The 72,089-nt window shown below is 35.1% G+C and overlaps 5 protein-coding genes and 1 pseudogene across 6 annotated transcripts; 3 read left to right on the top strand and 3 right to left on the bottom strand.

The window, feature by feature from the left end:
• The first annotated feature begins 12,978 nt into the window (after nt 1-12,978).
• LOC115995011 (caffeoyl-CoA O-methyltransferase-like) lies at nt 12,979-15,015 on the top strand. Its single transcript, XM_031119406.1, has 5 exons — nt 12,979-13,150; nt 13,247-13,326; nt 13,499-13,643; nt 14,241-14,372; nt 14,579-15,015. The coding sequence occupies exons 1-5, from the start codon at nt 13,058-13,060 to the stop codon at nt 14,870-14,872; spliced, it is 744 nt and encodes a 247-aa protein (XP_030975266.1). The 5' UTR covers nt 12,979-13,057; the 3' UTR covers nt 14,873-15,015.
• Nucleotides 15,016-19,389: 4,374 nt separating this feature from the next.
• LOC115993957 (F-box protein At5g67140) lies at nt 19,390-22,479 on the top strand. The gene is made up of 5 exons (XM_031117957.1): nt 19,390-19,706; nt 19,807-19,953; nt 21,193-21,328; nt 21,585-21,683; nt 22,057-22,479. The coding sequence occupies exons 1-5, from the start codon at nt 19,603-19,605 to the stop codon at nt 22,264-22,266; spliced, it is 696 nt and encodes a 231-aa protein (XP_030973817.1). The 5' UTR covers nt 19,390-19,602; the 3' UTR covers nt 22,267-22,479.
• Nucleotides 22,480-22,820: 341 nt separating this feature from the next.
• On the bottom strand, nt 22,821-28,088 carry LOC115995489 (PI-PLC X domain-containing protein At5g67130). Its single transcript, XM_031120074.1, has 9 exons — nt 27,824-28,088; nt 27,620-27,742; nt 27,346-27,483; nt 26,909-27,007; nt 26,502-26,805; nt 26,190-26,413; nt 26,019-26,105; nt 24,186-24,634; nt 22,821-23,073 (listed from the first exon to the last, which is right to left on the bottom strand). The coding sequence occupies exons 1-8, from the start codon at nt 27,938-27,940 to the stop codon at nt 24,455-24,457; spliced, it is 1,272 nt and encodes a 423-aa protein (XP_030975934.1). The 5' UTR covers nt 27,941-28,088; the 3' UTR covers nt 22,821-23,073; nt 24,186-24,454.
• A 2,287-nt stretch (nt 28,089-30,375) lies between these two features.
• On the bottom strand, nt 30,376-42,926 carry LOC115995487 (histone-lysine N-methyltransferase CLF). Of its 2 annotated transcripts, none has more exons than XM_031120072.1 (17): nt 42,622-42,926; nt 41,983-42,084; nt 41,543-41,865; nt 39,869-40,030; nt 39,693-39,777; nt 39,358-39,513; nt 39,211-39,258; nt 39,052-39,123; nt 38,223-38,947; nt 36,069-36,225; nt 35,750-35,973; nt 35,384-35,515; nt 31,879-31,969; nt 31,354-31,401; nt 31,149-31,277; nt 30,982-31,059; nt 30,376-30,833 (listed from the first exon to the last, which is right to left on the bottom strand). In XM_031120072.1, the coding sequence occupies exons 1-17, from the start codon at nt 42,685-42,687 to the stop codon at nt 30,642-30,644; spliced, it is 2,790 nt and encodes a 929-aa protein (XP_030975932.1). In that variant the 5' UTR covers nt 42,688-42,926; the 3' UTR covers nt 30,376-30,641. The 2 variants fall into 2 exon arrangements, with proteins under 2 accessions (XP_030975932.1, XP_030975933.1); XM_031120073.1 differs by having other exon boundaries at nt 30,587-30,833; nt 36,090-36,225.
• A 13,897-nt stretch (nt 42,927-56,823) lies between these two features.
• On the bottom strand, nt 56,824-63,137 carry LOC115950769 (annotated as a pseudogene).
• A 3,760-nt stretch (nt 63,138-66,897) lies between these two features.
• Nucleotides 66,898-68,581, top strand: LOC115993629 (uncharacterized acetyltransferase At3g50280-like). Its single transcript, XM_031117572.1, has one exon. It carries the CDS (start codon nt 66,898-66,900, stop codon nt 68,236-68,238), a length of 1,341 nt encoding a protein of 446 aa, XP_030973432.1. The 3' UTR covers nt 68,239-68,581.
• Nucleotides 68,582-72,089: the final 3,508 nt, after the last annotated feature.

The following is a 72,089-nucleotide window of genomic DNA, read 5'->3' as shown; positions in this document are numbered from 1 at the left end:
AGGATTTTGTTAATGAATACCTGAGAGTAATTGTTAAAATACATTCAATTTTTTATTAAATAATATTTTTATACATTTTTTTCTTAAAAATACCATCAAATTTTACACATAAATGATATATCCCAAAAAAAAAAAAAAAAAAACACATAACTAAAATGAATTGTGTGTGTAAGGTGATATATCATTAACAAGTGTATTTCTTTTTTAGTAAAGGTTATGTTGACGAAGGTCTCTTTGTTGCTCTAGACCCTTCAAAATGAATCATTTTGCATGGACTTTCCAATTATTTATCACCAGGGACGGACCCAAGTGGGGGCCAAGGGAGCTGGGCCCCATTGGGTCCGTCCCTGGTGATAGATAAAAAAAAAATTTGTTAGTTTTTATATATTTCATTTTCATAATTGGACCTCCTTTCCAAAACTTTAGACTCCCTTATCCTTAATAAGCCTAACTAGCTTCACTCAAATAGCAACTATACAATCTAAAAACTTAACAAAAATAATAAAACATTCACAATAGTAATTGTATTTTTTAGCAAAAAAAAAAAAAAAAATTTATTTTATCATCAACGGACCAAAAAAATCATCTGTTATTGGAGTAATTAAAACTAAATTTTTTGCAACTACAGTAAATTGGTATAAATACCGGTTGACTGTAACAAATTGTTAAAAATAAAATACAATATTTTATTAAGATTATATCTCTTCCTTCAATTAAAAAACTCAAATTATCTCGCTTCTTTTATTATTTTAATGAGTTGTTTATATTATTTTAAATGAAGTGATAAAAAAAAAATAGAACATTTGATATTAAGTGTATTGTAAAGTGAAGTGGTGAAATAGATAAAATAGTTTTTTGAAGTGCTAAAAGCTAAAATTTTTAGCACTACCACCGTGAATGCTCTAACTTAAAAAAAAAAAAATCATAACCAGCCTAGTATTAAAAAAATATATATCATTTTATTTTTGTTTTTTATTAGTAAATGATTTCATCTTAATGTATTTAGAAATAACAAATTTGAGTATTTATAAATTTTTAATACTATATGAATATCTATTTGAAGTTTTTTATTCTTTATATTCCGACCCCTGCGAGCTTAAAATCCTAAATCTGTCCTTGTTTATGACTCATGCAACTTTGAGACCAATTTTTGGACAAAGTCAAAATTAAGTAAAATTTCATGATTAAGTTTGTGAAATTTTTTGTGTTTTCGTGATATCACTCGATTTATATTCAGTTTTCATGATCAATCACTCGTTTTGAAAGGAATTGAAATTTCTTAGCATTGGTGTAAAAATCGCTTCAATTAGACGGTGGGATTTTTTGGTCAAAGCAGGTCAAACCTTGTTGTTTGCTATAAAACTCCTAGGCTTGTCGCAGTTTAACAGATTTTGACCAATTTGAGGTGTTCAGAGTCAGAGGGATTCGTGGTCCAAATTATTATTTTTATATTAAAATTAGGGTTTCATTGGTTTTCATATCTAGGTAGTAAAACACTTGTAGGAGGGCAAAACAGGGTAGCGACACTTGTTGTAAGCAAGCAGTTAATTTAATATTATATATATATATATATTTATTTATTTATTTACACTGAAAATAATTTGTTTTATATGTTGATTAAGATCATGCCTAAGGGGAAGTCTGAAGACTCTGAACTTTGTGCTGAAATAGTTGGCATGAATTTTAATTAAAGGGTTGGATTGTAGCATTTTTCCTTAATGAACTGAACTACAATAGGGGATTGTTGAGGATACTTAGCAACTTATGGGTCTAGTCTACACTACTGAACCAAACCCATTTAGTGCGTATTGTGTTAAGGTTGGCCATGAATTCTATTTGGTTCAGGAAGCCTCGTAGGATTTGGAGCGGTGAGAAAATGAGATTGTAAAGATTAGACAACATTCTTATATAAACTCTAGTATGTCTGTATGTGGTTTTTTTTTTCGGTAAAACAGAGAATTCAATTAAAACTAAAGCTTAACAAGAGTCTCAGGGCAGTGCCAGTAAAGATACAATCCTGATAAATCAAAATCAACAGAAGACTGAATGTGTGCTTTGCTGCATGCTTATTGTAACCATGTACGGCAGGTTGTTCATTCCTCATGAAAATTCTGGTGAGGCTGAGGCATGAGGTTAACTGGGCAAAAATGGGAAAATAACCCCTTTTTAAATTATTATGTAGCAAAATACTATATTATATTGTTATGAACTTGTAACCTGACATCAACATGGCAAAATAACGCATTTTTTAAATTATGTAGCAAAATACTACTGTTTTGAATTTGGAATGTCGAGTTCCAAGTAGAATTTGACATTAACAATGTTGACTTCTATACATATTTTGTCACTTAGATTTTTTTGAAAATTTTGCAAAGTCAAGTTCCATTTTAAAATGTGTATAAAATTTAATATTACTAATGTCGAGTTCCAAAAAAATGGTATTTTGTTAGATAGTTTAAAAATGGGTTGTTTGGCTACATTTTCCCCGGTTAACTGTAAAAGATTAAAGATGTGATTTTTTTTTTTTTTTTTTTGGGTGAAAAAAGATGTGATTTTTTGTACATTAGTTTTACCTGTCTACAGAGTACGAGGAAACCGAATGTTTTCCAACTGCTGTTGTATTCTTTGTCAGAAACAAAATCTCTGAAACCCTATGGCTCCCATCACAATCAAGAAACCTGATAAATTTCCTTTGCCAATTGAAGTCAAAATAACCAACGAAACGAACAAAACCCAACTATCAAATGATCACAAAGAAAAAGATTGAGCAACGAAAATTAGATTAGTTTGTTAGCATGTTTTTATGTCCTGGGGTAGGATAGTAATTTTCTTTTTTTGAGAAGGTGGGGTAGGATAGTAATTGTCTTGAGTATTTAATAAAATATAGATTAGTTGGAGTATATTTTAGTTTTGTTAGACCCAATAGTAAATAGTGATTACCACATATTGTTAATATTAGGTGTGGGAAACCAATTACTCAGGAAGTATTGTTAAAAACGGTATTAACTAGGCCTATGGTCCTATCCAAGAACATTGGCCCATTCGAGGAGGCCCAAATAAGGCTATGAGTAGAATAAAGTTGAGAGAGAAGTTGAGGCAATGTGAGATGGGTCCAATAAGTGTCCGAGGACAACAATATCCTCGGCAACATATATCCGAGATGAATCTGAGTACCTTATCATCACGAACTTAATTCAGGACTACGTCACAGCTGAGAGCGGGACATTGGATCAAGGATAAGGATAAAAAGGCAGACGAATATCTTCAAAGGCTACGACCTCCGCATTAATTGTCTCTCAACCAACTCTCTGGCCGCATTAATGTGGAAGTAATGCCTGAACAGTGATCAGGCAGTCTTACAGCTACTAGTTGATGGTTCCAAGAAGTTTTGGATGGGACAGGAAGGAATCCCCCTAATCTAGCATACACGTGTGTGGTAAGGATGACACAAAGATTGCAGTATATAACCTGGAAGAATGCACTGAAAGAGAGATTGGAACCTTGATACAATAGACTTCTTGAAGAAAACGATAGAACAAAAAATAACCTAGTTGGTCCTGAGGACAAATTAGATAATCTTGTCTGTGTCATATCATCCTGAATCGTTAAATTTAATCGTTTTTCTTCTAGGATAAATCTAGTTTTTCAACCCACGCTCTACAAATTTATTGTTTGGGATCGTTAACGTTTGAACCCAATCCGGTTTTGGGATCAATACAATTTCAGTCCCTACATTAGGTATTTTTTAGTGCACCTTATTGTTAATGGTATTATTATTAATGGTATGGATTTAATATTGTGTAATTTATTTGGTTTTTATTTATTTATTTTATTATTTTTTTAAGTTTTAACCTATAGCGTCTACTCTTGATAATAACTCTTTATCACCAGGCCAAGACACCATTCAGTTTTTTATATAAGCGGAGATTGAACTCCAGATCTCTTATACAACCATCAGAGACTTTACCAGTTGAGCTAACTGGAACCCACATAATTTAATTTATTTGGTTAAAGATAGCCTTTAATAAGATTGACTTGCATTTTAAGTACTCATGATGGAAATGTTCCTAACCTCTACTTGTTAAGGTATTAGTTTGGCCCATTAAAACCAATACATCATGATACCTCTCTTTCTCCTCATTTATATAGATTTCATATATTGTATTTGTTAAATATTAGTTATGATATATTCCATGTTGAATATGCTTGAATAAATGCAGAAGAGGGAAGCATAAAATAGGAATACAAGAACATGAGTTACGTAGTTTAGCCTTACAACCTATGTTCACGGAGGAAATCCTTAAAGGTTACATCTTTATTTTATAAGCAGTGGCGGAGCCACGTTGGGGCTGAGGGGGCCCCCCCATTTTGAAAAAAAAAAGAGTAGATATATTGAAATATGAGTTATTCCAACCAATTAAACAATTTTCAAGACTAAATATGCTTTTGCCCCCCCCCCCCACCCCCCAAATTCTGAACAAATATTTAGACATTCACCAATCACCATTATTTCAACAACAACAACAAAAAAAAAAAAAAAAAAAAAAAATTCTAGTTAAAAAATAGTTTTAAGGCTTACTACAGTCAACTTCACAATGTGAGGCCGTGATTTGCCTCTAAAATCTTCATAGGAAGGGTACCTATTTGCACCACCATGCAATTGCAAACACCACCAGGTTCTTCTGGCATAGGTGATTCTATGACATTTTATCTCCCTCTGTCTCTTGTGTCTCTACTCAACTAGTCTACTTTTTAATTTACTCTGTTTCCTCTTTGCTTCTTCTGTTATTTACAATCAAGTGGTGTGTTACACTTGCAGTTTTAATCTAACCATCCAATTAGTTAATATCTCCAATGCTCCACCACGTGTATGATTAAGAGGAAACGTATACAAAAGTAAGTGCACAAGTTTAGAATCCCAAGGTTTTTTTTTTTTTTTTTTTTTCTTCTTCTTATTAGACTTTTCTTCTCCTGTGTGTATATATATAAAATTGTTATTAAAATAATAAATAAATTATATAACATTAGAAATACAATATAATAAATTATTAGTAAACCTGATAAAAATATACTAATATATATCATATAATTTATATATATAATAATATAACATGTAATTAGTTGTTTTTTATTAGTATTTTTTTAGTATTGAAATTTGAGTGATTGTTTGTCTACTATTTAACATTTTTTGATCTACTATTATTTTTTATCTTAATCATTATACTTTATTATGTTGATAATTTATTTTGAAAATTTAGGTTTATGGGCAAATTAAAAACTATTGACTCATTCTTTTTGTAAATAGGGAAATGCTAACGAGTGCCCTTAGGGCACTTGTTAACAATCCAGTTAAAGAAAGTTTTTATGGGAAAAGAAAAAAAAAAACAATTAATGTTTTGACAGCTTTTTTCATTAAGGGCACTCGTTAGCACGACCCTTGTAAATATTGTCTCTTTGACTGCTTGATTTTAATAAATACATATTTTTAGCACACATTGAGTTATAAAATATTTAACTTGTATACTGAAATGTACTTTTTTTTTTAGAGAGAGTTTTAACCTATGGCGTCCGCTCCTGATAATAGCTCTTTATTATCAGACCAAGACACCAATCAGTTTTTGGTGTAGGCGGGGATTGAACCCCAGATCTCTTATACAACCATCAGAGACTTTACTAGTTGAGCTAACTGGAACCCACGTATACTGAAATGTAGTTACATTACTAGTTGAGACTATTATACATAATATAAATATAATTAATATATACAAAGAAAAAAAAAATTGTTTGGCCCCTAAAGATAAATTTCTGGCTCCACCACTGTTTACAAAAGTGTAGTACAAAACTTGTGTTACAATGAACTATAAAATGGGTATACATAGTAGACTAAACCCTAGACTAATAGACTTCTAATACAAATAAGAGATTCGGCTTGCATACAAAGTAAAATTAGGCTTAGGCCTCCGTTAATGGGTTAATATATGTCTAACAGTATTAGTGTCTTGATGGTTGCTTTACTCAAATATGGAGAGAGGAGTAAGGGAAGAGGTGTAGTAGCTCTCCTTACACACACATGGCCATTCTTGACCTTGCAGGAACTTTGGCTTCTTCCTCTCGTTCTCATTGCTCCTCGTCAGTCAGGTGCCTTCTTGCTTTTGCTCTCATGGAGGGCCTCTACTACGGTGTAGTCTACTCCTTTATACTGTTTACAAATATATGCTAATGATTCTAGAGAGTATTAAAGATCCTTTGCTCATTTGGTTTTGTGGATCCTGAATCAAGTTATTTTTAACATAGTTTACCAAAAGTCAAAAGGCTTTCTGAAACTAACAATTGAGTGTTATCCTACCCCAAGATAACAGAAAAAAAGTTTAAGCTAGGCTGGCTTAATAAACGTTCTCAACCTTAAAAAAAGAACATGTATGAAAGCTAAACTTGTACGAAAGAATTGGTTTGAACCAGTTTGAATGGTGATCACATTGAGAGTAGAGCATAATTGTTGTTCAAGAAAGAGAAAGACTGATTAAACAAAAGGATTAAAATATCCCACAAACCCCGGGTTCTAGAAAATGTTGGCATTCAATATAATAATGATTTTTTTAGCCTCTTGTAATTATAATCATTAAGAAGGGCAAAATGGGTAAATGCCCTTCATTTTAAAACTATGTAGCATAATACCTCTCTTTCTAAAATATTTAGCAAAATATCTCTGTTTTTGGAACTCGACATTAACAATGTTGAGTTCTATGCATATTTTACTACTTAAAAATACACATAGAACTCAATTTTGAGGATATCGAGTTTTACACAAAACTCGATTTTATTAAAATCGAGTTCCAAAACAGATACATTTAGCTACTTACTTTGGAAAAATGGGTGTTTTGCTACATAGTTTTAAAATTGAAGGTATTTACCCATTTTGCCCCATTAAGAACGTGCAATACAATTAACACACATTATGCACTGTATATATTGTTATTACTAAACCAGTCGCAGACCTATGTGATGTATGAGAATAGATAATTATTTTGTAATTGTAATCTAATATATAAATTGTTTTATAAAATTTGTTGAAGACAATTTGTTCTCTCTAAAAATTAAAAAAAAATTTATAATTATTTTTCATCTTTCTATCTTTACAAATATATCATTCTATTATTTGGGGCGTGTTTAATTGATATTATTCATTTATAAGGTGGTCCATATTCTTCAAAATTATGGTATAGTATGCTATATTTTTCTAATTTCTTTTGTACAACTAATTTTGTTAAGTTTCAAATAAATTATTCAAATTCTTCATTCTCTTAAAGGAGATTATCATGATAATTAAAACTCACAACAAAATTATACTGAATATGTATAATTTATTCTCTAAATTTTATTGTAGATAATTTGTCCTCTCTAAAAATTAATTTCAATCATTCTATTTTTACAAATATATAATTTTATAATTTTTGATGTTTTTGGTTGATATTATTCTTTTTTTAAATGGTCCATATTCTTCTAACTTTTCCTAATTTCTGTTGGTACAACTAAAATTTTTAAGTTTTAAAGTTATAATTCAAAATTCTTATTCTTTTAAGAAGATTATTATGATAACAAAAACTTTTCTTATAATTACAGTTGATATTACTAAAATAATTGACAATACTATCAACCCAAACTTGTATTTTCTCATTCTTAAGTAAGTACACCAAATTAGACCAAAGTAAACTCAAATGAACAAAATGGACCAAATAGACCAAATTGGACTGATGTGGACCAAATGGACTGAATAGACAGAAGATGACTAAATGGATCAAATTGGACTGAATGGACCAAAGTGAAACCAATGGACCGAAGTGAGCCAAAGTAACTGAAGTAGATCAAATGGACCAAATTTGATTGAATTGGACCGAAGTGAACCGAATGGACCTAATTGGATTAAAGTAGACTGCATTGAACCGAAGCAAACCAAATGGACCAAATGTTAATATGTAATTAACATTGCCAAGATTGTGTTTTGCTATAAATTCAAATTCTTACTTCCAAAATACAACACCAAACATATGAATCCAAAATAGAGTTTTAAAAATTACAATGATTCATCAACCTAAAGTAGAGCTAAGAGAGAGAGAGAGAGTAACCATTTTTTCCGGAGAGAATGTGAGAGAGAATAATAAGAAATTTATATTAAAAAAAATGAGATTTGAAGAAAAAGAATATAAAATAATAATAATAATAATAAACACCAAATTATCTAAGTCATGTTATGTAACAAAATAACATTATATTCTTATATACTATCTTTATAATGCAATAGGATAACATATATGAAATCAAAGAAAAGAAAAAAGATGAATTAAAAATACAAAATTTAATCACATCAACCAAAGTAGAGTCCAAATAATACAAAATCCATCAACTTAAAGTAGAGATGCAAGAAAAATAAAATAAAAAATCCACCAAAAAATTTGAGATAGAGAAACAACCTTTTGTGTGTAGGAAAACTATGCATAAAATGAGAGAGAGAGAGAGTTGTAAATTTATAGCAAAAGGATGAGAATAAGAAAGGCCAAAAATAAAAGAAAATAAAGGAATGGAAGAAAAGTGATATTAAGGTAGATAGTAGTGGGTAAGATTGAAAGGTAAAAGGGGAGGGAAGGGAAGGGAAAAGTTGGAGAAAATGTAACAAAAAGTTGGGAAATTAATAAGAAGAAAAAGAGTTAAAAATAAGAGATATGGTTGAAAATAGGTGGATGATATGACTCAACAAAAACATAGCAATAATAAATGTTACGCTTCATCTTTTATATATATATATATATATATATATAATTCATAACGAAACTTGGATTGAAGAATTTTTAAAAAAAAATTATCTAAAATTTAGAAATTTTAAAAGGAGTAAGGGATTGTAGGAATTTGAGATTGTGAGCCGTGTAAATATCTTTTTGTCCCTAAGTTGACCGTTTGACCAAATGGTTGTAAACTAATTTTTAGAGATAAAGTTGGAAATAAGAAAAAATGGACTCGCTGTATATAACGGGTACGAGATTTCCTTACGTGGCGTTTGGTACAGGGTAATGCTTTAGAATTTTCAAGAATGTTTAAAAATTCTCATATTTTGTTGCAAATTACTCTAGGAAATCAAATGCCAAAGGAATTTGGATTCCCTCTTTAAACCCCTCTCAGTAGGAATGTAGATTCCCTTTAAAATAGGTGGGCATCCAGATTTCCAAGTTTAAAGGAAATTGTATTTTTATAAATTGACAATTTTAACCCTTTTTCCTTATCATTTAAGCAATTAAAATAAAAATATAAAACTGTGGGGCCCAAATGATTTATGGGCCAGGCCCATCTACCCGGGGAGAATCCAAAGGCCCAAGCCGAGGAGGGCTATGGCCCAAACTCGACAAGATAGCCTTTGGATACCGCCGAGGGCAGTTCAGTCCTCGGCAGACCCAAAGTACCCCCAGAAAGAAGGGTAAAAACGGTATAGGACTGAAACTTGGAAGAAAGATCTAAAATATCCAGGGAAAGCTGCTGTTACTGCCATTTAATGCTCTGAACCTGACAGAGCCGCATTCTTTGGCTTTTACAACCATCCCCAACGACTTTGGGTATGGACTGACGGGACAAGTATCAGCCTTGGAAAGGTTGACCCTATACGTGGATGAAGGATAGTGGACGTAGGCGAGTATAAAAGGAAAGATAAGGAACCTAGAGAAGGGGTTGGGAGAAATGGCCAAAAACCAGAGCCTCCCAGCCCACCTCCAGGAGAAAGACTCCAGGGGTGAAGGAAAACTTAAACTTGTACGAACACCACGAAAAACCCACCGCCTGTCGATCAAGGCTTAGCCTTCCAAACCCACACTCTACAAATGATATTGTTAGGGCCTTTTCACGTGCGAACCCGACACCGTTACGGTCCGCCACGAATCGTGTCCTTACAAAAACAAATCATCAATATATTTTCTCTTGTCTTATGAACCTAAACGTTGTTAGGTTGTTTTGTTATGGATTAAGCTCTTTTGAAAATTCTTATTAAGAATAAAACATTTGAGAATTTAAATAGTTATTTTTGTATTGAACTTTTCATTTTAAAATGTTAGACTACAGTTTTAATGAATTTGTCATAATTAATAATTTTTATTTTGTTTTTCATTATTTATTTAAAGGAAGATTTTTTTTTTAAAAGACTTGATAGTTCACATTTAAATCTAAGGATAGAATAGGAAAAATAGATAATTCATTTAAGACTCATAGGAATAAACTAAATACTATCATCTCACATTCCTAGGAATCTTAAGAGATTCCCAATGAAACCAACCATAGGAATATCTACATTCCTAGGCATCCAAATTACAAAGAATCACATTTCTAAGAATTTAGATGCCAAGAGTAATGTGAGTTCCTTTGTACCAAACGCCAAATTATGGATAAGAAAATATTATAAAAGTGATTTTTTTTTTTTTTTTTTTTTTTTTGCTCTTCTTATAGATGAGTAATTCTTAAGTATTCTCGAAACACGAAGAATAATACTCCTTTCTCTCACCTTCATGGTGGAATCCACTTATTAAATTCATTGTGGGGCTCACTATTAATGTGAAATGAGGGAATACCATTTTTCCATCCTCTGAGAGTACCTAAGAATTCTCCCTTACAGAGACACACTAGAAAGATAAAATGAAAGTTACACGAAGAAAAATTAGAGATTTTTTCTATGAGATGCCTTTGGTATTGCAAATTTGCAACCATAAAATGGTTGTAATATTCTGAAGGGAGATCTTGCTGCAGTGTTGATATTTTCAAAGTTTTATTTTTTATGCTATGATTGTACTTGTTCTTTTAGAGATGATATTTTTTGATTTTGTCAAATTTGTTAGAGTCAAGTTTTGGATCATATAAACTAGAGTGTGAAAAAAGGGAATACCATTTTTCCATCCTCTGAGAGTACCTAAGAATTCTCCCTTACAGAGACACACTAGAAGGATAAAAGGAAAGTTACGCGACGAAAAATTAGAGATTTTTTCTATGAGATGCTTTTGGTATTGCAATTTTGCAACCATAAAATGGTTGTAATATTCCGAAGGGAGATCTTGTTGCAGTGTTGATTTTTTCAAAGTTTTATTTTTTATGCTATGATTGTACTTGTTCTTTAAGAGATGATATTAATTTTTTGATTTTGTCAAATTATTTAGAGTCAAGTTTTGGATCATATAAACTTGAGTGTGAAATAAGAGAATACCATTTTTCTATTCTCTGAAAATACCTAAGAATTCTCCATTACTGAGACACCAAAAAGATAAAAGGAAAGTTACACGAAGAAAATTAGAGATTTTTTCTATGAGATGCTTTTGGTATTACAAATTTGCAACCATAAAATGGTTGTAATATTCCAAAGGGAGATCTTGTTGCAGTGTTGATTTTTTCAAAGTTTTATTTTTTATGCTATGATTGTACTTGTTCTTCTAGAGATGATATTTTTTTATTTTGTCAAATTTGTTAGAGTCAATTTTTGTATCATATAAACTTGAATGTTATTAATTCTATATAATTATAATGAATTAATCTGATTTGCCCTAAGGATGCTTCCTCAACTGGATCTGGATGTGTCGTTATATATGTCGTTAATTTCTTGATGATACTTGTTAATTTCTTATGTGATTTTTTATTAAAAACCTAATATGATTGAATTGCATATAGATTCCTCGACAGGGTTATCCTTATCCATTTTAAAAGCTACAAAATGTTGAAAGATAGTAGCATTTTGTACAATTTATTGTTGTTTTTGTTATGGCTTGGACGGCGTTGAATTTGAAGGGTCCAAATAGATGGGCTGGGGTTGGCGTGCGGGCTTCGAAGTCCCAAAAACTAGTGGTAAGTAGGACTGCATCTGCATGGGGTCAAATCAATGAGTTGGTCACTGCGGGAGGCTAAAGGATTAAATTAACCAATATCACCACTCACCAAACCCCTTATTTGTTGGGCAATCAAATCATCCTCTAAAGAATTTGATACGTTTCAAGTTGACAAATTTTTTCACCATAATTTGTAATGAGATGAAAAATTTTACATAAGGTCCGTTTGGATACAGGTTAAAATTGAAAATTGAAACTGAAAACTGAAAATTGAAACTGAAAATTGAAACTGAAAATTGAAAAATACTGTAGCAAAATAATTTTTAAATGTGTGAATAATACCGTGGGATTCATTTTTAATGAAAAAGTTGCTGAAAAGTAAAATTTGTGGATCTGTGAATAGTACACGATGTGTACTGATTGGCAAAAAAATTAGAAAAGTCAAATTTTGCGGCTACTGTTTATTGAACATTGCATGAACAGTAGCCGCAAGTCTCAAAAACGCGTAAAAAAAAAAAAGGAAAAACGCAAATGCGCGAAATCAGCCCAATCCAAACGTACTCTTAATCTCTTTTATTTTTATTAGTACTAATCACAACATATCATATTAATAATTATTAAAAAACACATGTAATTTTTTTGAAGAATGATAAATCAACTATCAATTTTACTACAAAAGCACTTACAAATGACAATGAATACAACTGATGCTATCAATACTAGAATAAATAAATTCATTAATTATTTTTCTATTGTACTATATGTTTAAAAATTAAACACCTTAGTTTATAAAACCTAGTAAGTAATTTTTTTTTTTATTGTTATAATTTGATAGTTGGAGAGGGATATTTAAATCTCAAATATCTCCTTTAGAAATATCCATAGGTGATAGTTGAACTACAAGCTACAAGAATTTTAATAGTAAAATTTGTAATTATTTTTTATGAAAAATATTATACCCCATATCATATCACTCAAAACCTTTTTATCTCTAAACTTAATTAAAAATTTTCACACCAACCCCAACAACCCCACGTTGAGAAAAATGAATTTCATAATAATAGACAATGGTGTTCTGACCAACCCCCAGGGCCCCAACCCTTCATATATATAAAGACTCTTTCTCAATGAGGAAAAGCAGGGAACTAACCAAAAGTCCTTCAAGCCTCAAAAGAAATAAAGAAGAAAAGAAGTCGGATATAGAAAGAAAGAAAGAAATGGCTCCCACTCAGGAAGAGCAGCAAAACGAAGCTGGCAGGCACCAAGAAGTTGGCCACAAGAGTCTCTTACAGAGCGATGCTCTTTACCAGGTACACAAACACAATCCCAATTCCACTCTTTTCTTCTATTCTATCATCAAACTTTATTTATTTAAAAAAAAAAAAAAAATTTATTGTTCATTGCAGTATATCCTTGAAACCAGTGTATATCCAAAAGAGCCAGAGCCTATGAAGGAGCTCCGGGAATTGACAGCAAGACATCCATGGTAAGTGCATTTCAAAAATTTTCTTTTGATCTATTACATTTAAGTGTATATATATATAGTCTTGCATTGATTTGCTTAGTTTATTTACGTATTCATGGTTTGACAACTATATATATATATATGTGTGTGTGTGTGTGTATGATTTTCATTTTGCAATGACATGTATAAACAGGAACATCATGACCACCTCAGCCGATGAAGGACAATTCTTGAACATGATCCTAAAGCTCATCAACGCCAAGAACACCATGGAAATCGGCGTCTACACTGGTTACTCGCTACTTGCCACCGCCCTCGCCCTACCGGAGGATGGAAAGGTTCATTAATCTTAATCATTTCTAAAAATCCAAAATCCAATTGAACAAAGAAAACAGAACAACTATTTTTTTTGGATGAACAACTTTAATGTAGCTCTATGCATATGCAAATAGAAGTAACTCACACTATGCAAATAGCTACATGCCCTTGCTTATTTTTAGTTTATTCAGTCTATATACAACTTTTTAAAACTTTAATTTTTTATTAAATTACAAAATATAACTTTTAATTTTGACTTGTTTTCAATTCAACTTTTTTTTAATTTATTTATTTTTTTCATTTCAAATCCTTAATTTCCAATTGTTTCCAATATAGTCATTCTGTTCACTTTCATCCATTTCACACCATTAAGTCCACTAAAACGACATTGTTTTGAAAAGCTAAAGACTAACAAATTAAAACTAGAGAAATAAAGAGAAGTACTAGATTGAAAAAAAATTAAAATTAAAAGATTAAAATGAAATAAAAATGATACTCAAAGGATTGAATTAAGCCCCAAATAATTTACTAGATTATAATTATTTCATTTAATTGGCAAAATATGTTACCAATTAAGCCATGAATGAAAGGAATAATCAATTTTAGGAATGCTGCAGATATTGGCAATGGACATCAACCGTGAAAATTACGAACTGGGTTTACCTGTAATTCAAAAAGCTGGCGTGGCTCACAAGATTGATTTCAAAGAAGGCCCTGCTCTTCCAGTTCTTGACCAAATGATTGAGTCTGTAAGTCTATCTAAAACCATTTTAAACAACACTAATTATTGTTATACACGCTGAGTTACACACTGTCATACATACTTTAATTAAAAATGTGTTTTTAAAACACAATTTTAACGGTGTGTATATATAGTCACTTTTAAATGCTATATGACCCTTAATTAAAAGCTGTACAATGTTGACATGTAATTGAAATGGTATAATTTTCACAGGGAACGTACCATGGAACATTCGATTTTATTTTTGTGGACGCAGACAAGGATAACTATTTGAACTACCATGAGAGGCTAATTGAGCTTGTGAAGGTTGGTGGACTAATCGGCTACGACAACACCCTATGGAATGGTTCTGTGGTGGCCCCACCTGATGCACCTCTTAGAAAGTACGTTCGATTTTATAGAGACTATGTGTTGGAGCTCAACAGGGCTTTAGCCTCTGATCGAAGGGTTGAGATTTGCCAGCTTCCCGTTGGTGATGGCATTACTCTGTGCCGCCGCATCAGCTGATTATCACCCCCATTTGTGGTCTAGGATTATATACATTTATTTATAATCGTTCATTTTACACTGCTAATTTGCTATTTTATCATCGAGTTTTATTTATTGTATTGTAATTCCGGTCTTAATAAAATTCCTAATAAATTTGCTTCTGGGATGTTTAATTTGTAAATTTATTATGTTTCCTCTTCAAAGCTGATGAAAATCTATATCAATCAACCAAAAAAAAAAAAAAAAGGCTGATGATGAAAATCTATAATGTCTTCCTTCTTCGGTACCTTTTATTTTTATCTTTTAGAAGGAACCTTTTACTAATATGTAATATCTACCAAAAAAAACAAAAAATGGGTCGATTACGATGCATGGAATAATGATTACTATATTATTAATTCTTTCTCTCCTTTTTTTTTCTTACAATTACGGCATTTTCAAATTTTATTAATTATTTGACAAACTCCTCGTGGTAGTCGAAAAGACAATGGCATAGGGTAGTTATCATTTCTATTTGTTAGTGTAGATTGGTTTCAAGACGTGCAAGCAATATAAATCATTGAAGAAATCTTCAATTTTTCTGGGTCTCTTCGGCTGACAATGATCTTAGATGGGTTGAATGGAGAAGCTTGCATATTGGTAAGCCATATTTTAAATCCTGTCTTTGTATGAAGCAACGGATTTTATTTTTTATTTTTATATAATTCAATAAATAGGGAGATAATACCAATAAGTTACAAGACTTTTAGAATAACAAATTGATAGGGCGAAATTGGATAAATTTTAATACTCAACAATTCTAGACAGCATGGCTAAATACCATAACTATAGATCACTATTTTATTTTTTTTTTGCTGAATAAAAAAAAAAGTGTTTGGTGTGGGCTTATCGATCCCACACCATGTGACAGTAATGGATAATACCATGTGTATCACACGGGCCTTACTGGGATTATCACTTGAACTATTCCTCTTTGGATGCTGGGATAAAAACTCCTATCATCAAGCCATACCCCATGCATTTTATTCCCTATTGTTTCTACAACCAGAAAAGGGGGAAAGAAATATAAGAGCAAGCAATTTCATCTTTGTTCGCCATATGGCCATATGTGGTAGTTTTTTTTTTTGATAACATGTATGGGGTAGATTTGATCAATCATAAGGGATCAAATAACCCCAGTGTGGGGGTCTAGTGGTCCAGCACCTCATCCACCTTGCCAAGATATTTGGGTTTGAGTAGTGTGAGACTCATTAGCACCAAGATAGTAGACCAATATGGGAATCCTATGGTATATTATGGCCAATAGAATGTGATTTACCTCCATGATCCTACTTTTTTTTTTTTCATTCAAAAAAAAAAAATATATATATATATATATATATCATAAGGGATCAAATGAAACATGTGGTGGGAGTGTCATCCACAACATTTGATTTATTGCTTTTGGACCTTTGCAAATCACAAGTCAATATGTGATATTATCGTATTGAATTATTATTATTATTATTATTTATAATTGTTGATTTCATATGTTGTAATTAGTGTATAATAAAAGTGATGGCAATGATGTGTCTAGATGAAAGTTGTGAAAAAATTATCATTTTTTATGTTATCACCTTAAAAAATTATGAAAAGAAGAAGAAGAAGAAGTTATGTTTGCTCAAAGAATAGATTTGATGGAAAATTCAATCTTATACTGACAAAAAAAAAAAAAATTGCACTTATCTTTTAAAATTGTGTGATGACCGTATGGAGCAACATGGATGGAAAAAAAATATATAAAAAGTGATAAATGTTGTACATATTTATAAGTGTCACATTTTAATCACTGCACACCCTTGGTGCAATAGTCACTCCACAGATATAAGTGCTCATGGAGTGTGGAGGGTAAAGGTCAGGGTTCAAGTCTCCAGAAGGGAGCTTCACAAACATTTACACTTAGATTAGGTTAGAGTTGAAATTCTATTTTATATATAAAAAAAAAAAAAAAAAAAAAATTAAGTGTCACATTTAATGCGTCTATAATATAAATTTACTTCTTCTTTTTTTATGAAATAAATTTACAATGTTTTTTTTTTTTTTTTTTGATAAGAAATTTACAATGTTAGTACAATATAAATTAAGAATTTTTCATAATATAAATCTAGATTAAATAGGTGCTGTAGTGTAAAGTCAAAATATCTTAAAGTCAAAACATCTATGTGGCAGTATAATTAAAATAAAATTAAAAAAACGTGTGTAAAGTGTAAACATTTATCCCAAATTCAATTGAAGTGGAAATTGTGCTAAGTGTTCACGTGGTGGGATTTCCATCAATCCACGTTTCATCCTTTTCTCAAAACACGTAACGTGCCTTCAAGGAATTGACACCTAAGGCACAGATCAGATTATTGCCCAAAAAAGGAAAAATAGCCAAGAACAAAAAGGTAAGGTAGAGATAAAGATGCAATTGTAATGATTCAGAATGGGGAGAAATTATTTTGTGCGGCAATAATCGCTTGGGTGTATATATGGTCATATACTCATATGCATAAAACGAGTCAACCTTAAAAAAAGAAGAAGTTAAGATTCAAATTATTTCTTGTGTTACAGTTTTTCACAATATTATACATTATTTAATAAATTTTTATTAGATATATATATATATATATATATATATGAACTTACGATTTAAATACATTGCTTCTCTAGAGTCTATACGCTTTATACTTCCAAAATATTCCGTTTGGTTCAATATAATTTTTTTTTTTTAAATGAGTTCTTTTTCAAAAAAAAAAAAAAATTCAAGAAAAATATCTTTTTTTTTTTTTTTTGTATTTGGTAGTGATCTTGAAAATGAAATGAAAAAGATTTTATGGTATTCGATAAAGAAAATCTATATTATAATGGAAATATTTTAAAAATAATAATCTTATACAAAATCATCAAGTGGTATAATATTTAAAAAATTATCTAAATACAATTCAATCTTAACACATTTAATATATATAAATAAAATTAAAGATGTTTGACTTTTAGTTGATTTTATAATATTTTGCTATCTAAGTTTTTGAAATTTTACAATTTTTCACTATATATATATATATATATATCAAACTTACCCCTAGCGATTCATGCTTGCATATAAATATTCTCAAATAGTCATACAGACCTTTAAAGAATTTCATACATGCAAGGTGTACAGTGTCTACAGTAGTTTTTTTTTTTTTTGGTTGGGTTGGTTAAAATGATAATGCATTAGAAATCAACTATCAAAAAGAGGCATTGCTATGCCTGAAAGCCTTAAGGAGTACAAACCAGTAGCGATGTCCACAATCTTAACTTATCACATTCTTTCTCCCTTTGCTTGTTTTATATTAGATTCTTAAATAAATAAATAAATACTACAATACATTAAGTTCCCAAATTAAAATTTTAGATTCAATTATTAGTTTAAGTCCTACAGATTAGTTTTTCTAATTAAATTCAAACACATGAATTCCCCCATAGAATGTTTTGGCTAGTAGTAATATAATGTTATTACTATTATTATTATTATTGTAGGGGTAAAAGCCCAAGATCGTATATTGGGTCTTGAACTTTATCCGAGAATATAGATAGGTCTAAGGAGGAGCAAATAATTATTAGATGTTCCCAGTTCAGATCCATAAGTAGGGAGCAAATGAAAAGTTGTTCGAGGAATAGCTCCTCCTCGGACTTGATGAATATAGCTCAAAGTATGTACTCTAGCAATTAAAGTGATCTTCCAAGAAACTCCAATGATAGGGACATGCCTCATGAACATACGAGAATGAATAAGACCTAAAAATATCTAAGAGGAAGCTGCTACCATCGCATTAAATACACTGCAGCTACTTTTCTGGCCGCATTTATGTGAAGAATACCTTTGAACAGTACTACATTGGCTACCACAACTCACAGAGAACCAAAGAGGGTGTCTGATGGGACAGGTACTCAAGTAAAGGCTCGGATGATCAACAAGTGTAGGATGAAGATGATTCGGAGGAGGATATATAATGTGAAGGACTCTTCATGAAGAAGGGGATCGAAAAAATAGAGAGAGAACACTGTAGTAATCTAAATTGTCTCTGTATCCAATTGTGATCAATATATATAATTGTGACCTCCTCGGACTAAAAGTTCATTGATATCAATATCTCTTATTTATGCTTAATTGTCATTTAATTCAATACTAGTCATCGTTCAATTCATTAGAACTTAGTTCTTTAACTCACTCTTAACAAATTTATTGTATTGAGCTCATTGGGCCGAGATCCTATACACTTTGGACTTGGGCCACAAATCGGGACTCTACGATTATTATTATTATTATTGTTATTATTATTATTTAATTTCAGTTTTGGAGTTTTTATTGTCCAATGGATGAGGATGGAGGAGCACGAAGAGCTAACACGACAAACCCCACATAGTATAAATCCCAAACGGACAAGGGACACAAACTCTGAACGTAGATTCTTGACCTTTACAAATACTAATATAAAAAAGTAACAATATTCTTACCAAAAAATAATAATAATAATAATAATAATAATAGTTCGATGGCGTAGATTCTTCATTCTTGAAAGTTGAAACAGGGGATGACGAAAACATGAGCACATTTTTTCACCCTTTACTTGTTTTTCAGAGCTTTCTTCTTCCTTAAAGCTACCGTACGAGTTTCGACCACCTCCACAACGTAGTACCACAGCCAAAATTCTCTGTCTCTATCTCTCTCTCTCTCTGCGCGCATGTGTGTGAAGAAGATGGGGGAAGAGGCAGAGATTGATCGTTTACCCATAGACCTTCTGGCTCATATCTTTGTTCTCATCACTTCCTTCACTGATTTGGCTCAGTACGTGTATATATATATGTGTGTGTGTGTGTTGTTATATCTTCTTGTTTTGTACCATTTGAAATTGAATTCATTAGTGCTATTGTTATTGAACTCTCAGGGCGAGAAGCGTGTGCAAGAAATGGAAGCAGGGGGTGAAGCAGTCTCTGGCTCGGAGGGAGACTCTGAGCTTTGCTGGTTGGAGGATGGACGATGACTCCACAGCCCGCCTTGTTCGCCATGCCTACAACCTCAAAGAGCTTGACATGTACGCTACACTCTCTCTCTTTATCTATCTCTGATACTTTTCCTTGTTTTCTAAATTGTGTCCATTTTGTGTTCTTGATTTATTATGAATTTGTAAGGATGGTAGTCAATACTGTTAAGATAAGCGTTTAACATGAAAAAATGAGAATTGGGTTCTTAATAGATGAGGAAATTTGAATTAGAGGATTGATTCTTATCTAAAATTAGGCATGGGTTCTTTATGTGAATATCCATAGAGTATGCAGGGAAGTCATATGGGATTGAAATTAGGTGTAAAAGGAATAGGTTTTTTTTTTCCCCCAGGAAATTCCCTGCATAAATGACATTACTTTTCTATGATCATACTGGCCACATTTGCCCCTTCCAGTTAATTTGTTTATGTAATTGGACCAATTCCAGTTATTGGTATCTTCCTTCACTTTGTGGCTCTGTATTGTTGTGAAAATATTTTTTTGTGTGCCCAGTCGGTTAATTCTTTGACGCAGACTAGATTTAGACTTTGGTACAGAAAGATCAAGCTTATCTGGCATTAGGCCAATTGGGTAGTTTGGAAGATGATCTGTGTTCTACAATTCTCCACCTTAGTCCAACTCCTAATCCATGAATTCGTGCCTAATTAACGTCAAGCAAGAGGTCTTATTGAATTGACAATCGTAACTGAGTAAATCAATGAGCACTTTTACCAAGTCCGGAACATGGTTTTATTGCATTGCAAAAGGACTAGAGACTTATTCAATGGCCTTTATTAGCTGAGACAGCTTTAATCCTTGCCAAATGATACTCCAGAGGCCTTTTGATAGATCTTCAATTTTCTGATCTGCAGTTTCTTGTTATAAACATATACAGTGAATATCATCGCTGCAGTTTTATGTTTTAGATTAGACTTGAGTGGTAAAAGAGAATCCATTTAGCTTATCTGAACTACTATGGAAAAGTGTTCTTATACTTGACACAAATTGATTGAGTTAAAGCATAATCGAGTTGAGCATGGATGCAATTTTTGTGCTTATTTTGATAAAATAGTTTTAGAAAAGTAACATAAAGCATGGTCATTTAATCTTTAACGTTGAATATGAAATTTGTGAGTTTTACATGAATCCTTATACAGGAAACTAGCACCAGCTAATTCATTGATATATTGAGTGCAACTAACTGTCATGTACCTATATCTAAGACTTGAAAAGGCAGCAATTTGATTCCTGAGTTTTTGAATTCCTGATTTATCATATCATGCTTTCAGTTCAAGGAGCCGTTGGGGTTGCCAAATCAGTGACAATGGACTATGTCAAATATCTTTGGCAAAATGTGTCAGCAACCTGACTTCCATATCTCTATGGGGTATGACAGGGATCACAGACAAAGGTGTTGTTCAACTGGTATGTGATATAGTTCTACAAATTTTCTTTAATGTTGCAACTGAGGATAATGCTTTCACAGTTTTGGTGTCTGAATAGATCTCGTGGTAATCTGGCTTTAAGAAGTTCGTCATCAGTTTAAATGACTTCACAGATTCTGTATATTTTCATTGTCTAAATCATTCCAGAATTGATACCTTGCAGGCTCTGATGAGATGTTTAACTTAGACGCATTTTGTTCTATTTTTCTCAGTTGATTCTTGGTTGTTTTGTACAGATATCCAGAGCTAATTCCTTGCAACACCTCAATATTGGAGGTACATTTATCACAGATGAATCTTTATTCGCCATTGCAAATAACTGTCCACATTTAAAGGTGAGTTGCCTGTGGACTAACACTTTATAAGTCCGTCCCCCCACCCCCTCCCCCTCCTCCTTTTTTTAAAGGTCGTAACACCAGATGCCTCCTCCTCTTCTTTCTCCTAAAATTTCTTGGTTAAAGATTTTGTGTCCAATTTGAATCGATCTCAATGGATCCCTCGTGACTGCCCAAAACTCACCATTCTTGGGGTGACAAGGATTTTAATTATTGACTGCTCTTTATTAAAGCATGGACTGTCATTTAAAATAAATCAAGAATTATTTTTGTTTGTCAATTTTCATCACTGCATCACATACCTATATCTCTTTTGGTCTTTCTATGAAGAAACAAAAGTTTGTATTTGTCAGTAACCTAATGCTCTTTCCAGACTATAGTCCTGTGGAGCTGCCGTCATGTAACCGAGAGTGGTCTTCTTGTTCTTGTAAATAAATGTCGAAAGCTTGAATCTATCAATGTATGGGGGACCAGAGTTCCTGTTGACTGCTTCCTTGGTTTGCTTACCATTAGTCCAGCCCTTCAGATAAAATCCAGACTGATGTTAGATGTTGGAAGCGCTTCTCTATGGCCCGTTGTATAAGTTTCCCCATGTTGTGGTTGCTTTTCCAATTGCTCTAATGTACAGGTTGTTTTTATTTGTTTCTTCATCAAAATGATAAATATATCAGCAAAATAAGACACAGGTACCTTATTGTCTCTGCGTCTGTATTGTACAGTACACACGCAATTGTATTCTTTTGCGCTTGCCATAGTTGGTAAATTAAGTTCATGATTTCATTTTACATTTCCATTATTATTATTTTTTTTTTACTTGGTGGGTTCCATAGTTCATAATCAACAGGTTTCACAATCTGAATGGATGGAGAAGGTAATTATCGTACAAAACGGCTCCATGAAACCCCCTCTCACAGCATGCAGGATCGACACATCTTTGGATCAAATATGCTGTGAGAGGATTTCATGGAGCCACTCCATGAGATACCTCGTCATATGTTCGGCATATGCATATATCTAGCATCAATCTAGTGCAATACAACCAAACTTACATCTCCTGAGAGCGTCCACATAACTCAACTCGAAAACATAATTCTGTTGAGGGCCACCAACTTATTAATTTAATTTCCACTCCCAAAATGAGAAACTGCAAACAATATATCATTTCTAATAACGCAGCCTCGAATATAACTCTTTTGTGATACCGTGCATGTTCCAAAGTCATATGAAAACATAAGAAAATAACCTGAGTGTAGGAAGCACAAGCAAACCAAAAGAAGACTGTAGAACATTGGAAGTAGTACACAACTATTTAGAAAATCTAGTAACATAATGGAACCACTTCTACACATGCTATGCCATACATTCCACTACTTCATGCTATGCGCCGGACCTGAAGAAAATCGAAAAGAAAATGTTAAATTGAGTACAAGGAAACACGATGAGATTAATTAAATGGGTATAGACGATATTGCAGTTCTACAACTTAAAAATTCAGCAATAGCTCACACATTTTTGCCACGGAGTGGACAACATATTATTTGCAATAGTATAAATTTAACTTGTTCTTTCTCAAGAAAAAAAAAAAAAAAAAAAAAAAGGATCTCTATGGTTAAAGTTTGTTAGATTTGACGGTCATCCAAATATATAATGGTTTTGTAGTTTCACAAAGAGGTAATGTGCGTCACTAACCTAATTAATCAACATAGCAACAAAGTATCAGTGAGAGTGACTCTCTCTCTCTCTCTCTCTCTCATCAAAATCATTACTACAGATGGAAACATCTTGCAAGGAATAAAACAAGAATGAACAACCAGCTATCCTGGTCAATCCAACGTATACATGAAGAAACAATTGCCAGAGGGAAATTATGGATTAAACAGTTGGTAATCCTCTGATGGCCAAGTGATTTCCCCCCTGCCTTGACAGCATTTACTTGTCACTAGTTAGTTTGTATGACTAAAGTTGACTGTTGCTACTCAAAGATTGAGTGGTTGTCTTATTCAATTACAAAATTTTGCTATTGATTTTGAGAAAAACATGTAAAATGAGAAACCTTCTTGAGGAAAGGACCTTCATCTTATGAACTGATAATCCCAGTATGAGCAACTTTTATTATTTCCATGGTCAACCAACGCCTTTTCTTCTAACTCTAATGCCTATGGGAGCTGCCTGTTCTCTGACAGTCCATGGCCACTATCCCTAGGCAAAGTTTAAGCCATTACCCTCTCAACATTACACGAGTGTAAAGTTCATACTCTACTATATCTTAATTCAATGTGTAGTGACACATAAATTTAGTAGTCCTATAGTGACACATAAATTTAGTAGTCCTATAAATTTAGACCTCATTGTCAAATATTATCAGAAACAAACTAAGAAGTGCAAATGAGGTGCACTTCTTCATTGAATATAGAGGTTTTGCATGGCAGAAAAGAGAAACATGATAAAAGGCAAGTAATATACCAATTTCTGCAGTTTAGATTTAAGAAATAAACTGTATACCTGAATAACTTCTTGGTACACTGGTTCTCTCTAGGTCACCATCTACGTTAGCTTCCTATGCAACCCCTTACTTTTTGGCCTCCATAAAAGACCAAGTTCCTCCTTTACAATCAAATTTCACAGCACTAGCATGCATTTCTTGCCCCCACAACATAAAAGGCAGGGGTAGAGTATACCTGTTTTGACTATAAAATATACGTACTAACACACTAAACCTCTCTGTAAGAAGTAGCTCATCAACTGCCTAGTCCCATAATTAGCCATGGCAATCATAACAAAAACTTCATCAATGGAAAACAAAAAAAGAAAAGAATCAAGCAACTTGGAGAAAGGACTGTGGAGGCAGAGCTTGAGAACTGAACAGATCCAGTGAAACTTCCAGCAGTATTGGTTACTGGACTTGTATTAGGTACAGTAACATTCTTGCATGATCCAAAAGGTGCTCCAGCCTGCAAAATCCCATCTAGTCTTTCAGATAAAGCTCCATAACATAAAACAATTTGTAAGAAGAGCACAGAGAAAAGCACTACACAAATTAAGTCCCAAGAGTCCAAATTGCTCCCGTTATATATTTGCCCAAATTATGGAAAAACATAACATCCAGAATAGCTGTAAATAATTGGGCCTCTGCCATATGATCATATAAAGGTCTCTACAGTTGAGACAAAACAGGAAAATATGACATAATGTTGAATCAATTTGAAGCTGGCTAAAAATCTTTTGCTCCAACAGAAAATCCATTACAATGATTAAAACTTCTTCCTATCAGCCCATCTTGGCACATGAATATTCTTGCATACATAAGAAAGAAAAACAAAGAGCATGGTTCTATAATTTGGTGACCTACCAATTGCATTATTTGGCCCACTATAGACTTACTGATGCAGGACAAAATCAAAACAAAGCAACAAAAATTAAAGAACAGAAAAGTAAAGGTTTGCTAAACCAAAATGACGCAGCACAAAAAATTGAAGGACTGAAAAATAAATGTTAGGTAACCTAGGAGTTAGCACCTAGGTTTTCTTGGAATCAACACCAAGTAGTAGAGAAACTCTGGGAGGCTGCACCTATGATTGGTTGGAGTCACCATCAGGCCATTGGAAGAACTCTAAGAGAAATTTTATTATCAATCAAACTGTATCTCTCTCCATAGGTATACAATATTGTGCTTATATATACTTACTAAGACTAAACCCTAATAGGGAAACCCCAATTCTAATTGGCTAAGGAAACTGGATTCTAAATGACTTGGGGAATCCCAACTATTGGATTAAAAAAATACCCTTAACTCTAGGAAATTAAATAAAATACTAATAACCTAATTAACTACTAAGGCCTAGAATAAAAATACAATAGACTCCAAAATTAAATAAGATTAAATTAAAATAAATATTTTCTCGTGCTTCCCCATCACTCAGACACCTTGAGTTGGAGCAAATTTCAGGAGGACATCCAGTAAGAAATTTTCTAAAAGTATCCAAATTTTCTGATATTCTTTATAAACTCTGCTCAAAATTGACAAATATTCAGGAAGATCAAGGGCATCTAGTGACATTGAACAGATAGTTTTAGTCAGAGCAAAGTCAGCTGAATATTTTGCAATCACGAAGAAGTAGAATTCAGGTCAAAAAGAGTTTCAAAAACCAGCTCTAGCTGCTGAGGGTGAAATCTGGGATTCAAACCCATTGGATTAGCCAAAATTGTTAATAATCAACTAAGAAAAATGTATTCAGCCAAAAAGAAAGGGAAAACAAAAAACAAAACACAACCACCACCACCACCTAATAAAAATGTGGAATTGGAGCAAGTAGTACTAAGTTAAAGTAAACAAACCTGGCAGGCAGTCACGGTGCTACACCCACATACTGTTGGACCATTCATTCTATCCACCACATCAAACACACCTCCTCCATCACTCCTCTGCATTAGTTTAATTTCCAGTAAGGATATTTAAAGGGAATCTATTTCTGTATGTTTCTTTTCTATGAATCAAATTTACATTACCATGTAAAAGTTGACCGCCACGAAGTTAGGCATCAAATTCCCTGCTGCTTTGTAACAGGTACCAACCATCTCAGCCAGTGGATTTGAATGCTCCTTGCAAGCTTCAGACTGAACTGGATATGTTGGGAAGTAATTCTGAAAGAAAAGAGACGCACTTCTTGAATTCAACCGCTTTGATTCTTTTCTATTTGGGCATGAACCTTTTACCACCCCAGGATCTCCAGCTGAAACCCAATCCAGTATAAGGCTGTTATTGGACACTGCTTATAAAATAACAAAGTCATAAAAACATGACATTCATGCAATACTTACCCTCATTTTCCACCATGTACCTCCATTGGTAAGCAACTCCTTCTTCTGCTTCCTTTGTAGCGACAGAAGTGAAAACCAGAAGCCGATGGTTATCTTGTACCATCTGAGTCACAGTGGGCCAGTCTTCACCCTTTGTGGGCATCTTGGATACTGGAAACCAATACTTGTCCAAACCAGCGTTGGTGAACAGCTTTGTCAACCCTTTAGGAGTATGCACATAATCCTCAATTATAATGGTCACAATCTCCGTTGGGTTATCATTCAAGAATGCCTCCACTTCCTTCAAAGTGTTTATAGCAGGTTGCTGGAAGATCACAGTGGACTCATTGTAAAATTGCTTGACACAATCAAATTATAAAACAAAACTTCAAAAGCCAGAAGTTAAGGAAAAGGAGAGAATAGATTACAAATGCAGTGAAATTGAAACATTGCCCTCGAAATGAATGGCAGAGCCAGATATCGTTATCGAAATCGTACATGTCCAACATCAATCCCCTCACTCCATTCTGAACATCACCATCAAACAAAAACACATAAATTAATCCAACGAAAAGGTCTTAAAAGAGATATAAAAAAAAATTTATCTTGTACTTTAATTTATGGGCTAGAATACTGACTGAAAGAATACTAAATAAAATGTCACAACTCACAAGTGTAGAGGACATAATTAAGCTGATCAAATTGTTTATTAGCATCAAGAACACTAAGATATGTAATGATCAATTGTCCCTTTCTTATTCTTTCCACCAAACTCCCAGAAACCAAACAGAACAGCATAGCACAGCACATCATAGAGCATCAATGAAATAAAAACTTAGGCACTAAGAAAAAGAAAAGCACATACTCTGAGCTGATTGGTCACAGTGTCTTCTTGATTGTAAAATGTGAGTCTCTGAACACCGGCCAAAGGTGGTGCATCAACAATACTAAACGAATTATGAGTCACCACCCATGTATACTTATTGAAGGGAAGCCCATTAATCTACATTCCAAAGAATTTACATCACAGTTCAAAATTCAAACCCACCACCAAATTCACACAAAGCACAAATAAAAGACAACAGATTCATGCAATTTAGCTCAAACCCACAACCAAAAAAAAAAAAAAAAAAGCTTACAATAGAAGTGGGTATGGTAGTTTGGCCTCTGACGCAGAAGGGTTGGGTCTTGCCCAAAGCAGGGCAGTTGCCACAGTAGAGACCTGTTCCACAGTCAGTGGCAGCCGAACAAGCTTCCAAAACCTGAGAAAATTTTGAAAGTGCACAGATCTTAAGCAAAAGAAAGAGAATTGTTGAGGAAGAGAGCGGAGAAGAGAGAAAAACCTGGCAGTTTCCATTGGAGCAAGCAGTGGAAGTGGTGAAGAAAAGAGTGAAGAGTGAGAGAAAAGCAATAGCAGAAACTCTGCACACGCTACGGTGCTCTGCAGAACACGCCAACATGGCAGCTTCCTGTGCAAAGCTTTCAAGAAGCTACCAGTGAAACTGTGAAGAGAAAAAGCAGTCTCTCTCACAGTCTCTCAGCTCAGTTAGGTACAAAGCAAAAGAAACAATTTTACTGTGTGTTGAGAAGGGACAAGGTGACACGGTCTTTTTCTTTCTTTGGAGATTAAACGCGGGCTCTTTATCACCTTTTGTTTATTTATTCTCCTTTTTTTAAGGTAACCCCACTCTTTTTAGTTTTTGTTTGTCAAGGGTGGTTGGGACTTTAATTAAGGTCGGAGAGTCATGACGACATCGTTTTAGACGTTTTGATGCTTTTTTTGCCTTGGTAAGATTGGTTTTATTATGCTTCTTATTAATTCCTAATCTTTGGTTTTGGTATTTTGAATATTTTCTAAGCTTTTGATTTTTGGGCCCCACTTTTTGCAGGTTACTTTTCGGTGCTTCTCACGTGGTGGGGTAGGTTTGCTTCTGCTTATACTTTGCTTTTTGCCCATTCGGAGGACATTGAACCAACAATTGGAAGGGATCGATGTCACAAATCAATATCTAGATTTTTTTTTTTTTTTTTTTTTTTTTTGAGGAATCATATCTAGAATTTTGCAGTCAAAATTGGGACAGTTTCTCTTGCTTTTTTTGGTATTTGGTGAAAAATGCCTCCCCACAGTAATGTTAGCTTGGACATTTTCAATCTTTTCTCAAGTGATCGGATTAAATGTTGGTGGAGCTGTAGGCCTTGACAACTTATGGTGTGTTCAGATGTAGCAAGATGACAACATTCTAGATGCAAAAGTGTTTTTTTTTTTCCTTGGTAAAAAGAGGACTCGCATATAGAATAAATAGCAACATTTAAGAGCAATTTCCATCAAAGTTGTGCTTGGTTGGATTACTAAAGAATTTAATACTAGCAATTTACATCATGCTTCTCTTATCTTGGATTGTAGGACCCTTGTCAACCAAATTTCTCAAGCGAGGATGAAGCATTATTTTCGTAAAGCAAACAAATATACGGATGCTTTATCTAGAATGGAATTAAATTCAAGTCAAGACTTTATGCTTTTTGATAGTCTGTCTGTGAATTTATGTATGCTATCATTTTATGACACTTCTGGTCTGTATTATGAGATGCAATGACCTCTTTATACTAACTAAATTGTTTAGTTTCTTTTAATGCATTTTGGTTTTACAAATAAATAAATAAATAGCTAAAGCACGAATTAGGACAAAGTTTCTCATAGTACATAGCAACATTGTCTTAGTAAAGCAAAATACAAATGTCCACAAGGGGGACTATTTAAAACAACTAATTCTTGCAGAAGACCAATTCTTGTTTTTTTTCTAGCCGAGGCTTTAGCATATTGGCTTGCCTCATGGAAGCAGTGTCTCATTTTCACCCAAGGTATTTGTGTAATCCAATATAAGAGATGTATGGTGTAATAATTATTAAGAGTAGTATTAATCCAATCATGAACTACTTTAGCATCAACTTCTATTTCTACTGCCTGCAGATTCAGATTAATGCACATTTTAAGTTTATCTGACCATTTCTTAGTGCCCAATCGACATTAATGATTACGCCAATGGATCTAGTGAAGCCTACAATCCACAGCCCTCTATGATCCGGAATAACACCCCCAGCACTAGCATGGCCAAGGTTGCCCAAGTAATGACCATCAGTGTTAAGTTTGAATCAGCCTTCCTCAAGTTTAGTCCATCTTGCGCTAACTACATGCTTCTTTTTGTTCGTTCTAGACCGAGCAGCGAGGAGAAAATATTCAGAGGTATGGCAGTTAGCTTCTCTAAGAAGATCCAGGTTTACTGGAGATTTCTTAAAAATCACCTTGATTCTATGGAGCCAAATGCTCCAAATAGCAAAAGACAGAAAAGTTTCCAATGAATAACTTCCCTGGCATCCAGCATTACAATGGACATTAACTTTTAGCCAACAACATAAATCCATATCAATTATCAAAGAATTCATGGATAACATTACTAGCATTCATATTGTTCCAAAAAAGTTTTAGCATAATCACAATCCCTAAGAAGGATCTACAACAAACCCTCGTGCAAACGTGTACTGTAACTCGGTTTGTTTGATAGTATTTGAGAAGAAATGCCTAGCTTCATTTGGACCTTTTTATCCTTTTCGATGTGATCGGATTAAATATTGGTGGGCTCTGGCTGTGGGCTATGACAACTTAATCAGATGACCCCTACCCCACCTAATTTCTCTAGGCTTGTTCTTTGTAACAGTGACAACAAATCCCAGCTCCCTCCCAACCCCCCCAATTCTGGGATGAGAACCACCCAGAGACCAAAATCAGTTGAGAAGCCGAGCCCCTCCTATAAAAGCTCTGTACAACTTGGGCTTAAGGGTTCACTTGAAAGTAATAACAATTGGTAATAGAATTATAGAACGTAGAAAATGAAGTTCATGAGATTGTATCCAATTGTCGTTTTATATAAAATTAAAATTAATCACTACGCTTCTGGGTTTTTTTCATTTCTTTTTTGTCAATACAATTAGCTCTGAAATAAACATGAATTGTTAGATGATACATAGTTCTCTATGGAGAGGGCAATGGCCCCTCTCAAAACAAAATGATCAAGAATACTAGTTTCCTCTCTGGTCAACGAGAATGATGCCTCTACCTGTAAAAGAACAATAAAAAAAATTTGAATTGACAAATAAATCCTCGGATTAAGCAAGCTTCTTAGCACGACCACTTGAAGGAGCACCATCCTCTTTTTTTGATCCAGATGTCTCAGGCTTTCGAGCCCAAGCAGGGGCTTTGTCTGGCTCATAACGATAATCATAAAAGAGCTCCTCTCCGGAACAAATTCGTTCCTTGGCAAATATGCCCACTCTGTGATCCCCTGCAACCATAATGACCTGCCTCGGATTTTTTTAGTGAATGCAAGTTAGTAATTGGAGACAACCTATTTGTAATGCCAATGTTTCTAGTCATTGAGCTCAAAAGCCAAAATTTTAAAGAATCTGATAATAGGGCAACCACGACCAACGTTAGTCAAAATGGTACCTTTGCATAACAATTTGGATCTGGTGAATGGTTGGCAAACTTCAATTTGTCACCCTTTCGATATGCATCAAGAACAAACTGCAGAAAATGTTTCAACATCCAAATTCACATTAGGAATGTAAACACAAAAAAGATATTCAACTTTCATACAAAGTCCTACAACATGCCTGATCATTCAGATTGAAGAGAAATGATGAATTTTCACGGTCATAAATCTTTCCACGCTTATCTGCTTCTCGATGTGAAATTAGCTCCCCAGTGTACTCACCAAGGTATTCATGTTTGCCCACACTATTCTGGAGGGTCGCAAAAAAAATTTCAGAAGCAAGAACAAAATGTGGAGCACACAACAACATCAGATTTATATATTACCTTTAGGAAAGCCCCCCAGCCAGATACATCAGATCTACCAAGCAAAACCTACACACATGACAATAAAGTAAAAGCTTAAAACATAGCAAGGAGAAACCAGGGAAAAAAAAAAAAACAAAATGCCATGACAAGTATCTACCACCAAGGCACATATAAGTAGAAGGAAAATGATATCATATTCAACATAATATCAAGAATAGTTTAATGATGTAAAAGTTCACTGCAGTTTAAGGTAGAGGCATTGAAATTTCACAATATCAACATAACCACACATCAACTTCCTCAATAAGTCTAATGAAAACCTGTAGTCCTCCGTAAAGGAGACCTATTGAGGGCATATAGGAAATAGGAATAAGATAATTGGACCCGCTGGTCCTCATTTGCAAAAGAAAGAGACGTCGCCCAACTTTGATATTTTTTCCTACAACTAATAGAATTATTACAAGAAAAGCTTCGGATAACCAACTGCAGCAAATAGATTAGAAAAGGAAGAAACATATCAGAAGAACAGTACAATGCGATTACCCTTTGTTGCTGTTTGAGAAGAAGCTTCATATTTCTACATTCATAATTATCACCTCTTTGGCTAGGAACCCCAAAAGTACCATCTCCACAGCTGCAAAGCCAATTTTAAAAACTCAAAACAGTTTTAAAAATATAATAATAAATAAATTGATACAACAAAACATTTAAAAGTTTATGTAAGAGATTCATTAAAAAAATGGCTTTCGTTAACAAATGCCCTAAGGGTAGTAGTTAAGGTGCATTAAATGCTTTATTAAGTAAAATTTTTCAAAAAATAGAGGCAAACTATACACATATATCCAAAATAGCACACATAATCACAATGAATTAGTTTATCTCTGTTTACGAAAATTTATTTATCACTGTTTAAAAATTTTCAAAAAAAATATTACCATATGAGAAGCACTAAATCTTCAAACCCCATTATATTTAAACTCCAAAAAGATAAATGCCTACTTTTGACAAGCTGAAATAGCTTTTAGCAAAATTCCAAATCCTTCATTAGGTCCAGTAATAGGTGAAGCTATAATTCAATTTCAACAAATTAAATTAGCAAATCAAAATTTGAAAAGTATGGGCAGTTTCTTTTTTTTCTTTTCCTTTGGTTTTTTTTTTTTTTTTTGGGTGAAGCAAATTGTACTTACTTTTAATTTAAAAGGCAACCTCCAAGAAGTTTCAAATATTTACTTGTTCAATTACTTTTGCTAGTTAAAGATTATTATCTAATTTCAAGAGCAAATATTAACATGTCTACAATTATATAAGAGCACATAAACTTGCCTAGTCACTAACTCTCAGTGATGTGTCCATGATTGAGAAGAGCAAATTAGAATATATCACCTACTTGGCTAAATTAATTGTTTTTCTAGATACAAAAGTTTCATTGAAAATAATTTCAATCTTAAGGTGCCATGAAGTATTTATTTATATTTTGGCAATCTTAAACATAGAAACTGGCATCTTCACATGCGCTATGTGCATGTTCAGAAACTCTTCTTTTCTATCAATTATTTCCATTCATCCCAATAAAGCTAAAACAATGATATATTAGCCTCTTCACATCATTATGCACGTGTTATGTTCAGAGACTTCTTTTCTGTCAAATATTTCCATTCATCCGAATTCGGGGGTTCATGCATTTGTCCAATGAGTTAATTTCATTAAAACATGCCCATAAATTAAAATTATTTAGAACATCAATATGTATGTAGAGAATTACAGCCAGCCAAATTGTAAAATGTTCAGTCCATTATAGATATAGTACATATTGTAATGCAACATTAATTGATTGTTCAATGTCTTTCATTGGCCATTTCAATCGTTTTCTAGTAGCAACTCTTCCAAAAAACCTAAATTCTACAAGAACACTAGGCTAGTAAGCAAAATAATAGAGAAAACCTCTCAAAACAAACTTTTATTAATAACCACATAATAATAATTCACCTCCCTATAAAGAGTATTTATAGATAGAGAATTTCTCCTACTCCTTTTAGGAAAAGAAATAATAAACCTACTAGGAAAATCAATTTAACTAGGAAAATAAAAACAAATAAAATCCTAATTCAACTAGGAAAAGGATCTTAACTCAACTTGGAAAAGCAAATAAATCCTAATTCCACTAGGAAAGAGAACACACCATAAAATATTTAAAATATATTCTTATTCCTTAACCAATTTGCATCACATTTGCTATTAAAATATTTGAAAATTCAAAATTTGATAAATAAATTCACAAAATTAAACTCATCTTTCAACAAAGTTAAGTAAGACCCACATTTGCATTCTTGAAAGTTTCACTTTCAACTGCATTACTTTAGGATGCACGGACACTTCATTTGGGGTGATGTACTCGTGTCGTACCAATGTCATATATCGGTGTCTAGGGTTGTAAATGAACCAAGTTGTTTATGAATAGCTCAAGTTCGGCTCGATAAAAGATTTGTTTGTGTTTGTTTGTTTAGAAAAGAAGCCAAGTTCAAGCCTTAAGTTTAGGCTCAATTATTAAATGAGCCAAGCTTAAACATAATAATGTATTTGTGAACAAGCTCATAAACATTAAGGCTCGATTTAACTATATATAATATAATATTTTTATATTTATATAGACCTGAAATCGGATTGTGTGAATTTGTCAATAGGTTCATATTATATTAAATTATTATTTGTAGCTTATTGATGATATAAATAGTCTATTCATAGTAAAAATTTCATAGAATTGTGAAGAGACTAAAACATTTTAGTCATGATTTCACAACAAATAGAAAAAGAATAAGTTAATCAAGTAACTTGTGAACAAGCTCAAGCTTGCTCAACAAGAAAATGAGCCAAGCTTGAACATAAAATCTTGTTCAATGATGGGCTCGAGCTCAGCTCATGTTCGGAAAAAAAATTAAATGAACAAGCTTTAACTTTTAATATTCGACTTGGCTTGTTTACAGCCCTATCAATGTCGTACCGCCCTTGTCATGTTATAATTTTTCAAAAATTGCTTGTGTCGCCATGTTGTACCCATAACCATGTCCATGCTTCCTAGGCATTACACATTGACAAACTTCTCTAGAAGTTTGCATTTGATTATTTTGGAAACCCATCTAAAAGAAAAGAGAACTCAAGCACCAATTATTCATCGAAAGGGGACCATCGTTGTGGTGTTTTCCCCGAAGTGTCAATGCTTATTACACAGAAACAAACAAATAGCAAAAAAAGGCTCAAACATAATCAATAAATAATAGTATCCAGGTCTTATTGAAATTTAAGGAGTGGTAGTTGGATTGGTCTATCCAAACAACCAATCACCTAAGAGGAACAAATGCACAGTAATAATCTCGCAGAGAGGAGAGGGAAACAACCCAAATTTGGAAAACTTTCACATCAGGATTTTTCACAGAGAAATGATTCAGATGCACACAAATAATCAGAGAGCTGAAACATTTGGAGAAGTCATGGAAATGAATTGCATTACCTGAAAACCTTAACTCTGCTTAGAAAATGGAAGTCCAAAATAAGACTCAGAACCAGAGAAAAATCAGTACTTCATTGCGGGGGTTCAATTTCAAATCTGATTTGCTAGTATAACCCATTATGGCTTGGCTTTGTTGGACAATATCTTGGGAGTTATTGATTGTTTGAATTTTGAAATTTACAAGAATGGTTTTGAAAGATTGGTAACTACCATGTGTGTGTTTATGGGCCATGTGTGTGTTTATGGGTGAGAAGATACACATGGGAAGTTGGAAACATGCTTTAATTAGGAGTTAATTTATTTATATGCTCCCAAAATCTAATTTTGTTGGAAAATTTGTATGATAAAATGAGATATTTTGGGGAGTACATAAAAGCGGACACTAAACAATTCTATTCTTTTAATATACAGATAAATCTCATATCGAAGTCTCTCATTTTCATTGCACTCACAATGGTCGAAAGTGGTGAAATGTAAAAAGAAAATATCAATTATTATGATTCACCTGACCCAACAATTTTATTTTATTTATAAGTAACTCACCTGACCCAACAATTCCTACAAACGTCTGGGTCACATTCTCTGTCAGCAGCAAAGCATGGGCATTGACGACTTCGACATTGACTTTTAGCACAATGGCAGCCTCTAAATCGGTTCTTGCAACTCTTTGGACATCTGGCTCAGAAGAAATTATCAGTTGTCAGCATCCATACATCATCAGTATCATCAACACAAACACACAAACCAAAAATCTAAATTAATAAACCCTTTAATCGCTCATCTAGTGAGAAGAGAAACCTCTACAAGTGTAGCAACTTGACAACGGGGGAGGAGAACAATATAAAACTACAACTATACAAGAAAAGCCTTTTGATTTCTGTGATATTAAAACAAAATATAAAAACTCACCCACAGTACTTTTCGCAGCAGGTCCCATTTTGAAGACAAGAACACTGCTTTCCACAAGCAGTTTGGCAACCACAAGGATTGTACTGTCGGCATGGCTGATCTTTTCTCTCAGTAATCCGTTTCCTAATTGAATGGTAGGCAGCAGACTTCCACGTATACTTCAAGCGTCGAACTCTACCCCTCCTACGTACAAATCTTGATCGTCTTCTCAGTTCATTATTACCCTAAAGTTCATTTTACCCCAGGACAAAAACGTAATCACTTGTTAGGGAAGGGAGGGTTCCATGCAAGATACCAACAAGCACAATAAAGCACTAACCATAGTTCCATTTAAGTCAACCTTAGAATAGCCTTCAACATGAGAATTTGCACCATCACCAGCTTGGCAAGACAGCTTACTTTCAGAGCAATTCATGTATTGAAAAACCTCCCAACATGTCTTCATACCATTTAGAAGGTTCCTTGCAATTAAACAGCTGTCATGACAGATAAAGAAAAAACTTTAATTGGAAAAAAATCAATAAGCAGTCAGGAAGGAAATAATAACAATGTCCAAAAGCAGCCAGAGTAAAGTTCTGCAGGGAGTATACGGAGGTAAAAATATGTTGTATCATTTACAAACCATATTGCCACTCTCAAACATATCTAGAAGAGGTTTACGCATTTATTTCTTGACAGTAGCACTCTTATCTTTTCCATGAACCAAATCTCAAAAACATATCCAGACTAGCAAATATAAGAAAGTTTTGGCCTTGTAAGAGAAAGCAAATTGATATTAGCATACCTCAATGTTTTAATTACTTCAAAAAAAGAAAAACAAGGAATATGTGGAAATGATTGATTTACAGATACCATCATAGTTGTCAAAACGTGAATCGTATCATGAATCGATTTTTGATTTTTTTGTATCGTGTATTGTAAAATATACAAAAACTTAATAAAATTTATACAAAAATTATAGATATTATATAAAAGGTATATTCATTATAAATTTGGAATATATTCAACTAATGACTAATTTAATATCACTTTTGTAATAATATTTAACAAGCTAATTAAATAAATCAAATTCACACGTGTTTATAATATACATATTCAAATTGATTAAACTCAAAAATAATAATACATCACAAATAACCTAAAATAATAATTTATTTTTATCATATTCATCATCTTGCCCAATCAACTCCATCCAAATCAGTGTTATCATCATGTTCATCATCTTGCAAATTTATTTTTTTATTGAAATTTTCTTTATCATCACCAACATTTACCATCTCTTCTTGTTCTTTTATTTAAATATTTCTTCTTGGCATTCTAGCTCCTTAGACTTATAACAATAATAAAGAAAAAATTAATTATATTGTCAATTAATACCTTATTCATAATATAGAAAAGAAATTTGCAAATATGAAAGTGAAGTATAAGTGTGTAGTCCAAATTTTGTATGAGAAAGAGAGGGAAAAAAAAACTTATGGACTTGTTATTTTATTGGGCTAAATTAAGTAACCTAATATTTTTGTGTTAAAAATAAGTCTAACAACAATATATGTGTTAAAAACAAGTCTAACAACTTGGTAAATTCAAATAAAAGCACAAATTTTAACCCAAAAAAAAAAAAAACTCATTTTAAAACATGTTTATGTATTGTACGATACGATTTTATGATTCATATGATATGTAGTACTGTATTGTGCGATTTATAAGCACTTACAATATGTCCTTATCATACAAAACTTTTTGTACACGTATCGTACGATGCTGACAACTATGGATACCATTAAGATCAATGATGATTCTCTATTAGTAATAACTACTTATGTCCACATTTTGAACCAAAAATTGAACACTTCAATAATTCAACAAATTCCTCGTCCAGCAAAGTTCATTAGATTTTCAATAAAGTGGTCACATCAATTATCTTACAGATTTAAATCATGTTAAGAAACATATTTTACATATTCATAAAATGAGGGTAGCTAAAATGAGTCTTCAAATGAATAAGTGGAAATACACGAAGGATAATATTCGAAATGAGGAAATTAGTTTAAAGAAGGTGATCCCTATTGATGAAAAGATAAGGGAGAGTCGCTTGAGATGGTTTGATCATGTTCAGAGAGCACTTAATATACTGGTAATAAAGAGTGAGTTTACTCTAAGTTGAAGGAACCGAAAAAAGGTAGAGAAAGACCAAAATTAAGGTTAGTAGAAGTTACCAAAAAGGACATGTAAATTAAGAAAGTAACAAAGATTATGACTTCAAATATGACTTCGGATAAAATAGAATGGAGGAAAATAATGTGTGGCCAACCCAGACTATCTATTGAGGATTCATAACCGACCCTAGTTTGGAGACTAAGGCTTTGTTGTTAATTGTTGTTGTAGTATTTAAATCATGTCCAACCTTATTACCAACCTAAATCAACATAGAATGGAAAAATCTATACGATCAAATACAATTATCTCCACTGACCTGTTTCTGCCAAAAATTTCGACACCTTTCTCAAAAATACCCTTTTCAAAAGCTTTCCAAGATTTATTATCACTCAGTTCTTGTTTGTAGACATTTTCATCTACAAATTCTTCTTTCCTCAAGTTGTCATCACTACTAGTGGCAGGTGGATCAGTAATTATCTCATTAGACAAACCATTAGGAACTTCACCCTGCAGATATTTGTGACCATCCTGAATTGATGGCTCTTTCCTTCTAGACCTTCCACTAGTTGGAGATTTCAAATTCTTATGTGAAGAGGAGCTAGTTTCTTCATTTTCTTTGCATGAATTAGACTTAGGCTTCATATCACCTGGACAAAGACCTCCACTCACAAAGGAATCGCAATCATCAGAAGCTGCCAGTTTCTTCTGCCTTTTCTGCAGGCAAACTAGAACACGTTCAGCAACTCGCTTGCTGTTCCGCTTACTAATTGCATATTTTCCTGCAAGCTTAGTTTTGGAAGGTGATGAATAGTGGGTAGAAGTGGTGTCCTGCCGGGAGCCATTCTCGGAGTCGCTGCTTTCCGAGATGTTCTTAGCATTTGATGAAGCACTTTCACTTTGGCAGGACTTCAGCCTCTTTCTAGCAGATGGACCAGAAGATTTCTTCCTAGATGATATCTGAGCCCCAGCACAACTGGATGAAGGGACAATTTTTTCTTCAAAATCACCATTCATGCCAGCATTTTTTTCTGACTTCAGTACCTGACATGAGCCAATATTAAGCTACTTATATAGTTTGTTTGACACTTATCTTCAAAAGTCTTCTGAGCGACACATTTCTATGTAATAATAAACCAAACACTTACAGATCGATAACAATGTGGGCCACATGGTCTGTTTTCCTCATCCGTGGGGCACCAGGGAGATTGTTTCTCAGCCTGAAAATATTAATTAACAAAGAATATAAGACTTCGGTGAGATATTCAAGCAAACACTTAAGAATTAATTAAAACAAATAAACTTACAGGAAAAATAAGATCCTGTGAACATCCATGTAACCTGCAATCAAAAACCTTCACAAAGAAAAGGAAGAAAAAAAATTAAACAGAATTATATATAGAATGATAGCACAACACAGCATGAATTGAATGGAGCACAAGAACAATGCTTACAAGACATCGACGACAAAATAAGTTGTCAAAAGAATCAAGAGCTGCATCAAGATCCTTATCAAGAAAAGAATTCCCATTTTGTAAAACATCTTCATTATCCCCATTCTTAGAAGCTCCCACAGCCTTCTCTTCCTTAATAATAATTTCGTGTCTTGCCTGTATAAGATGTTTGATCGTGTTTCATATCTCTGTAAAGCCAGCACAAACCAAATGGGAAACGGCTGGACCAAAGCTTACACTATGACCAGTTTTAATCAGAAAATAAAGAGGATAGAAGCATGAAGAAGAGATAAAAATGTTTCCTAAAACAGAAAACAACAAACTAAAATCCAAACCTTGACTTCAGAAGGGCTTCTAGAAAAACACTGTGCCAGTGATTCCAACACGGGATCAGATAAACCAACTTCTTTGACGGTCATACTGGCAATTTCATAACAGAATACCACAAACTAATAAGTTTTATTTCATACAAAAACATATGGATCACATTAGTTAATTTGGTTATACCAACCGAAGTATAAAATCTTCAGATTCCACAAATTCTCTCTTATCCTCTTCATCCTCAACTAATTCCTCCTCACTGTCACTGCAAATTAATGCTTCGCCACCATTTTGATCATAATAGATTCGCCGTCGACCAACCACTGACTGATCCTCTTTCATTCTTTGATTTCTGCATCATAATTATCATAAAGTCACTAAAATCTCAAGCTAGATATATATTAAATGCAATTTGAGATGGAATATGAATTTGACTTCAGTAAATTACTTTTTTTTTATATAAATAAGTGAGCTTTACTAAAATTAGAAACACCACCCTGCACACAAGCTGTATACACAGGTAATAAAATCATGGGAAATTACAGCTATCAGTAAATTCAAACAAGTTAGAACTTAAATGTCATGATAAAACAGCCATCCAATCAAACAAGGCACACAATATGAGCAGCTTTAGATCCATCATGGACCGTTCAAACCCTTCAAAGGCTCTGTTGTTCCACTCTTTCCAAATAGACCACATAAGACCGAAAGGTACAGCTTTCCAAATTCCTCCCCCACTGTGGCAAACCTCCCCCATTCAACATGCCAACAAATCCACAACCCTTCAAGGCATAACCTTCAGTGTTGTTTGAGACAAACTCACCAGTCTTAACCATGTGCTTCCAACATCTCCTTTTTGCTACTATCTGCAAATAACTTCCATTTGGTTTAGAGTTTCATTTTGCCTGATTTGTCAAAGAAAAGTGCAGAAGGAGATAGACAAGTCCTGCTGCTAGTTCATATAATGAGACATATCTGGTCATTCACATATAGACCATGCCTTCAGTCCCATTCCCCATTATCACACTACTAAATATGTTGGGAAACTGTCATGTGATGCATGGAAGATTTCAGTTAAGATAACCCATTGCACTCAAAATACACACAATGGTAGAGACTATTGCTCTCTATCATAATGACAATGAAGCAACAAGTGATTGACACTCTCCCCGGCCCTCTTACACATAGCACCATTCAACAACAGATACTCTCCTACAATGTCAGAATCTTCCCCAAACCAGTGGTCCAATTAAAGAATGCAACTTTAAGAGGGGACTTTAACCTGCCAAATACATTTCAAGGGAAATGATGCACCTCTCCAGTATGAAGCAGCTTGTAGAAAGATCTCACCTCAAATGATCTACACGTTTTTTTATAAGTAGAATATATCTGGTCCTCTGCATAACTCTGAATTTTTGTGGAATAAATCAGGCCCATGAAATTTGCCAACAAACACAGTTTACATATTCCCAATTGCAATGAGCTATAGCTCAAATGACACCTCCTTTAGCAATAAGAAGAGGATGATGGTAATGAGTTCAAAACCTACCAGGTGCTTGAATAACTTGCAATCATGAAAAAAAAAAATGAAGGGGGGAGGGGGGATGTGAGGATTATATCCTCAGTCTAGTAAGCACCACATCCAAGGATTACTAAAACTGGGAAATCAGAATCCACAAACTACCGGTGATTAACACTGGGCATAGAACAAAAATGATAAATAGAACAATTCAGGTCTTAAATACATTTACATGAGTAGATGATTGAAATATTTTGTAAATATGTAAATTATCAACATGGGCGAGCAAGTTTTTCTTAAAACTAAAAAAATAAATAAATAAAATAAAAGGAAATCTTAACACACCTGTCCAAAAAAATCCATGTAGTATAGGGAGGTAATCTTTTTAATTCTACAAGCTTAATGGGACGAACAGCATTCTTGACTGGAACATTAGATCCGAGAAGAACTGCTGTACAAGCATGGTCATCTTCTTGAGAGCTACTACTATCCCCATCCCCATTACTTGCGTCGACACTATTATGCATATCAATTGCATCTTTCTGCCTTTTAGTCAGTAGATCTATACTTCTATCAGTATTGTTAGTCCTACTGCTCCTTTCATTAGACAAGTTAAACAGATGGTTTGTCACACCAACCATTTTAAGCCTGTTTTCTTCCATTCTTTTCTGATGATTCAAAAAAAAAAAAAAAAAAAAAAAAAAAAGATTAACAACAACCAAACCCAAAAGAGTGATATCAAAATTATAAGACCAAATATTATCTAAGGTAAGGTAACAACACACCTTTATGAAAACAGACCGGTCGGCAGCAACTTGCTTCTTTAGAGATTCAATGACTGCCGAAATGTCCTTTTGAGCTGGACTTGATTCTTGCAGCCCCGTCATCTGTAAACAATCAACATGTAGGCAAACCTAAGTGCACCATTTGAGGATTGACATTTTGTTTAACAACAACCACAAAAGCAGCAACAACATTAACATAACATAAAGCAACTTCAGCTGACAACCTAAACCGTAATGCATTGTACACCAGACACTAGTTTAGTAGATGACTGCACCAAATTTAACGTGTGAACACTTTACAACAACAAGTTTATCATCAAAAATTCTAAATTACTCCATGCGCTTCTACAACATGAACGTCGTACATTATGTGCTGCAACAAAATTGTCAAAACAACATAGTTTGACCACATAGTTTGACCTAAAATTGATTACAAATTTTGACAATGCAGCTAATTATCTCAGCCTTAGTTAACCTAAACTAACATAGTTTGACCTAAAATTGATTACAAATTTTGACAATGCAGCTAATTATCTCAGCCTTAGTTGACCTAAACTAACGAAAATCAAACATATATATAATTCAGATGAAAAATACAAAGGAAAAAGAGAAATGAATAACGTAATTGAAAGCGAATACCGAAGAGTCTTTGGGAGGGTCGGATCTGCAAGGCGAAGCCGAATTCGGTGAGGCCTTGGACGCCATTGGAGCTTGTGGAGCTTGTCCGGACCCGAGTCGGCAATGGCGGTTCGGATCTGGATCCGGTTCATGCAGAGAATATGGAATTGCCGGAGATAAGTGATAAGTAATAAATGGGGTTAGGGTTTGGTTTTGTTTTGTTTTATTAGGGAGGGAGATTTGGCGGGTCGGGGGTTCAACGAAACCCTAGGCGCGTCTCACGCTCAAATTTTGGGGGTTTGGGGGCTCAGGCGCCTCAAACCCAAGTTATGGGATTTTTTTAAATTTAATACCCCTATATATAATGTTTTTATTATAATCCTATTTTGTGTGGCACGTAGTGTTTTTGGTCAATTTTTCTATTTATTTATTTTTGGTCATTATCTATAAATTTATTTTTAAAAGATGAGTTTTTGGTCAGTATGGTTATTCTTTTAGATACAATTTGGTAGATAGGCTAGGACATAAAATTATTCTAAGGTTTCGTTTGTTTTGAAGTTAAATATTTTCAAATGTAAAATATTTACAGGTAAGAAATTTTATATGTACAGTAAAATATTTTTTCAGATGTTTGGTATAACAAGTAACATTTTTCAAGCAAAGAACCAAAACTGGTGGCTAAGCTATTGGTGCGAAAGGTTCGATGACCACACCGTTGGAACCGATAGCTGAAATAGTAGCTCCAACACCAGATTGTCAATCACCACTATCGGAGTGATGTCTTCAATGACTAGATTGTCATCACCAGTGATTGAAACAATGTTTTTGGCCACCAAGACGCTTTTTGGCAATCGGACCTTCGACACTGATCGTTAGAATAGTGTCTTCGGTAATAGAATCCTCGAAACTGGTCGTTGGAGCAGCGACTTTGGTAATTGGACCTTGACATAGGTCATTGGTAGGGTTGTCCAGACCTGACTGAAGCTCGAAAACCTGACCAAATTGCTTGACGTCGACTCAATTCTAGCCCGAACCGAAGGTCCAATAGGTCGGCGGTGGGTTGAGTGGTAGGTTTCCTTCTCCAAAACCCGAGCCACCTAAACCCAACCAGAGTTATATATGAAATTCGGCCAAATCCAGCAAGATCTAGACCAAATCCGGTGAGATATCAACTAGATTTGGTGGGATTTAGCTAGATCTGGCCAAATCACAGCAATTTTCAGTTAAAGTTTGTAGATTTCGGGTAAAATTTATAGATTTCAGCGACAATTTGTGGTTCCTGATGAACTTTAGCACCAACCAAATCGACTCAAGCTCCACCCAAACTCGAAACCGACTCAATCGATTGATGTCAGTGGTCGGTTTTAGGTCCCTCCGCCCTCCACCTGACGTCGAGAAGGTCGGGTCCAGGCTAGGTCCAAAACCGACTCGACCCGACCCATGAACATGCCTAGTCACTAGAGTAACAGCTCTAGCCACCAGACCACACTAGCATCCGTCATTGGAACAACAACTCTAGCCACAGGACCAAAATCCTACTAACTCAACCATAGAAGGTCATTGGCACCAGTCATCAAAACAACGTCTCCAGTGACCAAATCGCCAACACTAGTTACCCAGCCCATCGAACTGATGGTCTAGCCATTGTATAGAGTGAGGGAAGTCACTATATGTTTTTTGTAAAATGTTTTACCAAAGGTAATTTACAACTTTTTGTAAAATATTTTATGGTCAACGAAAAAAAATTTACAAGTTTGACCAAATTTTACTTGCAAGAAAACACCTGAAAATAAAAAATAAAAAACATTTTCCAAAAAATTATTTACTTCAATATAAATGGAGTGTATAAAACATGTTGGGGCATAAAAGATTACCACTATGAGAATATTATTCTCAATTTTTAGAAGAATTATTCTCAATATATATATATATATATATATATTGTAGGGTCCCGATTTATGGCCCAAACCCAAAGTGCATGGGATCTCAGCCCAATGAGCCCAATATAATAAATTTGTAGAGAGTGGATCAAAGAACTAGGCCCTAATGAGTTGAACAACGGCTAGTATTGAATTAAATGACAATCAAGCACAAATAAGAGGTATTGATATTAATGGACTTTCAGTCCGAGGAGGTCACAATTATATATATATATTGATCACAATTGGATATAGAGACAATTTAGATTGCTACAGTGTTCTTTCTCTATTTTTCTGATATTTTCTTTATGAAGAGTCCTTCACATTATATACCCTCCTCCGGACCATCCTCATCCTACACCTGTTGATCATTCGAGCCTTTACTTGAGTACCTGTCCTATCAGACACCTTCTTTGGTTCTCTGTGAGTTGTGATAGCCAAGGTAACACTGTTCAGAGGCATTTTCCACATAAATGCAGCCAGAAAAGTAACTGCAGTGGATTTAATGCGATGGTGGCAACTTTCCCTTAGATATTTTTAGGTCTCCTTCCTTCTCGTATGTTCATAAGACATGTCCCCATCATTGGAGCTTCTTGGAAGATCACTTTAATTGCTAGATTACATATTTTGATTATATTCATCAAGTCCGAGGAAAAGCTACTCCTCGGACAACCTTTCATTTGCTCCCTACTTATGGGACCTGAACTAGGAATATCTAATAATTATTTGCTCCTTCTTGGACCTATATATATATCCTCGGATAAAGCCCAAGGCCCAATATACGATATTGGGTCCTTACCCCTACATACATATATATATATATATATATAATATTTTTGCAGGGGAAAGGAAGGTGATGCTCTATTTTTGTATTATATATAGTTTAAATTAATAAACTATACAGCCTACATGCCCTCTTTCTTTCCAAGAGTTTCGACGTTATATAAAATTAATTTGTAACCCATCCATACACATTGATGCATTTAAAAATAAACACATTTTTATAATCAAAAAATATATATATAAGCAGTTGAATTATTAAAATAATAAATTAGATGCATGTTAAAATTCCTACTTAAGTTTAATATTACTTATGATCATTTTTATTCTTTCTTTTTTTTAAGATAAGTTTTATTCTAATTTTAAATAAGACAGAATGTGCGGTTACTTTTCAATGGACATATGATTGGTTTATATGTATATCTCATTAATATTGATCTCTTAATATTTTGCACTCATTAACATATTTGGCACAATGATTAAAAAATTTAAGTGAACAAGTGACACAAAATTGATCCGCAAATTGAAATCTAATGTGGAATCTAATTAAATTTTATCTGAGTTTTAGCTTTTAATATATATATACACTTACATTAACTTGTAATTTTATGTATATGCATGACTACATTTATTTATTTATTTTCGAAACTTTAAAAATATATAATTAGATACATAGTGTAGGGACACGATTCTTTTGGGGCCCAATAATGATGTTGAGCTCGTACATGAAAGATCCCTCACAATAGGATTTGTAGATAGTGGGCTTGAAAAGCTTGCCTTTGGTCACGGGGCGATGTTCCGGTCTTGATTTTAGAGGAATTCCTGTAGAAAAAGGAGTCGGGTTTGAATATTTAAGCCCTATAGCATCGCATCTTATGGGGTTGGGCTCCTCGGACTTGATCCGAGGACCATTAAGGTTTTACCCCGGTTACCCAACGGTGGTTTTTTTTATGATGGCGCATGTGTTGTTAAGGTGTTTTCACCCATGGAGTTTCTTTTTGGAGATAGGATCAGAGCCCCCTCTAGGTTCACTTACTTTTTCTTTTATACTAGCTTACGTCCGCTGTCCTTCGTCCACGTGTAGGGTCAACCTTTACAAGATTGATATTTGTCCCATCAGTCTAATCCCGGAATTGTTGGGGATGGTTGATAAAGCTGGAGAATACGGCTCTGTTAGGTGCAGAATCTTATCTGGGAAGGGTAGTAAGGATAACTCTCCCAAGATATTTTAGATCTCCTTCCACATTTATTCCTTTATCTCTTTTTTTACCCCTACCCTCAATGGAGCTTTAGGTCTGCCGAGGACGAAACTGTCCTCGGCTGCATCTCCGGGCCATTACCTTATTCAGCTTGGGCCTTTGGACTCCCCACGAGCAAGTGGGCCTGGCCCATAAATTATTGGGCCCCACAATAGCCCCTCAAAACCCTGCTGTCCAACATCCTGGTTGGAGTGGGGGGTTTTGGTAATACCAGGCCTTTATTGTGACTTACTTAATTCAGCCTTTGACTGACGCTGGCGACTCTTCACCTGTCCAAGAAGTGTACCGGTCTACAAGATGCTCCTCTTAATTTCTTCATGATGCGCTTATGCCGTTTGGTTACCCGAAGCGTGTCTTTAATGTCTTCCCTTCACGAGACCTCCCAGATTTGACGGTTATTGATGGCGTGGGGGAACGAAACGGGTGTATTCTTGTCTGCAGATTTCCTCGGAGATCTGAACACATTAAGTATTCTCCTCTTCGTCCCCTATATAAAGAGGAGAAACAAGAATCGTTTCTCCCATAGATGAATCCCTTTAATCCCTCCAAGATTTGAAAACCCTTAGATTCCTTTCGGAGTTTACTTTCACTCTCCGGTTATTCCTTAACCTGAAATACACTCGTCATAGCAGTAAGCAATGAAAAAACCATTCCCTTCCCAGAAACGCCCTGTCTTAACGAAGCTCGAAATGGCTCGGTCAAGGCAAGGATGACGGAGACTTAAGATTTGTCCCCCCTTCCTTTCAGCCAAAATCCGAAGCAGGGGCTCATCACGTCAAACTTTCGGCGTGACTGAGTCGAGAATTCCCATCATCGTAACTAGCCGCTCTCTTACGAGCATACCTAATATGGCCCCAGTGTGTTAGGAGTCAGGAACGAGGCAGGGACTAAGTGTCTCTGCTTCTTCCTCTCTTCGTTCACTGGTGGCCCTCTCCGCCTCCCTTTCTTAGTCTTCCCAGCACCAGATCCCTCCTGGTGCTTTCACTTCTCCCTCTTTTACTCCTTTTTCTTTCTTTTCATTTCTTCTCTCTTCTTCTCCTCCTTCTTTACTCATGTCCTCCATCTTCCTCATTCATCTCCTCCATCCTCTTCTTCCTTCTCCTTCAAATTCTTTTTCCCTCTCCTTCATCTTTTTCCAAAGAAGGTTCTTCTTTCGATATGAGCAATACTAAGGCAGAGATTGGAGAAACTTTGAAGACGAGTTTAAAAGACACCTGACTGTTTACTTATCTGTACTGCGGATGTTAGTGTTGCTTCGGCAGCTCACCTTTTGTATAGGCTTGTTTGAGCCCCACTTTGTACGTTGTAATAATTTCTATATTAATAAAAGTTGTTGTTATTTTATTTCGCATGTTCTGTCTATATTTTTTACAAATTTGCAAGCGCTGCTAGACACAATAATATATCATTTGAATCAATGATAAATAAAGCCAAAATACTTGCTGATAAAAAGATGTCACCATAACTTTAATAGAATTGTTTGACATAGCAATGCGTACCTGTAAATAGCGATACTTGCCCGAAACAGAGCCGAGATTAGAACTGGATGTTCTATGTGGTGTAGGAAGTAATTATTCGAAGACATATCACCCGCAAAAATGAACAGCCCCCTTAGGCTACCGAATAGCGAAGCGTCCCGCCATCATCCTAACACTCTTATTGGCCTTAACATTTTACAGTATTTGAGCCGAGGACTTTCCCTATCCGAGCAGTTGGTTTCCCCATAGGCTTGAGTCCGAGGACCATGCAAGGCCTTGGTACTGTCCAACACTTGTAATTTTTATTTTTTGTACTCGGTTTCCCCATAGGCTTGAGTCTGAGGACCATGCAAGGCCTTGGTTCTGTCCAAAACTTGTAATTTTTATTTTTTGTACTTGGTTTCCCCATAAGCTTGAGTCCGAGGACCATGCAAGGCCTTGGTTCTGTCCAAAACTTGTAATTTTTATTTTTTGTACTTGGTTTCCCCATAGGCTTGAGTCCGAGGATCATGCAAGACCTTGGTTCTGTCCCTGGGCCCCTATGCTGAACGGGCCTGGGCCGCGAATTTACTGGGCCCACAAATTAAGAGGAATTCCTGTAGTCTTTGGTCATACGGTACTTTTTGGCGTCTCAGTGTTTGAGGTGCGCCTTCATGAGACTCCTTTAATCTCAGGGTTGCAGACGGCGTTGGAAATCGAGCCAGAGACATTTTGTCTGTAGCGTTCCTTGGGACGCTGCGTGAATTAAATGCCACCACCTCATCTTTTTAAATAAATAAGAGAGAAAATTGCTTTACCTACGCACAAATCCTTCAGTTTTCTCCCTTAGCACATCATGTTTGAGGCGAGGGTTGGGGAAAAGGAACTCTCTCCGCCACAGAGGTGCCGTGTCCTCCTAAGACTCAAAAGAGTGATGCACGGGCAAAGGAGGCATAAATTCAAGAGAATATTCCAGTTCGATAGAGGGGAAAGGGTGTTTCTCCCTCTTTTAGTCAAAATCCGAAATAGGTTCTGTTCATGCCAGAATTTTGGTGTGTCAGAAGAAAGATTCTTCGCCACCAGCGCCTCTGCCTTGTCGCAGGCAAACTTTTGGTGAAGGCTCCTCAGCTTCCGGCTCCCCGCATCTTTCCTTCAGCGGTGTGAGGCTCAAGTTGGGTTCTTTTGCTGCCTGAGTTATGGGCGTGCAAAAGCATTGAGGAGGAATAAGGTCTCGAAGCAGTAGCCAACCTTTCCTCTGTGCTACCTCCTCGGCTTTATCTTCACTCTCTTGTATTTTTCTTTACTTACGTAGTTAGCTTTAATGTAAGCTTGTTTCAGCTTTTCATTGTACATTGTACTGTTCCTTTGTCTTAATAAAAGATGTGTTTATTTCTTTATACATACTTTTCTTCTCTGCAACAACTACTTTGTGCATGAATATTAAATGTAAGCTTGCCCTTAATGATATTCCAGGCAGAAAAATGCCTTAATGCAGATTCCTACTGGTTTAAACTCACAAATATTATCAAGTATAACAAGCGTAATCCTTAATAAATTAAACTCTTGGAACTAACCGGGATAACCGCTGAGTGCTGCGCGATGCATGCTAGACCAATGTCCGAGAACTATAAACTCGAAATAATTCGTCCGAAAGGGTGGCCGAGTAGCGAGGGACTTTGATTGTGCTTTTGGGTAATACATTGCACCGTATCGCATCAACCCCTTTGGTATTGGGGATCAGAGGGTAGACCGGGGAATCCGTGCAATTAAGGGATTAACCCAACTGTTAACGAGGAATTCTCTTCGGATGGATTTTGAGGTTTATGTGCCATAGTTTTTTTTTTTTTTTTTTTTTAAATAGTTGGTTTCCCCATAGGCTTGGGTCCGAGGACCATGCAAGGTCTTGGTTCTGTCCAAAACTTGTAAGGTTTCCTTTTTGTACTGGGTTTCCCCATAGGCTTGAGTCCGAGGACCATGCAAGGCCTTGGTTCTGCCCAAAACTTGTGATTTTTCTTTTGGTACTTGGTTTCCCCATAGGCTTGAGTCCGAGGACCATGCAAGGCCTTGGTTCTGTCCAAAACTTGTGATTTATTTCTTTTTGTACTTGGTTTCCCCGTAGGCTTGAGTCCGAGGACCATGCAAGGCCTTGGTTCTGTCCAAAACTTGTGATTTTTTCTTTTTGTACTTGGTTTCCCCGTAGGCTTGAGTCCGAGGACCATGCAAGGCCTTGGTTCTGTCCAAAACTTGTGATTTTTTTTGTACTTGGTTTCCCCATAGGCTTGAGTCCGAGGACCATGCAAGGCCTTGGTTCTGCCCAAAACTTGTGATTTTTTCTTTTGGTACTTGGTTTCCCCATAGGCTTGAGTCTGAGAACCATGCAAGGCCTTGGTTCTGTCCAAAACTTGTGATTTTTTCTTTTTGTACTTGGTTTCCCCATAGGCTTGAGTCCGAGGACCATGCAAGGCCTTGGTTCTGCCCAAAACTTGTGATTTTTTCTTTTGGTACTTGGTTTCCCCATAGGCTTGAGTCCGAGGACCATGCAAGGCCTTGGTTCTGTCCAAAACTTGTGATTTTTTCTTTTTGTACTTGGTTTCCCCATAGGCTTGAGTCCGAGGACCATGCAAGACCTTGGTTCTGTCCAAAACTTGTGATTTTTTCTTTTTGTACTTGGTTTCCCCATAGACTTGAGTCCGAAGACCATGCAAGGCCTTGGTTCTGCCCAAAACTTGTGATTTTTTCTTTTTGTACTTGGTTTCCCCATAGGCTTGAGTCCGAGGACCATGCAAGGCCTTGGTTCTGCCCAAAACTTGTAAGATTCCCCTTTTTTTTATTTGGTTTATTTTTCGACCATAAGCCCCTATACCAGGGCGGGGAAAGTTGGCTTGAGGCCGGAAGCCCCTAGAGATGCCCACGCCCTTGGCACTGCAAGGCGTAGCCCCTAGCAGAAGTTTACGACGGAGCAGCAACTGTATGTCGCCGGAGATGGAGGAAACCCCAGGAATTTCTGCTTGCTAGAGAGTTGACTCCAACGCCACCTGCACCAACGCGCAAGCCTTCCCACAGACGGCGCCAATTGTAGGGACACGATTCTTTTGGGGCCCAATAATGATGTTGGGCTCGTACATGAAAGATCCCTCACAATATGATTTGTAGAGAGTGGGCTTGAAAAGCTTGCCTTTGGTCACAGGGCGATGTTCCGGTCTTGACTTTAGAGGAATTCCTGTAGAAAAAGGAGTCGGGTTTGAATATTTAAGCCCTATAGCATCGCATCTTATGGGGTTGGGCTCCTCGGACTTGATCCGAGGACCATTAAGGTCTTACCCCGGTTACCCAACGGTGGTTTTTTTTATGATGGCGCATGTGTTGTTAAGGTGTTTTCACCCATGGAGTTTCTTTTTGGAGATAGGATCAGAGCCCCCTCTAGGTTCACTTACTTTTTCTTTTATACTAGCTTACGTCCGCTGTCCTTCGTCCACGTGTAGGGTCAACCTTTACAAAACTGATATTTGTCCCATCAGTCTAATCCCGGAATTGTTGGGGATGGTTGATAAAGCTGGAGAATACGGCTCTGTTAGGTGCAGAGTCTTATCTGGGAAGGGTAGTAAGGATAACTCTCCCAAGATATTTTAGATCTCCTTCCACATTTATTCCTTTATCTCTTTTTTTACCCCTACCCTCAATGGAGCTTTGGGTCTGCCGAGGACGAAATTGTCCTCGGCTGCATCTCCGGGCCATTACCTTGTTCGGCTTGGGCCTTTGGACTCCCCACGAGCAAGTGGGCCTGGCCCATAAATTATTGGGCTCCACACATAGTTTTTTTGAAAAAAAAAAATTCATAGTTCAATTACCACGTAAGTTAAATACTATTAATGATCATTCTTATATTTTGTTAATTCTTAAAAAAAAAAAAAAAACATTGTAAGAATATTTTTAATATAAAATTAACAAACTTCTCAATTATTGCAATGAGTAATAAATGCCTTTACCAAAATTAAGAAATTCTAATAAAATTCTTATATTTTAAAAATAAATAATTCTCCTTAAATGTGGTGTTGCCTTTAATATGAAAACTAGTATGTAGCCCCGTGCTACCGCACAGGAATTGATATATTATTAATCATGAGTTTATTCATGTTTAAAAGGCTCAGTTAAGTCTAAATTCATATTATTAACCAGAAAATTTCATTAACAAAACTTAGCAGTATATATATTTTACACAGAAAGATGAACCTTGGTGACAATGTTTATCCAAAAGATCCATTCACGCTTTTGAATCTTCAATCTCAATTGGTGATTGAAATTTTCGCAGCTTAAAAAATTTAAAATTAAAAAAAAAAAAAAAAAACCCTCAGAGTTGTACTCATTTTGTAGTTTTACGATGGATCATTTTGTAACATGATGGGCATTTGTGTGAAGAAAAAATCTCTGAAGTTCCATGGCTGATAAAAGAAATTCTCCCCAATCTCTTTTTATAGAGAGATGGGTTTGTGCGTGTTTTTATACATCCTTCATAGTTGTATTATCACGAAACAGGTCCAATGGATTTAGATTGGTATTACCGATTCCCAAAGCATGAGTGTTTAATGTGTTATTAATTTCATCTCATTGGCTTCTGCACATGACAGCAAAATTAAAAATAATTAGTTTGTACACGTTTATAGTAAAATTGGACTTCAATTTCAGATTCTAATTGAACAATTGGAATGATAATATATGATAGTAACAACAATAGGAAAATTCAAATAAAATTTTGAATTAAATTGTAACAATCTGAATAAAAAATTCCAGTAGAAAGACAGGGTGGAGTGATCCACTCCAAGAAGGCGACCAAACTTGCATAAATATAGAATAATAAATCTCTCTCCGGAAAATTTACATTGTTCATAACCTTTACCTTCATTGAACATTTTAAAAACATAATGACTCACATCTGCTATCCAGACATTTACAGCCGGGTCCTCTCCAATTCGTGTGAGATTCCATTGATCACTAAGTTCCTTTGCAGCCTGCAAAAAGTATCATCCATCGGTCCACAACAGTACTTTCTTCATTGTTATAGGTGCCCAACCTGAACAAAAAGCCAAATATAAGGATAGTGAATTTTAGGCATAATGTGCATCTAATCACATATTAGCAATTTATAACAAATGTAAAGATGCAAATTTTGTAAGTGAATAGTAAACAAAACTCAGTGTCAGAACCAAGAAGAAAACACTTTAATCCGAAACTCAGTGCAAATGTAAAGATGCAAACTTTGTAAGCAATTTATAACAAAGATGCAAACTCTGGCTTTGCTATCTTTTTGGAAATTATGCAATGTACCCAAACCAAAGTTCTTATCACCGATATTAATCTCTTTGGTTTTCACATTTGACTACAAAATCAAGAAAAAACTTAATTAGCACAGTAACTCACTTGACCCGATACATAGAAGTGGTTTTAATGAGAATGAGCCCACATACATTTTGCCACATGATGCAAAATTCAACTTCAATTTCAGATTCTAGACACATGGCACAAAATTAGAATTCTAATTTGGAATTCAATTTCACACTCTCTTTGCTTCACCTATTATATATAGATTAACAAACTTCTCGATTTTTTAAATGAGTAGTAAATGTCTTTACCAAAATTAAGAAATTGAATTGACACGTGTCACAAAATTATAGCTTAATTGAAATCCAATTTAGTAAATATAATTGGATTTTTTCTCAATTTTGATTTTTTATACATATGATATGATCAGGGGTGGAGTTAGAAATTTTTATTTAGGGGGGCCAAGTTGTAGCACTAATATATTTATCAAAAAAACCCCCCACACATATACACACGTTTTTTTTATTATATACACACACCCAACAAAAAAAAGAGCTTAGTATTTTTAATCAAAATTATCTTTGATGACGATCTTTCATAAAATAAAATTCATTTTTACCATTTTTATAGTGAAATTCTTAAAAAAGTTTCATTTTTTATACAAATTATCAAATTTTATACTAAAGTAAGTAAAACATCTTTCAATTGAACTAATAAAATTTTCAAAAACATAAATGATTAAAAACTTGGAGGAACAATTTAGGCTCCAAACATATTTGAAACTATCTTGCTTTAACCCATTACGTGGCAACTAAAGAGACATTTCATGTGTAGTTTTAGTGACAATATTTTTTTAATAAGTCAATGACTTGTTGATCACCACATAACGGGTTGAAAAAAATAGATTCAAACATGTTTGATGCTAAACTTTATCAAATATTTAACAGATATAAGAGCATATTTTACAAAAAATAAATAGAATTACGAAAAATAAAGTTATGTTTCTATAACTATTAGACCAATTATTATTTTTAAAAGCATCATTGAACTCATTCAAATACTTGGAGGGCTTACTCTTATTTTTATAGACTAAATTTTAAGACATTAAAATAATTATATATATATTTTAAAAAATTTCAAAATTTTGGGGGGCCATGGCCCCCCACCCTTCAACATATCTCCACCCCTGGATATGACTATCTTGTAAATCATAGTTATTAGTTTTTTTTTTTTTTTTGAATAAATAATTATTACTTTCAATCTTCTTTTGGAAGTTTGGGTCTATGACTCCCAAGCCACTAGGATATAGTGAATCTAGAACTTTAGGATTTTTTCCATGTTGCACAAAACCCTAATCAAACCAAAAAATGTCTCCAGCTCACCAAAGGGTTTTAATATTACTCAATATATGTCAGACCTCACGACTAAAGTAATGTTATGTGATCTAATAGTTTTTCTTGAACTTAACAATAAGTAACGTTAAGTTTAGTTTTTATTTTTTTTTATTTTATTTATATAAATTTTTGTTGAAATTAGTTTAGTCTTTTTTCAATTAAGCAAAATAAAATAAATAAATAGATGGGTTTCAAACGAGTTTGGATTCACTAATGAAATTTGAATTTAGGATTCACTAATAAAATAAATGAGTTTGGATTCACGAATAAATATATGTGGAAGAAACTTGAGATTAAATTGCTAAAATTTAATAGAATTTTGAACGAGTTTGGTATCTATATTTTTAAATAAATTTGAATTTAGGATAGGTATTCTCAACCCAAACTTGCCTTTTTCTATTCTTAAGTAAGTGTACCAAAATGGATTGAATAGACTACAGTAGACCAATTTTTTTTTTTAGGAGAGCTACTTCAACAACATTTTCACAATAAATCACAGGTGGTAAGTTGTGAAAATCAAGTTCCATTTGAGTTTTCAAGTCGAGTTCCAAGTGGGACTAATGCCACATCACTCGTGCCACATTTAGTAATAGCTACTTGAAACTCGAGTCTTGAAAATTCGAGTTGTGCTGAAAAATCGATTTTCACAAAGCCAAGATCCAAACGAGGCTATTTAATCAAATAACTTTCAAAAGAGTCTTTTAGTCAAATAATTTGAAAAAAAAAACACACATTATTTAGCCAAAAAAAACCCACAACTAACGGTGGTTAGTGATGTGATATACTATATCATGTGAATAATGGATATCATCATAAATTTAATTAGTAAAAACTACTAATATATTTTAAAAAATAAATAATAAAAAACTCCCAAAATATTGATTTAATTTAATTTTTTTTAAAGTAGGTTCATTAGACTCACACTACAAAAAACGCGGCTATAGACCCCTTTTTTGTAGTGATTATAGTTGATACCGTTTTTTATAGTGGCTAAAAAATGTGTTGTCATTGGATTTGTTATTTTTATTTCTCCAAAAGTGGACAAAATCCATCTGATGGTTAAGTAGCACTATATTTGAAATTCTATTTGAAGGAATGATAGAAGATATCTCAAATGAGGTGGTGTTAAATTTATTTTTTTAAAATTTGTTGTGTACAATTTTGTTCATAAAATGTACTATTTCCATTTCAGAGTAACTAGTAAGTTGCCCATGTGATACACGGATAATGTTATAATATTTTATATCAGATGGTTTTGAAGAATGTTGTACATATATTATAATATAATTGTTATAGAATTTTCTTAGTAATGAGTTCATCATAAGATAAAACAATTATAAATTACACACACATATCTATTATAATTATTCAGTTCCAGTAATGAGAAATTAAAAAAAACAACTTTTGAGGAATATTATAAAATAAAAGTTTATATAAAATGTGTCTTTCTCTTTCTCTTTAATTTTAAAACAAAATATACATCCCAAACACCCGCAATCAATCATATCATTTACAAAACCCACAAATTTACAACGTTTGACCTTAACATCAAAATCATAATTACCGCTGTTACTCAATATAAAATGCATGCCCCTTTCTTGGTTGTAGCTAACTCATAGGGGATAGGATTAGATGAGATAACAATATTAGAGCTAGGTAGGTGTTATAGAAAAATTGAAGGTAAATGAAATTATTTTTGGTCGTTGTATTTGATATAAGATGGCATAAAGAGCTATAGGTAGGTGTATATATATAGGAATAGAAGTGCAAGAAGTGAAAATGGTAAATTGAAATGCAAAGAATTTTGTGTGTGTGTGTGAGGGAGGAAAATTTTTGAAACATTGAACCAAATGATACAAAGAATATTTACTTTTTAATTAGAAAAGTCTTAAAATATTGACCCTAAATTTTTTTTGTCTCTAATGTGGTACTTGAGATTATTTCAATTCTCTTTGCCAAGAATGCGTCACTTGGTAGAACCTTATGTTTTTCCATGTAAGATTTCTGCTTTTATATATATATATATATATTGATATTGATCTTGATCGGAGATGATCCTTTTCCCAACGTTTAACTGATAACAAGTTGAAGCTCAGTATGATTTGAAGCTCAAAATGATTTAAGCTAGTCAATGGGATTTAAAACTGTTTCAAATACAACATTAATTATAGGTACATTAATATCTGCAGCTAATTGTTGCAGATTCAACCCACCACATGAAAAAGAATAAGCGGGCAATCAACTCATCTCAAAGAATGTTGTCGTGTAAAATAGTTGCCACAACCCGATGACCAATTCAAGGTTTCAAACTATCTAATGAACTTCCATGTTACCTTTCTACCTCAACACAAGAATCACTAAGGGTATGTTTGGGACGGGGGGAGGGGAGAGGGGAGAGGGAAAGATGGCTGGAATATACTAAACCCGTCTCCGTCCACCCAAACATAGAGTAAGAGTACTGAAGCATTATTCCCGCCCATTTGCAGGATTTTATACTGGATGCACACTGTCACTTGTATGATTTCTCCCCCACTATGGTCAATTTCTCCAGCACTTGAGATCACAAAAGCTAAAAGATTTGCTTCCACTTCTCTTGAATCATTTGCAGCCAATTAGCAGGGAATCTAGAGATTGATTCTTCCTTACAAGCCTGACTTCTCTGTTTAGGTAGGATGCACGGACAGGACATGGTTATAGATACAGGTACGGGTACAATATGGCGACACGAGCAATTTTCGAAAAATTATAATATGATACGGCAGATTATACACCGTTACGACACGGATACGACATGAGTACAGCACCCCAAATGAAGTGTCCTTAATCTTAGCTGTTTAGTGGCTGCAACATGGGAATTTCAGAGTCCTCTACAAAGTTCTGGACCATCATTCTTATTAGATTCCACTAGAGGAGACTTATCTTAATTAGTTTCCCAAGCTTTGATTTATCTTTGATTCTTGCAATTTCAAGAGCCTTTGCACACACAGGAAAACCGCTAACCATCCCAAGACTCCAAAATTATGCCAGAGCCCAAGCATGTTCTTCCCTGACCGAAGGCTGCAAACTACCCAGCTGCCAGGCCCTGATCATCTTCAGATAAGTGGACAACCGCAACGTCTTCACACCCATCTCGACCAAGTTCCATTTCCAAACTGCAGTTGTAAAAACCAGGACCTGAAAAATTATAGAGACATGTGAGTTTGAGTTACTAGGATAATGGACTTGGAACTCTGCAAGGGAATTTCAAACGACATAGTAGGATTCACAGCATGCCTATTAGTATGTGATGGGCACTCTTTAGAGGACTATTATTCACTAAGCGAGTCATGCATAGCGTCTGCTTGGGATCATTTTATATCAGGGAGTAGTGAGGAAATAAGGCTTATAGTATGTTCAGAACTAAATTAATGAAAAATTACCGCAATAGAAGTTGGACACTTCTACCTAGCACTAGAGCTGATATTACTGATTTGGAGGCAACCCACTAAGGCATTTTAAGGAGCCAACACGAATATTGCGTCTTCTTTTGTCAAATGAGAAGAAATTTCTTGACGCAAAAACCGCATTTTTTTTAACATCCTTCTCAACAACATACCTGCATGAGATACCACGAGGAAGAATTCTTTGGTAAGGGCAGGCAATGTTGGAGTAAACAATAATGGTCTCATCTGAAATGAACTAAGGTTGAACACAACTATTAGAGGAATCAATACTTTAGCGCACTCAAGTGTATAAATTATCATACGTTCATAACAAGTATTTGATAATAGCCAATTTTGACATCATCAAATTATACAGGAATATATCTTACTAAAACAACAAAAGCTATGGTTAATGGGAAAGAAATATTATAGCAGCCACTGCTTCTTTTACGTATCCTATTCAACACTTCAATAGTGACTAAAATGTATTGAGCATGTTCAACTAAAAGCAAGAAAAAAGGATTTACTTTATTTTGATTGGCATGCTTGTACCACTAAACAGAACTCATAAATGAATGAAATGGAATTTATGAGCCAATAACAGAAACAATTGCTGGCATTTTTATTATTATTTGATAAGTGAATTCATTAAAACATGAAAATTGGGTTCTTCTGCCCAAGTACACGAAGTGTACAAAAGAAGAGCATCTCAAAGAAAACACAACATAACTAAGAAGCATAGAGAACCGTTGAGGCCCAGAAAGGAGATGGTGGAGGAACCAGTAATCCAAACAAAGGACTGAAGAAAGGATGCCAGAAATAAATAATGAGAGTGCATACCAGGGTCCTCAAGGGAGACGTAGACCTTGGTGTTGACCAATTGTGCAGAACCAAAAACCTTGATGTTTGCCAAGGAAATCTCCTGTCCCAGCTTCCAATATTACACCTTCCATCTCCCCAATATGTCTAGTGACAAATTCACTGAACTTTATCCGTATCCCGAAAAAAAGGGAGATGAAAGGTTTCAAGATGAATGCATTCCCCACTCATAACCTCATGATAAAACCACTCATAAGAAACCAAAATGAAAATTAATTTTAAGCAGCCACTCAAAATAAATTCATAACAGATAATTTCAGAATGAATGAATCACATGATAAAGAGAATAATTATATGTTATTTCTGTTGCTTAGCAAAGTATATTATTCTGACTCTTTCCTATTAACTTCACCATCCAAAATGATAGAATGAAGTTTAAAGCAAACAAAACCTAACAGAAGACGATTGAGATTTAAGGGTGATCTGCTTCACTTTCCTATATCATTCAAGTAAACAAATAAATGCTGGCACCGGGAGATAATTTCTTGGACGGATGAATACTGGAAATAAATAAATCGTGTCTGAAAGAGCTGCTTAATAGACAGACCTTCCTAAGGAAGCATATTCCTTGTTAATCCTTTCTATCTTTGTTAGGTAAATAAAATCTTGTAGCTAGTTTACGGACTTCTTCCTGCTGGTAATTGGGAAAAGAGAAGGGAATCAGAATAGTAAGACACGAATTCAAGCGCTCTACAAAGTGAAAATTAAAGCTACCTAGAATGAGCAAGTACTAGTATAAATTGCTTCAGCAAACAAGTAATTAGTTAAAAAAAGAGAGAGATTGTATTAACCATACATGATTGTGGATGTTTCGGACCTTTCGGTTCCCATTAACAATGAGAAACACTATGAATAAAGGCAAAATATTCATGGCTGCATCTATGTAACTAAATTTACACTGTAATCATATCACAAATAAATTGAGTGAGAACAATCATCTTTTAGCAACTACAATCTATAATTCCCATCTAAAGTTTTCAAGGACTCCAAAATATCCAGCAAATGTTGTTCATAAATTAGATAATGTGAAACAGAACGAAAATAATTAAACAAAATCTTTTCAAGTAAAGTTCTGCCTTTACAGTAAAGCTAGTCCCAACTAACCTTTGAAATATAACCAAGTGGAAGTAAAAGTCGCTTGAGCTGAGCCTGCGAGAGATGCGAAAGGAAGTATGTTTGATCCCTGGACTAATAATTCAAAGTTAGAATGCGTTAAAACCAGACAATATGCTTGAGAACTTAATTTTTTATTTTATTTTTTAATTTTAAAAAATTGTGCTCCTTTGCAAACTGAGATCTGTGTACATATGGCAAAAGAAACCAATAAAATCACTCCATTGTTTTCTTCCCTCATATAGGAATTTAGGGAGCTACAAGCACCCACTTGCAAGCTCAAAACTCAATGACTGTAAAGATTCTCATCTTAAAGTAACATTAAAACCTGCGGGACATGATCATAAAAATTACATATACATAAAAATTACATATATGGCACCTCTAATGGACTGTGAAACTCCTCCCCACGGGTCAATTGATATAATTCTGGAAAGATATTTTTGCAATAGCTAGTAAGTTTGATGATATTCATTTTTCTTTTGTTAGACCTTAGAAGAGAAGGGAATTCCTTGGCCCATCTCCTTGCCCTTTGGGCAGCTTTCTGTAATAGCTCTGGGCTATCTCCATCTCTAGCCCGCCTGCTCTGGTCTCTCAGGCCCTGGTCAGAGATGGGCAGGGGCCCAAGCTTTCTCTTTTGTAAGCCTTCCTTGGCCTTTTTTTTTTTTTTTTTTTTTTTTTTTTTTTTTTTTTTGTGTGTGTGGAATAATAGAGGTTTATAATTCAGCAAAAAAAGAAGAAGCACGAGTAAAGCATCTGATTATAAATAAAGCTCATATTTAAGAAGACAAATTCTTTGGACACATCTATGATATATAAAGAATAGCAATAAACCCAAAAAGGACAGGAAATAATAGAAGGCAGTGATGTTTATCTCATGAAGATACCATGTCTTTCGATAGTTCTAAAACAGAAGGTGATCTGTAGAGAAGTGAATGATATTTGCATAATGTCGGAAGCAACGTCAATTTCCATACTGCTGATGGCATCCATGAATGCACCTGGAAAAATGAAATACGCTTAAGAGAGAAAAGAATAATATATGTAACTTTGAAATGGTGAAAGGTATAATTTTTAAATTAAGTTGACAACATACAAAACTTTATTCTTGTATTGCAAAGAACATACGGCCACATCGATACTCTTCAATAATGTAAGACACCTGAAAAGTTGACCATTAATTCTCAGCACTTAAATGGCCACATTAAGTCTGTCATGATTTCCTCCAGTTTAAAAACAAGAATGCAAGCAATGAAAAAGACTGAACTAAAATATTATGATAGTTGAATTCATAGACACGAAGGAACATCAAACAGTTGTAAGTTTAAAATATATATTTAACAAGCATTAGAAATTGAGCTGAAGGTAAAGTGAGAAGTGAGTGCTAATTGAACATTATCCAAGAAGATACACTCAGAGGAGCAATGCATACCACATTCCTCCAATATTCATCTGTCAGATGCACAACCTTCAATGGAACATCAGCCCGAAGAAAGAGATAAATTAATTTAAGTTGTAAGACCCCTCTTCTGCATAAACCACACAATAAAATTAAGCTAAGGTTGTATCTATGAAATGTAAGAGCAAAAGTCTTTCATTGAAATCATGCAGGTGGGTGCAATTCATCCAAACAAATGTAATATCTGGATTAGCAAATGTGACTACAGAAATTCAAGAAATTAAAGTAACTTCAAGGGGTATCAATTTATGACTAAGTCTAAAGGAAAAGGGGGTATAGAATCGTGACAAGATGTAAAATCATTAGACACTAGTGCGCTCTAGCTCAAATGACACCTCCTCCCCTTGTAAAGGCAAAGCGGAGGGTAACCAAATATCCAGAGTATAGTCCCCACTAGGAGTTCCTACACAATTCTGGCAGGTGGAGTTGCGTATTTGTGGTTTACTCTTCAGGAGTAAGTCCAAAGGGCCCTGCCTTAGTGAGGTTCCATGTCCAAAAATAAAAAGAAACAAAAGGCAAAGGGTAGGGTTGTGGGTTCATGAGTCATGACCCACTAGGTGCATGTGTAAATACTACCACAACAACAACCAAGCGTTAGCCCTAAAATTTTAGGTTTGGCCATGAATCCTGAATAGACTAATAAGGCCTAGTGCAAGTGTAATTACCAACAAAATGGCATTTCTAGGGGTTTTCCAACAGAGACATCTAAGTTTTGAATCTCCCCTCCCCCACATAAAATGTATTAAAAAAAATGTAATTCATCATACTGAAACTTTATTGGACAACAAAAAGATTAAGAGTAAAGTAGAGTTAGTAATCTAATTACAAACAACTTTAGCATACTTCAAATCTTCTTCCCATGAGTAGTCTGACCAGAAGTACTCAAAGTAAAGTAACATGATACATTCATTCACGACAACACCTTTAAATTCCAAGCACACGAAGGATAAATATACTATTCTTTTTCTAGCATTAACAAGCATGGGAATTTGAAAGAGAAAGTTCAAGAGTTTGTACAAAATAATGGCAAGAAGACAGACAGTACATTTAATTCATACAGTCATGCACCATACCTGTCCATCAACAATAAATATACAAGTGCTTCTTCCACAGCTGCAATAGCTTGTCTCTCAATCATTGAGGGCATTCTGGCAACAGTTGCCTCTAGCTATGGAGGCCAGTGGAATCCCATCAATACCAATTGTTGTGGTAATAACCAAGTCTTCCATAACATCAGCCTGTGACTTTGCAATATTGAGAACACCTCTAGTGTCAACCACCATAAATTCATACTCTCCCCAAAAGGATCTACCATAAAAGCGATCCCTAGTAACTCCCGGTTCATCCACCACAATTGCCCTGCTCCCCTTATTAATCAAAAAGGAAAGTCGACTTTAACTATGTGAAAACACACGTGGAAGTTTCAATGTGCAGATACCAAAGGTCAGGTGTCTGCATATTGAATTTATGAATTTTAGCTAGCAACAACACTTTTCCCTTTTTATTTTCAAAAGAGAAAGCACCCATCAAACGCTATCAAGAAATATCAGTTTACTACATCACTGAACTTAAAAATTAGATAATGGGATTTAATTTTTAAAAGCAACGAGGCTATCTGCCTAGACCTCAAGTCTTGCAAAAATGGTCTCTCTTTTTTTTTTCTTTTTTTTTTCAAAAATTAAAAATAAAATAAAATAAAATCAAACCCAATGACCTAGGTTCTCCATATTTCTACGGAAAATTCTAGTATCACCTAATTTTTCACAACTAATTGTGACTTGGTAGAGTGTAATTGGTAAAGAAAAATTGGTGGATCTATTTGTAAGTGATAGTTAATCACTTATAATTTGTCACGTCAAGGTTATAGTAAAAAAAATTATGAAATATTCGTGGTCCTTAAACTATTCTATTTCTACAGGTTTGGGAGAAGTGCTGTTAAGTCTTCATACTCCCAAAATCATACAAAAATAGTCTTAGATACTGAAAGTTCAAAAACGTGTATAAACACCCTTGAACGTTTAGACCCCCAAATTACAACTTAACCAATTCAAGCATTATGTCAAACAACAAGTGTGTGGAAACTTAACATAATCTATAATATGGAATTGGTTAAAAACTATCTAAACCAAATAAAACACAATCCACAACAGATAATTAAAAGGCAAAGATAAAGAGGAAGAAAGATGCAAACACAAAGACAACACGCGATGTGTTATCGAAGAGGAAACCGAAGCCCTCGGCGTAAAACCTCTCTGCCACCCTCCAAGCGGTAAACAATCCACTAGAAAATACAGTTGGGATACATGGACAGTAATAGACCCTCCAAGCCTAATTTACCCAGTGCACCTAAGCCCTCCAAGCTTCTTGCTCCAACGAGGTTGCGCCGAACTTTTTTCTTTTCTAGCTTCCCGGATTCCGCTACTAGATCGTAGCATCAACCAATGAAGATTGGTTCCTTCCTAATTGCTTCCCAGAAATCCAAACAGCTCTCTCACAGTAATGATAATGGTGAGAATCAGGTTTGGTATAATGCCTCTCAAAGATTTGACAATGGAGCGGAAGAGAGTTGAGGAATTTGAAGAGACTCTAATGTATAGATTGTGGGTGAATCAATTTTGTTTTTCTTTAGGGTTTCTCTCTCAAAATTCTCTCTGGAAGCTCTCTTACAATCGTGGGTAAAAGGGGTATTTATACTGGAGTGAAAGAGGAATGTGAAACGTCAGGTTTTACAAAACAGGGGTGGCTCGCGGCTTGACTAAGTCGCGAGATCCAGTCGTGAGATAACCGTATGGCCAGTTGTCCTGTTTTGTCCTGTAGTGCTCCAGCTTGCATGACTATTCACCTTCCAGCATGCTTGGCACGTGTGCTGCGTCTGGCGGCTTGCAGCCGCGAGTCACCCGCGAGGCCAAGCCGCGAGTCTCTGTTTTCTTGCACACTCTTGAGCAATCTTCACTCTATCTCACTCACTACCCTTACATCAAACCCACCTAAATACAGGGTTACTAAATGCTGAATTACAAGTAAATTTGGCACGGAATAAAGCCAATTAGATGGTTGAATAAATTCAACCTTACAAATACTTTCATTGAAAACCTTGAGACAAAGAAATGAGTTTCTCCATGAAAATCAATCTCAATTGTTACTACATTTCCTAGACACAAATCATGAGAAAACCATTTCCTTGTGTACTGATTTCAATAATTGCAATGTTAAGCTTTCTGGGGTTTGGGAGAAGTGTTGGTAAGCAGTCTTACTCCCAAACCCAAAATCATACAAAAATAGTCTTAGATACCTTCTGTCTCAAAGTAATGAGCTTTTCCATTAAAATCAATCACAATTGTCACTACATTTCCTAGGCACAGATCAAGAGAAAAAACATTTCTTTGTGTACTGATTTCAATAAATGCAATGTTAGCTTTCTGGGTACTCCTTTTATGTCTTGTAAAGATTACTTATTTATCAACTGGACAAGAATTACTCATTCTTAGCACCAATTACGAGTTAATTTGTTTTTGGCACAACATTAGTAATAAGCTACTACCTTATTCACACATTAAGTTATCAACGTAAACAAGAGAGAAATTGTTACCGAGATTTATAAAGTTAATTTTACGTTTGCTCTTCTTTCGATTCTAACATTAACCAGGTGACTTAATTGAATACTACAATAGAACAGGATTAATGGAACGGAAGAGGAGGTTTAGGAATTGGAATTGAGGAGAGAAAGGAAAGGGTTTTTGGAGAGAGTGGAAGAGTAGAAGAAGCGCACACCTTGCATTTTTAGCGTAAACTGTAAACAAGAGTGTGGAGGGTTTTTTTTTTTTTTTAATTTAAAATTTTACCTTTTTATTTTATGGTAGTGTAATATATATTTTTTCTTTCCATTCCACTAACAAATTTTTTCAAAGAATGTACATGATTTTGTATATTTAATATACACAATTTTTTAAACAATGTACATAATTTTATGCATTCAACAACCATAATTTTTTAAATAATGTACAAAGTTTTGTACATTTAATGTGCACATTTTATCAAACTTTTGTATATTCTACTTATACAATTTGTCAAAGAATTTATACAATTATATATATTCAATTTACACCATTTTTCAAAGAATGTACACAATTCTACATATTTAATGTGCATAATTTTTTGATGTGTGAAAATTTTTCTTCTCAAATTACTAATAGTGTTAAGGTTTATATATGCAATATCTAAATCTTTAAAGAATGTACATAACTATGTATATTACATGTACACAATTTTGTACATTCATTGTACACAATTTTTCAAAGACCGTAAGAAATTATATTTTTCAACGTACATAGATTTTCAAAAAATGTATAGAAACGTGCACATTTTTTCAAAAAATGTATATAATTCTCTATACTCAACACACATGCGATAAAGGCCAAACTATGATGGTACAACAACCAAAAAAAAGTGATTTTTAAAAAATGAAATAGTAATTTTAATAAACTGATGTAGGACATAATCTACGATTAGAATTTTGTTATTTATTAATTTGTAAGTTTCAAAATTTTAGATTTCCTTGTTTTTAGGTGCTTTTAATATTTTTTAGGTCTAATTTGGTTCCTGTTATGGTTATGTTTTAAATGAGCTTCAATTTGTGCTAAGTGTCATTCCACCTCATTTGCAAGATTTTGAATGTATAATACTTCCAACCTATTTAAAACTATTTTAAGTCCATCTAAAATTACTTAATCTAAAACTACTTATAGCTTATTCTATTTAAGTTCGATTTAAAATTACTTCCAATACTGGGTTCCAATTAGCTCAACTGGTAAAGTCTCGGATTATTGAATAAGAGATCTAGAGTTTAATTTCTGTCTACACCAAAAACCGATTGATGTCTTAGTTTAATAATAAATAATTATTATCAGGAGCGAATGTCATAATTTGAAATTCAAAAAAAAAAAAAAAAAAACTTCCAATCTATTTAAAACCTAATTTTTCTTACAATAACTTATTATTTTTAAATATAAAATTTCAATGAAAAAGTATATAATTTTTTAGAAATTAATTGTTCATGTCTTATTTTAAAAATGCACACATAAAGTAAATTAAAATTAAAATTAAGTCAGTTCCTCAAAAAAAAAAGAAAAGAAAAAAGTCAAGAAGTAAAATAATAATAGTGAATTTTGGTTGGCTAACCCCGGAGGTAGACTTGAATTTAGGCTAATTAACCGCATTAATTTGGTGCTTGCTATTTTGTGTTATGGTGCTTGCTATATTACTATTATTTTGCTTGTATTTTCACAACACAAAATTTAACATGGTTCGCTTCCTATCCACCAGTACCATCCGAGCAACGAGTCACAATGACTCCACTAGAAGAGTCGAGTTAACTCCATGGGATCTCCGACACCTCATAGTTGGGTATATTCAGAGGGGCCTCCTCTTTGTCAAACCTACATCTTCACAAGAAAAACAACTTGATGAAGAAAACAATGTGATCGATCACCTAGCATCCTCCCTCTCTCGCACATTGGATATATTCTATCCCCTTGCTGGCCGACTTGCCATGATTGAAAACAGTGAAGATGACACCACCTCCTTCTTCATTGACTGCAATAACCATGGTGCCCAATTTGTCCATGCAGTTGCAGATGGTATCACTGTGGCTGATATCCTTGAGCCTATTTATATCCCTGATCACATTGTCGATTCCTTGTTCCTTATGAACAGTGTTCCGAACTATGAAGGCGTTTCCAAACCATTGCTCGCCGTGCAAGTAACTGAGCTTGTTGACGGCATCTTCATCGGTTGCTCTCTAAACCATGCCGTTTCTGATGCAACCACATTCTGGCATTTCTTTAATACTTGGTCTGAGATTTCTCGAGGCAACAGTGACAATTTGCAACCGTACCCCATATTTGAACGTAGTGGTTTTGACGGTGTTATCAACTTTCCCATTCACATACCAAGCCCTCTAAAAGTAAAAGCTGAGAAATTCATTCCTGATCAACAGCTGCAACGAAGGTATTTTCACTTTACAAAGGAAAAAATTGCAGAGCTTAAAGCAAAGGCCAACAAAGAAATGGACACTGACAGGATCTCATCTCTGCAAGCAGTCGTGGGTCATTTTTGGCGATCCACAACTCGCTGTCGGTGTCTAGATTCTGGCGAAAAGGTTATCTGCATTGTAGCTCTGGGGACGAGGCATAGAATGCAACCTCCATTGCCAAAACAGTACTTTGGGAACGCAGTGCATGGGGAGATAGTCATAAGCACAGCAGGGGACTTGATAGAACACGGAATCGGCTGGGCGGCTTGGCGTATAAACAATATGATTGCTTCAAAGACAACGCAAGAAGTGAGAAAGTACTTGAATGAGTGGGTGAAAAATCCTTGGGTGGTGAACACTACCAGCAGCCCAGCCATAAGTAATAAAGTGCTCTTAGGAAGCTCGCCATGGTTCAACGTGTATGGTAATGACTTTGGTTGGGGAAAACCCATCGCGTTGCGAGGCGGTTTTGGGGCTAAATTTGATGGGTCGTTACTTGTGTTTCCTGGGAAAGAAGAGGGTAGCTTTGATTTTGAAGTTTGCCTTTTGCCTGAGACTCTAGTTGCCATGGGAGAGGATGCAGAGTTTATGGAGGCTGTGGCCACATGAACTTATAAGGCCGGCTTAGATTAAAGGGAGGGAGAGAGATTGAAGAAGAGTAAAAGAGAATGGACCGAAAATTCTCAATCCAAACCGACCATTAATTACTTATGACCAATAATTAATGGGTGGCTTTTTTAGTCCAAATTGGATCGTAAGAACTGGATGCTTTTTTAATCATTCGCCGTCTCACTACTATGATGAATTTACTTTCTTGGGATCTTTTGTTCGAACATTTTATTATTTTTTTTTTGCATTTATTTCTTGCAAATTTCTTAGCCATCATGTTTGTCAAACTTATTCAGTTCAAAGGTTAATTCCCTTGTACTTAGGAGAACAAAGAAATTTGCAGTAAATGGAGACTATCTATAGACTTTCTCTTAATTAGGTCTTGTAAACCCTCTATTTAGAATAATGAACAGGCGTTTTGCTTTATGTTTGATGTCATGTCAGCTAATTGTTCTACTTTGTTGCTGTTTCTCAGCTGTACCCTTTGTTGTTGTGTGGCAATTTGTTCTCAATTGATGATGCCAAAAAAATCACCAATAAGTCATACAGTACTTGCGCGCTCGAAGTAGCATCTACAACAAAAGAGAGAAGACCTAACAGAGAGCACCGGTGTGGTGCCTGCCAAATACCCTCCGAAGGTCAAGTTAGAACTATTCTCATAACTCTAGAGTGTTAGAGAGGGTAAATTATGTGTACCTTGATTTGTGAGAGTATTGGGGTTTTTATAGGAGTAGAAGGCTGGCACCTCTTCCTTGGCGTTGAAGTCTTTTCCTTAAAGGACTCAACTTGAATAGTTCCAAACGTGGTGAGTAAGATCTTTCCTTGTAGAAAAGATCTTCCTTCGGCGCGTGTATCTTCTGGAATTCCTTTTGCGCTAGGATTCCTATTTTCTTTGGGATTCTAGGATGATTCAGGCGTAGGCAGCAAGTACTCTTTATCCAGGGTTTTTACTGTATTTATCCACGATAGGCCTTGGTGCAAGTTGGGCTAGCTCTTCGTCGGCCCACAGACCCGGATCCGTCAGGCCCATTAAATAAGGCCCGTCAGGTCATATTTTATCCCCTTTAGTTGCCCCCTTCACCCTATAGGTCCGTCTAGATGAGTGGAAGGACTCATGGGGTGATGATCCCAAGCTCGGGGGATGACGGTTTGGCTTAAAGGGATGACGGGGTGAAGGGATGACGGTGTGAAGCTAAAGAGATGACGATGTGAAGCTAAAGAGATGACGGAGTAATGCTAAAGAGATGACGATGTGAACGCGGACACCGCGAACTGCGCCAACATCTGACAAGCTGTCTGGAAGTCATTATGAAGCATGACACGCGTCGCCCTTTGATTGGATTTTATCTTGGATCGAAGCGTCGCTTCGTTTTCCGTGCACCTCCCCTATAAATAATAGAGTCTTCCTTTCTCATTTCTCTTTTTTCAGCTAAAACACACTTGTCAGAGGGCACCCGTCATACCTGTCAGAGACAACCTCGTCTAGTTGCTACGTCCGTCATCGCCATACTTCCTCCGTTCATTCACAAGATTGGTAAGTGCTTTCTTCCCATAAATCCTACAGATATACTTTTGCCCCCTTTTATTTTAATTCATTCTTCTAAATTTTATACACCCGTCATAATTTCTAGATCCATCAGAGTCTTAGGTTTTATCGTCACGTGTAGGAAATGTCTAGTGTGTCGAGTAATCAATTAGTTGTCCGTGACGGGGTGGATTACGAGGAAGTATATCCGTTTGGTCATAAAGACCAAGAGAGTCCAGGCGAAGATAGGAGTCCGTCCGCCTCCTCCTCGTCCTTAACAAATGAGGACGTGGAGATGGTTGAACAAGAAGAGGCTTCTGATGACGGTGAGGAACAGATAGTAAGATCCGTCATAGGTGCTGATAGACTTAGGGAGTTCATCATGCTACCAGAATGGACGGTGAATAACTCCATGTCCACCATCAAGGAAAACCACTTCAAAACATTTAGGGATAACTACCAAATTTCGGATAGCATCCCCATCCGTCTGCCCTATAAGTCCGAGAAATGCTACTACGTCGGAGTTGAGGGTGTCAGAGTATATGAGCAGATGCTGAAGGCGGGAATTAGGTTTCCGCTAAGTTCCCTTCATCGTGAGCTCCTCAAATACCTGGGACTATCCGTCAACCAAGTTTCCCCCAATGCCTGGAGGGTCTTCATAGCAATGGAGGTCCTGTACGGTGCCAGGAGGCTGACGGTGAGGGAGTTCCTTCACTGCTACCGTCCGGATGAGATTGACAGGTCAAGGGGGATGTATAGTTTTGTAGCCAGGAGTCCGTTGTTGAAGGTCATTTACGACACACCAGACTCAAATAAGGATTGGAAGAGCCGTTTCTTCTTCCTGGAAGGTGACGGTTGGATGTGTCGCCCAGGGGACACGGAGCACATGCCAATCGACATGACTTGGGGCATATTGCACCCGTCCTAGTATATATAAAAAAAAAATTTAACCGTTCATTTTATAACTTACTTGACAATTTTAACCGTTCTTCTTCTTTTACAGTTAGACGACGCCCCCAAGTTGATATTAAGGAGTTTGGCTTCCTCGAAATTTTTTTTTCTAAGACCCAGTCGGAAGAAAGGACTTGGGCAAAATTGGTTACACTTAATACCATCCACTGGTATTGCGACGGATCAGAGCCAACGCCAGCAGCCGTCAAGTACGAGGAAAAAATTCGAAGATGTAAGTCCGTCATCTTTATTCTTATTTGAACGGTCTTTATTTTCATTTTGGTAGCTAACATTGCCCGTCCCCCTTTTCAGAAATGGACGATGCTAAGAGGAGAGCGTTGATCAGGTTTAAGGCCGCAAAGAAAAAAGAAACAGGTGACATGGCTCCCACTGGGAGGGGCTCGAGTATCCCGTCCATAAAGAGGAAACCGCTACCTAAGGGGGACCGTCCTGCCAAAAAGGCCAAAGTCCCCTTGGAGCCCATCGTAGGGCTTATGGTTGAGGTTGCGAAGACGACCACCCCAGCGAAACACGGGGTCGGCAAAGGCCTCATGAAGGGTCCGTTGACCAACCAAGAGAAGCCGTCCGTCCTCCTTCGGGAGGATTCTAAACATGCCTTGGAGCAGATTTCGTCCATTATCTCGTTGGAAGACTACGAGGACTTGGGGAATCACTCTACGGAGGCCATGGGGGAGACAGGCCTTTTTGCAATTACTCAAGTAACCCAGCCCGTCACCTTTATCACCGTCTTTTACTTTTGCTTCCGATCTAACTCCCCTTTTTTATTTATTTCAAGCAATGATTATGATGAAAGGGCTAATGGGACGATGTCTCAGCCATGAGACGACCCTGGAACGTGTACGGGCGAAGGCAGAGCAGACGGAGGATGAGCTGAACCAAATGCGAAATTGGAAACCCAAGATGGAGAAAAAGCTTGAACTTTCAGAAAAGGCGAGAAAAAGTCTTGAGTAGAGTACGGAGGAGGCGAAGAAGGCCCTTGAAGGTAAGGACAAGGAGATACAAGACCTGAAGGATGAGGTCCGTCAGGCTAAGGATTCTGTGATACGTGAGTACCGTGACTCCGACGCCCTGATTTCAGAACTAGGAGACTCATTCCTTCAAGGCTTCGATGACGCCATCTGTCAAATTAAGAAGGCCTACCCAGACTTGGATGTTTCAAACATCAAGGACACTGACGACCTCTTTGCTGATGACGAAGTTCTTGGCGATGGGGAGTCAGCACAAGCCTAGAATGCACAAGTACTGCCCGTCGCGGAGGTAGCCCATCAGTCCATCGCCAATGCAGCCCCTCATCCAGACAACTTTGTAGAGCAGACGGTTGATACTCAAGTCCAACAGTTGCTGTAGTTAGATA

Source organism: Quercus lobata, chromosome 6 (assembly GCF_001633185.2).
Source record: "Quercus lobata isolate SW786 chromosome 6, ValleyOak3.0 Primary Assembly, whole genome shotgun sequence".
Lineage (NCBI taxonomy): Eukaryota > Viridiplantae > Streptophyta > Magnoliopsida > Fagales > Fagaceae > Quercus > Quercus lobata.
This window is presented reverse-complemented; position numbering and strand designations above follow the sequence as displayed.

What these genes read in the sequence shown, in the direction of transcription:
- LOC115995489 (XM_031120074.1), bottom strand. Translation starts at nt 27,940, where the DNA reads ATGTTGGCGTGTTCTGCAGAGCACCGTAGCGTGTGCAGAGTTTCTGCT. An exon ending in GTTTCAATTTCACTGCATTT is followed by an intron (nt 26,806 to 26,908) that starts GTAATCTATTCT and finishes GTGATCTTCCAG; the next exon opens with CAACCTGCTATAAACACTTT. An exon ending in GTACATGGTGGAAAATGAGG is followed by an intron (nt 26,414 to 26,501) that starts GTAAGTATTGCA and finishes ATTGGGTTTCAG; the next exon opens with CTGGAGATCCTGGGGTGGTA.
- LOC115995487 (XM_031120072.1), bottom strand. Translation starts at nt 42,687, where the DNA reads ATGGCGTCCAAGGCCTCACCGAATTCGGCTTCGCCTTGCAGATCCGAC. An exon ending in ACCCTCCCAAAGACTCTTCG is followed by an intron (nt 42,085 to 42,621) that starts GTATTCGCTTTC and finishes GATTGTTTACAG; the next exon opens with ATGACGGGGCTGCAAGAATC. An exon ending in TATTTTGTCGTCGATGTCTT is followed by an intron (nt 39,259 to 39,357) that starts GTAAGCATTGTT and finishes TTCTTTGTGAAG; the next exon opens with GTTTTTGATTGCAGGTTACA.
- LOC115993629 (XM_031117572.1), top strand. Translation starts at nt 66,898, where the DNA reads ATGGTTCGCTTCCTATCCACCAGTACCATCCGAGCAACGAGTCACAAT.
- LOC115995011 (XM_031119406.1), top strand. Translation starts at nt 13,058, where the DNA reads ATGGCTCCCACTCAGGAAGAGCAGCAAAACGAAGCTGGCAGGCACCAA. An exon ending in AGAGCGATGCTCTTTACCAG is followed by an intron (nt 13,151 to 13,246) that starts GTACACAAACAC and finishes TGTTCATTGCAG; the next exon opens with TATATCCTTGAAACCAGTGT. An exon ending in TTGACCAAATGATTGAGTCT is followed by an intron (nt 14,373 to 14,578) that starts GTAAGTCTATCT and finishes TAATTTTCACAG; the next exon opens with GGAACGTACCATGGAACATT.
- LOC115993957 (XM_031117957.1), top strand. Translation starts at nt 19,603, where the DNA reads ATGTGTGTGAAGAAGATGGGGGAAGAGGCAGAGATTGATCGTTTACCC. An exon ending in AACCTCAAAGAGCTTGACAT is followed by an intron (nt 19,954 to 21,192) that starts GTACGCTACACT and finishes TCATGCTTTCAG; the next exon opens with TTCAAGGAGCCGTTGGGGTT. An exon ending in ATAACTGTCCACATTTAAAG is followed by an intron (nt 21,684 to 22,056) that starts GTGAGTTGCCTG and finishes TGCTCTTTCCAG; the next exon opens with ACTATAGTCCTGTGGAGCTG.